The 70,053-nt window shown below is 42.3% G+C and overlaps 5 protein-coding genes across 12 annotated transcripts; 3 read left to right on the forward strand and 2 right to left on the reverse strand.

The window, feature by feature from the left end:
- Window positions 1-8,295: 8,295 nt before the first annotated feature.
- On the reverse strand, window positions 8,296-10,120 carry LOC127753347 (uncharacterized). Of its 3 annotated transcripts, none has more exons than XR_008012541.1 (4): window positions 10,041-10,120; window positions 9,834-9,927; window positions 8,914-9,358; window positions 8,296-8,830 (listed from the first exon to the last, which is right to left on the reverse strand). XR_008012541.1 is itself a non-coding variant. In XM_052278826.1 (4 exons), the coding sequence occupies exons 1-4, from the start codon at window positions 10,055-10,057 to the stop codon at window positions 8,522-8,524; spliced, it is 699 nt and encodes a 232-aa protein (XP_052134786.1). In that variant the 5' UTR covers window positions 10,058-10,120; the 3' UTR covers window positions 8,296-8,521. The 3 variants fall into 3 exon arrangements, 1 of the variants encoding a protein (XP_052134786.1); XM_052278826.1 differs by having other exon boundaries at window positions 8,914-9,192; XR_008012542.1 differs by having other exon boundaries at window positions 8,914-9,927; window positions 10,030-10,115.
- An 11,146-nt stretch (window positions 10,121-21,266) lies between these two features.
- Window positions 21,267-23,492, forward strand: LOC127753441 (thaumatin-like protein 1b). The gene is made up of 2 exons (XM_052278923.1): window positions 21,267-22,247; window positions 22,808-23,492. Exons 1-2 carry the CDS (start codon window positions 21,445-21,447, stop codon window positions 22,989-22,991), a joined length of 987 nt encoding a protein of 328 aa, XP_052134883.1. The 5' UTR covers window positions 21,267-21,444; the 3' UTR covers window positions 22,992-23,492.
- Window positions 23,493-29,533: 6,041 nt separating this feature from the next.
- On the forward strand, window positions 29,534-35,308 carry LOC127752440 (pentatricopeptide repeat-containing protein At3g22470, mitochondrial-like). Of its 5 annotated transcripts, none has more exons than XM_052277799.1 (3): window positions 29,534-32,473; window positions 32,560-32,710; window positions 34,927-35,308. In XM_052277799.1, the coding sequence occupies exon 1, from the start codon at window positions 29,567-29,569 to the stop codon at window positions 32,129-32,131; it is 2,565 nt and encodes an 854-aa protein (XP_052133759.1). In that variant the 5' UTR covers window positions 29,534-29,566; the 3' UTR covers window positions 32,132-32,473; window positions 32,560-32,710; window positions 34,927-35,308. The 5 variants fall into 5 exon arrangements, with proteins under 5 accessions (XP_052133759.1, XP_052133758.1, XP_052133757.1 ...); XM_052277798.1 differs by lacking the exon at window positions 34,927-35,308 and adding an exon at window positions 32,791-34,917; XM_052277797.1 differs by lacking the exon at window positions 34,927-35,308 and adding an exon at window positions 33,292-34,917.
- Window positions 35,309-35,967: 659 nt separating this feature from the next.
- LOC127752442 (homeobox-leucine zipper protein HOX9-like) lies at window positions 35,968-37,521 on the forward strand. 2 transcript variants are annotated; one of them, XM_052277803.1, is made up of 3 exons: window positions 35,968-36,112; window positions 36,278-36,557; window positions 37,265-37,521. In XM_052277803.1, exons 2-3 carry the CDS (start codon window positions 36,349-36,351, stop codon window positions 37,299-37,301), a joined length of 246 nt encoding a protein of 81 aa, XP_052133763.1. In that variant the 5' UTR covers window positions 35,968-36,112; window positions 36,278-36,348; the 3' UTR covers window positions 37,302-37,521. The 2 variants fall into 2 exon arrangements, with proteins under 2 accessions (XP_052133763.1, XP_052133761.1); XM_052277801.1 differs by having other exon boundaries at window positions 36,024-36,557.
- Window positions 37,522-42,063: 4,542 nt separating this feature from the next.
- LOC127785664 (auxin transporter-like protein 3) lies at window positions 42,064-48,282 on the reverse strand. The gene is made up of 5 exons (XM_052313058.1): window positions 47,763-48,282; window positions 47,279-47,575; window positions 46,886-46,983; window positions 44,629-45,094; window positions 42,064-42,808 (listed from the first exon to the last, which is right to left on the reverse strand). Exons 1-5 carry the CDS (start codon window positions 48,168-48,170, stop codon window positions 42,434-42,436), a joined length of 1,644 nt encoding a protein of 547 aa, XP_052169018.1. The 5' UTR covers window positions 48,171-48,282; the 3' UTR covers window positions 42,064-42,433.
- Window positions 48,283-70,053: the final 21,771 nt, after the last annotated feature.

Here is a 70,053-nt window from a genome sequence, read left to right on the forward strand (position 1 = left end):
TAAGATGAATACTCTGCAAGACAGTTTAATTAGCGCCTGGACTAAATGGCAAACGAGATGGTTGAGATCAGGCGCCAAACAGCTTACATTTACAATGCGGGTGGCTTGGCTGAGCGCCTTTTTCAGCAAGCATACTTCTTCATCTTCTTTTTGCTTATTTATTACGATTCCTTGAGGCTGCATGTTGTCATCCCACCACTTGACCAGAATGGGAGGGCGCGAATCCTCAGCTGCTTGTATCCGGAGGATCTCTTCTTCATCACCAATCATTAGCCCTAGTGTATCCATGAATAAAGATGAGGCGATCAAATAAAGTCTGTTGGATCGAAATGACTTCAGATAGTGTGTTTACCTGTGATGATTCCCGGTTGGGGACGAGTGGACTCTTGTGTCTTCACGGGAGATCTGGTTTCTGACTCATTGCCAGCATCCTTTCCAGGAGGACTGTTTGTTTGAGCTTCAACCTCGGGAATTTTTTGGCTTGGCCCTGCATCCGACTGGTTTCCAGTCGGGGGCTCCTGGTTAACTCCGACTCCAGCTTTGGCCAACTGGCTTGCGGTCGTGGGTTCATTGCTAGGTTTTACATTGTCGCTGGCCTGCGGATTATCACTCGAGTGATCTTTTACAGTCGGCTCGGTTTCTTTTGAGGAATCTGCTTCCATATTAGTCGAGTCAGAGTCTTTCCCAGAAGGATCTATGTTGGATGGTTTCCTACAAGTTTTGCCATCGGTGTTATCTTCATGATGGGAGAATATTAATACAAGGAAGGTTGTTATATGATTTGTACCTGGAAGACTTTCTGATTTTTGGTACAGGACGACTGGAGGTTTTCTTCTTCGGATTAGTTGGTTTCGGAGGTCTTCCGGTCGCTCCTTTATCTTTGAGCTTTCCGGTATCATCGCCTTCGTCGTCACTTAGAACCAGCTTCCTCTTGCGAGAATCTGACTGGCCGACTGGATCAGAAGCACTTCGTTGGGTTTCAGGCCGAATTCTTGGTCCTCCGCTTCCCTGACCAGTTTGGCGGTGAGGTGATTGGTGTTGAGCGATTGGGGGATCCGACTTCATCAAAGCAAATTCCTAGGCGTGATATCCTTTATTGTTAACTGATTCAACAAACAGATAAGACCGTATTTTGTGAAAAGTTGAAGTGTTTGATTACATACCGGTGGAGGAGGATTAAAGGCATTGAATGGCACGACTGGCAGCAAGTGCGAATAGCTGACGACGATAGCATTTGAGAATATCTTATACATCCTTGCCTTCATGACCTTAAATTCAAGAGAGTCCGGATCTTCACGATTTGGGTCATGTTTGCCGTCAAATTCAAAAGCTGTGCGGGATCTTTCTTTGATTGGAGCTAACCGGCTTTTTATAAAGTGCCGAGTGATTTGTTCTCCTTGCAAGCCTTGCTCTTTCAACTTTATCATGCGCTCCATCAGTTCTACTGCTTGGGCAGCCTCATCCCCTGTAGGCAATGAATTCCATGTGTCTTGGTACGCCGGAGGAAGACAAGAGTACTCGGGAAGGGCTGGTTCAGGATTTTGAACATAGAACCAATTGGCGTGCCAGCCTTTGTTCGAGGTCTTGAAGGGCATGGAGAAATATTTTTGGCTTAGTGTTCCCCTGAGTTGAAAACCAGCGCCCCCAACAACACACGGTTTGCTCTTGTTTGGCTGGGGCTTGAGGAAGAAGATGCGGCGGAACAAGGCAAAATGAGGCCTAATGCCCAGAAAAGCTTCGCATGCATGAATAAAATTGGCAATATGCACTATGGAGTTTGGGTTCAGATGATGCAGGCTGATTCCATAGAAATTCAGAATTCCCCGAAAAAATCTTGAGGTTGGAAGGGAGAAACCACCATAGAAGAAATGAGCAAATACCACGATTTCATGCGTATCGGGGGTTGGGAATGCTTCGCCGAATGCCGGTCGCCACCCGATGATCTCCTTCGCTGGAAGAACGCCGTGCGCCACCATCTCCTTCAGATTATCTTCCGTCACATCGGAGGGCGCCCACTGACTCTCAAAGCTTTCTCTTTCTTCCGCCATGAATGTGAACTGGATGGTTTGATTTGGTCCGAGATACGGCTGGAAAGGGATGGGGAATCGGAGCGGTGGACGCGGGGAGAAATTTCGTGAAGTTTTTGAGGATGGATTAGAGCGGATTGATGAACCCTAGTTTGGCCAGCGCAGTTTTGTACTGTAGCAGGGAATGGGGAAAATGGCGAGTCTCGGCGGGGAAGACGAAGAGACGTTTTATTTCACTTCGGTGCTTTTAGGGTATCGGGAGTGCTAACAGGCCTGGGCCTGCACAGTACTTCAGCCCAATTTTATTTCCAGCGTGGCCCGTTGTGATCCTTAGGGACTTAGGCACTTTTTGCTTTGGCAATTTGTGCTCACAATGATGTGGCCCAATGCTGTTAAAATCCTTTTTAATGCGGTTTGACAATTCTTTGGAATTAACACGATGCAAACAAAAGGTGCCCGACAAGAAGGTGTTATACTATTTTTGTAAGCCTTATTAGGCTGCAAAAGCTGTTTGGGTTGATTTGAGATGACTAATTTATTAAGGGTCATTATCTTAGCATGTTATATGCTTAATTTGGTTATGGTGAGAGTCATAGCTTAGGCTATTAGACTCGTTGATTACCATGATTTTTATCATGTTTGGTGGATCATTTTAAGAGTTTCTTACTCAGATTCCTATCAAATATGTCTATTTTTGGACCTTTTGAGTGTTCATCACTCGGCCCTTTTCGTATCTTTTATCCTTTAATGTTCAAGTTGAGAAGCAGTCGGTTGGGTATTTTACTAAGTACCGTGCATGCTTCGCTATAAAACCACTTGGTTCTTGACTACATGTTTAGTTTTTCAACTAATCACATAGTCGGGGGCTACACCTAATTAGGTGCATCTACTCGATGCACCATATTTTATTTTCGCCCTTCGCAGTCTTTGATTTTAGCACTCGGCAAGCTGGAGCAAGTTGAATTGAAACACTCGGATTACTGTTTTTTGTATCGAGAAGGCTATTTTGTCAACTGCGAAGGTCTCGGGGGCTACTGTGGAGATTATGGATACCCCATATCTACATGACAGTTATAATTTAGTCGGATATACGGTACCAAATATAGATAGAATATCTTTATGAGGACTCGGGTTAGTTTTTAACTTGTATGTCAAGGAAATACCCGAGATCTTAGTCGGTTACGATTGTATTTTATCTGTAATTACATGTTCCATTAGGGATATGGACTGTACTTTGTAAAGCGGACTCCTGCCCCTATATAAGGAGGGTCCGTGTGCCTCTCGGGGCACGATTCTTTTTTCCAGTTTATACAATCAATAACACACTCGGCGGAATAATCCCCGGACAGAAGTAGGGTATTACTTCTTGAATAAAAAGGCCTGAACCTGTATAAAATTCTTCGTCTCCAAACCCATCCACTTTCCTAGCTTAATAGCCACCCCTTTTATTATTGCCGAAATCTTGTTTCGACACTATTTAGGCAGGGGTAGAGCTACATTAATTAATTTGCCCAGGAACCTAGTAAAAAAACTTTTTAGTTGGTTTAAATTAAATTTAAGCAACCGCATCAATCTAAATTTAGATCAAAGTAGAGTAATGCAAACTCTCGCCATTTCGTTATAGCTCTAGATCTAGCCCTATATTTAGGCACGTAGCTATCTAGTCTTAATCTACTATACTCTCTCTTTAATGGACGCATGCTTATCCGGAATGTAATATCTGTTGATCAGCTCGTACACCAGATATATATGGTCCAAATTTTTATGACCTTTTTGAGTCATACTGCACTGAAAATTAAAAAAGAGTAAAAGAAAAGTTGTACGAATGCTGAAGCTAGTCTCTGCATGCATATGGCAGCGTCGGTACGTGCAAGGTCGATCGGTAGGTACAAGAAGAAGAAGCTGAAAAAAGCTATGGCCGTCGTTGAGCCATGCATCAAATGTAATGTATGCCTTTTGTTTGTGTTAATTCCACTATATATACTTGCATGCCTAATTATATATGTTGCTAAACAAGCTAGCACCTGCTGGCTGTGACATAGCAACCTTATCCATCTGGAGTATAATTAAGCATCAAAATCGATCGAGATCGTTTTTCCTTTTTGAAACAATGGCAGCTCGTACTGTACTACGGAATGAAACTTTCCATGCATACACTCGTATTAATTGAATTTCAGTTTTTTTTTTCTAAAGGAGGTGGTTACCTGAGACTTAATTACAGCTATATATACATATATATTGCTATTAGATAAAATTGACCATGGTGTTGTAAGAAATTGACCATGCAGATCAGTAAACTAGCTAGCTGAAAAAAAAGTTAGTGCCTTATACTGATGTGTATAGCCAATTAGCCATTGTGAAAGTTAATTACCTAAGAACTTTCTGAATACAGTAATTAGCTTCATCAGGATTGTGTGATAGTTAATTACCTCAAAGCATTCTGAATACAATAATTAGCTCAATCCTAATGAAAGCTATAAGTAATGTATTCAGAAAGCTCGAAGGTAATTAACTTTTAGAATGGACACTTTGTGAGCTTATCTTATGAGACAACTTGAACATGTATAACATTGTTCTCATTGTTATTGATCGATGTATGATATAATATATGGCATCCTAGCTATAGAAATGACTTGCCGAGCTTGTTTGGTTTGATGCTAATTTTTACCCTATCAAAATTTTTATAACTTTAATAATGACACATGCATGTTTGGTTTGATACCAAAATTTATCTACAATAATTCAAATTCACTGCTACAAAATTTAGTAGTAACCAAAACTTACCAATGTTCTGACACTACCAAAATTTTGGTAGAGAAAAATTAGCTTCGAACCAAACTAGCCCGCATTTCTGCATTGAGAACTAATTAATGCCTTAACTCAAGTTCAATTGCCCGGATAGCAGCAATGGATTAATTAAGTTTCCTCTCTTTAGCTAATTTCTACCCGGCCTACTGGTTCGACGTACAATTCAAGCATGATTAAGTACTTACTATCGAACTATGCATGGATCGACGTACTGTCTTGCGTTACTTTACTAAGTTCATAGCTAGCTCAGCCACGCACGCATGCATATGCAGCACATTGCACCCTCTGGTTCAAAAGCAAATTCATAGTCAAATTAGCTTTATATCCGATCCGCGTTTCAATGGCATTAGAAACGTCATGAAACTTTAGTACTAGCTAGTAAATCATTAATAACTAGGAGTAGAACTAGAGGATATATATGCTTGTGAAAATATATAACTTGCCCTCTACTACTTTGGAAAATGATTTTTGGAGATGCTCTCGGATTGCAGACGGTCCATATATGGGGCCAACCGTCTATGCAATACATTAACGTATTCCAGCTATTTCTATAGTCGTGTGTCCACTACTGGAGAAACCATCTTTACTGGGTTGGGCAAAAATTACATTAGCCCTGGTTCAAATAGGAACCGGGACTAAAAATGATCTTTAGTCCTGGTTCAAAAGCTCAGGGGTACTTTTTGATCTTTATACATCATTTTTAGTCCCGGTTCAATTACTGTCAGGCTATGTTAGATGGCAAACAAACCGGGACTAAAAATCGTATCGTTAATCCCGGTTGGTATTACCAACCGGGAGTAAATATCAATCTCCCAGGTCTTAGCATCTCTCACATTCACTCTCTGCCTTTATCTTTATACATCACGTACTTAATTCCTCTTTATCCCCTCTCCTCCTCCTCCACTCCTCTCTCTCCTTCTCATCCTTCCCTTCCCCTCTCCCTCCTTATCCTCCTCCCCTTCTCCTCGCAGAGGGTGTCCCCTTCCCCTCTCCCTCCTTCTCCTCCTCCTCCCCTTCTACTCGCAAAGGGTGGCGCCTGAGGGCCGCAGGAGGCGGCGGCAGGCGCAGCCGTCGCATGCGGAGGGCGGGGCTTGGCTGCGGCGGCCAGCGCGGAGGGTGGGGCCTAGCTGCGGCGGCCAATGCAGAGGGCCGCAGGCAGCAGCGCAGGCGTGGCTGTGCCGCGCGGAGAGCTGTAGGCCGCGGCGGATTATGTTGTTGTTGATGATTTGTGATGATTTGAGGATGATTTTGTTGTTGTAAATGATTTGGGATTATGTTGTTATGGATGATTTGTGATGTCAGGAGATGACATTGTTGTTGTGAATGATTTGGGATTATGTTTTTGTGGATATTTTGGATGTCAGGAGATAATATTTTGATATTGGAATGATTTGGGGATGGCGTAAGATATGCAAGATAGCAAAAAAAAAATAAAAAAAGAAAAAAGCTTTAGTCCCATAACAACAACCGGGACTAAAGATGGAAACACTAGCCACGTGGCGTTACCATCTTTAGTCCCAGTTGATAACACCCTATGCCCATGTTACCATCTTTAGTTATTTCAACCGGGACTAAACATGGGCATCTTTAGTCCCGGAATCATAGTTCCGGTTGTATAACCGGGACTAAGGGGTTACGAACTGGCATTAAAAACCCTTTCTCCCGCAGTGGTCTAAAATCAAGGAAAATATATTGTTTCACTAAATGAATGGAAATGAAAACATCGAATGACATATATTAATTAATTGACATAAATATATGACGCAAGACCAATTCTATGTCAATTAATAGACGTCGTTCGATGCTTCCATCACCATTCATTCAGTCAAACAACATATTTCTCCTGATTTTAGACGCATGTATAGGACGCAAAAAAAAAAAAATCTAGAAACATATTTCCTCAAGTTTTGAATACGGCGGCAGCGTCAGGGCCCGACGTGATCGAATGCGGCAGTGACACCAGTCGCAAAGTGCAAATTAAGGGTTGGACACTTATATATTGATGACTTATAATTACCCTCAGTAGTAAGGTAGGTAATTTTCACATTTAATATGTATATCATTTCCGAAAATACCCTTACAAATAAATTGTTAGATTTCATTTATACTAATTTGTGTGGTTATATTATACCCTTATCACTAGTATGGTGGGAGTGGATTTTGATCTCTCGAGGGGATGTCCTATCGTTGTTTACATATCACTTAAATGGTTATGATAACATGTATTATCATGTGATATATCACTCCATAAATATAGAGTAAAATACAGTAGCGGCCCTTAAACTTGCGGGCGGATGTCATCCAGGTCAACTAACTTGCAAATCGTGTAATTAGGCCACTAAACTTGCTAAATGTACCATCGCCGGTCCAAAATGCCGTTTGACCGCGGTCGCGCCGACGTGGCATGCCACGTGCATAGCTGAGCTGGCCCGCACCGTGCGTGACACACCGCCCACGCCTTGTTGTTTTTCATCCAGGTCCCTCTCTTTTTCTCATTTGGTTTCCACCACTGCTTCTTCTTCCCCGGAGCGCCCAAAATCTGAGCGGCGACTAGGGATGCGATTGAGGGCAAGGTTTGGTGGCGGAGCAGGTCGCGGCAGGTTCAGCGGCGGAGCAGGTCTCGGCAGGGTTCGGCGACGGAGTATGTCGTGGCAAGGTTCTTCGGCGGAGTAGGTCTCGGCGGGCTTCGGCGGCGAAGGCGATGGCAGGCTCGAGCTCCAGTAGGAGCACAACACGATCGGCGACGGAAATATCCAGGCAAGGTAAAACCTTTCCATCTCCCATTCGGTACCTGGAGAGTAGTTTGTTGAAGTCAGTTGGTTTATTCATTTTTAATGTGCAGAATGGTGGATGCAAATTATGGCAGTGGTATGAACCAGGGACAACGCCGTATTTGAAGCAGGTTTTGAATGATTTAGTCAGCACTGTTCGTGAAGTGAAGACAGAGAACTCTGAAATTAGAGCATCCCTTGCCAACTCAAGAGCTGTGATTGATGGACTTGTTACTGAATGCAATGTCTATGAAGCAAAGAGCATGGGACAAAAAGAGGAATGTGGCTCATTTGCTGAAATGGCATGTAGAATCAAGATGTTAGAAGAGAGTAGACGATTTATGTTGTCAGTAATTGTTGGTTTTGTAGTAGTCATATTTGCACTATTGCTTCTTAGGTAGATACCAAAGTTTGATGGATATGGATGTATTGGTGCTGGTGTGTTTTGTGTCAGCTAATAAGGCACTTGAGTGACCTTTTGTGTATGCTGAATCTGAACCATGTATGAAAAATGTATGCTAAATGCTATTATGTGAAGCTGAAATATGAGATTTTGTTCTGAAAATCGACATCTCTAATTTTTTTTCAGCAGACAATTGTTATTTTGTTCTAGCTTATGAAATGTCCTGTAAAACGTCATCTGGAAATAGCAAACATGCATCATGCATTACAGGCAGTAATTTCCCATATTCATCACAATACCAAATTTCTGGCATTTAGTAGTATTTCTAGTACTACATTCAGTGAACACATGTCTGGCATCACAAAATTCCCATGTTCTATCACAAAATAGCCACAAGTTTGGCAGCACAAAATCAAGCAAGCATGCCCATGAAATCCATACAGGGTTCAAATTTTGGCATAACAAAGTACTACTAGCACTAAAGGACCATCAAACATATGGTCTAACACATATCACTTGTTTGTAGCAGTAGCTTTCTTCCTGGGAGCTCTGTTCTTTGAAGTAGTAGCAGCAACTCCTGAAACTCCTTCAGTTGTACACTTCCTTTTGTTGGCCCTAGATTTTCTCTCTTTTGTTGCTGTGGTCATAGGGGTAGATACTACAGCTGGCTGGTTTGAAAGGATGTACTGGTTATCTGGGAGAGGACCATGTGTAGTTTCCATTTGACTCACTTGTGATGATTCCTCAAACATCTGTGTAACCATAGGATTAGGAACTTGTGATAGTAATTGGTCATAGGCAGACTGAGATTGGGTCAACACCTACAAGTTTACAAAGGTAATTAAGATAGAGTTATAATAGGGTAGTGATAATAGAGTGATAAGATAGAGTATTGTTTCATTACCTCTGCTGGTTCTTGCTCAGATTCATGCCACTCTTTTGTAGAACTTGCAGCTGGGATCCTACTTGTCTTCAGTTTGGGTCTGAGTCCAGCCTTTCTCAGTGGGCACCCTTTCTTGTTATGTCCAGGCTCTTTGCAGTAAGAGCAGTGCATCTCCACACCATGCTTGGACATTTTAGGCCCATTTTTTCCCTGTACCTCATATGGTGCTTTCCTCCTAGACTTAGGTGGTCTGCCAACCTTTTTCTCATATATTGGAGGCTTCACTTCTGGCCCATTCACCTAAGCCCACTTAGTCATATCATTGTAGGGCCAAATGTTAAATGCATATGCTCTGGAGAATGCTTCTAAACTATAGCAGGGTGGAAGAATTGACTCAGCACTAATTCTCTCACTCCTTAAGCATGAGATAGCATGGTTACAAGGGATGCCTGTTAGATCCCATTTCCTGCAGTCACAATGTTTAGCACTAAGGTCAACAATGTACTTGAAATTCCTATCTTCCACCTGAAAAATCCCTTTCCCGGCTGACAAAACATAACATGTGTTTGCCATATCTGCATTTTTCAGTACTTTCTTCCTGATCTTGGGGCATATAGGCCCATGCCATTGCTCTGCCACTTCTTTCTGCTTACTGTAATGCCTACTCATTAGTTGGCTTTTGATCTTTTCAAACATACTTAGGATTGGCAATTCCCTAGCTTCTAAGATATACTTGTTGAATACTTCACAATTATTGTTCAATAAGATATCACACTTAGGGAATTCACTAAAATAAGCTCTGACCCAAGTTTTAGGAGGCATCTTTTGAAGCCACTCATATGCATCCTGATTAAGAGATTTCATTTCTTCCATGTTGGCATTCCACTCAACCTCTGAACTTGATCTAGCACATGCCCATAACTGGTTTTTCAGATTCTCACCTTTGAAATGTACCTGAAAATTGGAGTACAGATGTCTAACACAGAATCTGTGTTCTGAATCAGGGAAAATCTGTTGGACAGCTGGTATAAGACCCTGTGTTATGTAAAAACAAACATAAGAACAATTTGAAATATTTCAGATTATAAGAACAAAACTTGTTATGTAACCTATAAGAAAAATAAAGAACAGGTATACCTTTTGCTTACCAGTCATTATTGTCCATGGGTAGGTATTGTCAATGCCCAGGTCTTCCTTTAGGGTCTGTAGAAACCATCTCCAAGACCTCAATGACTCTGTCTCAACCACAGCTATTGCAATTGGATATATGCAATCGTTAGGGTCAATACCTACTGCTGTTAGGATCTGTCCACCAAATTTAGTCTTGATGTGGCAACCATCCAAACATATCAAAGGCCTACATCCACTCAAAGACCCTCTCTTACATGCATCAAAGGACATGTAACATGTGCTGAAACAACTATCTACCAAGTTCAAAAAGAAGCAACTGCCTAGATTAGACCTTCTTAGCTCAGCCCCATAGTTCCACAACTGATTATATTGCTGAATCTCATCACCATATATGTCCTTGAAGGCCAATCTCCTTGCCCTGGCTAGCTTGCTTCTAGATGGAGTCAGATTCCATTCTAATTGGACTAACTTTGCAAACCCTCCAAGTGTCATCTTATCATTTGCTCTAAAAGTCTCAATGTACTTCTCAGATAGCCATTTAGCAGTACACCTTTTCAGCACCCATTCCTTCTGACATTTATGCTCCCCAAGATATGTCTTCACCATCATTGACTTGGACCTGCTATCAAATGATGCATATAAGTTCCATGGGCAACCCTCAACACAGTGGGCCCTAAGTCTTTTTTGCTCATTCCTAGGCATCTTGATGTCCACTCTAGCCTTCAAACTGTACTCTGTTATGGCCTTTCTAAGTACTTCTACTGAAGGAAACACCATGCCAACCTTAAAAACTAGGTTCTTAACATCCTCTGCCATGAAAGCCTTAAACTTTAATCTCACTTCACCATCATCATCTGAATCTGGGAGCTGCAAATCTTCATCATCAGTGGAAACTTCCTCCACATCAGAATTTCTAACTACTATTTCTTTCCCCTTCAACTGTCTGCCCTTAGCTTTCTTCCAAAACTTTGCCTTGCAGTCAGATAAGTCTTCAACACCCACATCAACATTGTTAACATACAAGTCATCATCTGCATCTGATATATCATAGTCACTATCCATAAAATCTGGGTCATCTTCTAAGCTACCATCACTGTCACTGTCATCTTGTTTGTTTGGCACCTTCCTATCAGCAGTTGACATCTTCCTAGGACTAAGCACCTTAGGCAATTCACTAATAGGATTAGCTACTACATCATCCCAATCTACACCTGCAATTGTGTCACCCTGATCAAAGTAGATAATAAAATTCTTAACCTTGTGCACAACTGATTTCATCACTTCAAAGTCAGCCCTAATAGATATAACCCTAAGGCCTTCTTCAAGAGTCTTTCCAGGGAGCAACCAATAAGCCTTAAAATCTGAATTCATATCATACCCAAGCATAGCTAAAAATTCATCAAAACAAACAATATCCCATGTTCTTGCTTCACAGTGGTCAATCCAATTTATCGTTTGATCTACATATGCCCTGTTGCTACCCTGACCAACAAAAAAACCACCATGGTGTACCTCAGCGGTGAATTTACCATCATCAGGACCTGCATTGCAATCCTAATTAGCGGTATTACTCTCATGTTCTAGCCTACTCGAGAACAATGTCAGGACAATCATCCTACAGGAAAAAATAACATCTTTTTGCATAATCAAACGCCATATTCCTTTGTATCTATCTACCAACATCAATCAGTGCATGCTAATCTTGCAGATTAATGGATGAAATTTTGAAGTTACACTCACTATACAACGGAGGCCCTTCCCCTTCCAGGCAGAAAATCATGCCGCCTCCCTGCGATTATGGTCGGCGGGAGGCCGCAACAGCCAATCTCGCCTCTTTGCGCTTTCGCTGGAACCCTATTTCTCCGGCGATCACTCCCCTCACGATCTCCGCTGCACTCTGCGCTAGGGCACTCCGGGGAAGACGAAGCAGTAGTGGATGTCGAAAGAAAATGAGAAAAATAGAGGGGCCTCGATGAAAAAAAAACAAGTGTGGCCGGTGTCACACACGGTGCGCGTGAGAAAAGGCATGGTGCGGGCCAGCTCAGCTGTGCACGTGGCATGCCACGTCGGCGCGACCGCGGTCAAATGGCATTTTGGACCGGCGATGGTACATTTAGCAAGTTTAGTGGCCTAATTACACGATTTGCAAGTTAATGGACCTGGATGACATCCACCCGCAAGTCTAAGGGCCGCTACTGTATTTTACTCATAGATATATATACAAGTTCAAATTCAACTTCCACATCTCGTAACGAAAAAAATAAATTAAACTACAACTAGTTAAACCTAAATTGGTACTCAAATTTGTTTTTTTCAAGACTGTAGAGGCTGTGTATATGGATTATCTTGTCTCCTTCTGTCCTTCCCGACATCTTGCTCTAACTACGGGGGTCATTGTCTCTCAATGACGAAACTGATGATTGTGATATGCACCAAACTATTATTATCTCTTAGTTTTCATGTTATAGATATTGCAAAATCTTTTATATAATAATTTAATACACGTAAGCGCCACGTGCACACACATGCATATAAAGTGGTGGTAGTCAAATATATCTACATCAATATCTAGAAGCTTTTACATGTCATGAACCGAGGGATCATTATTGTTTTTGAAGTTTCCCCAATTCTTCCTAAAACCGAACAGCTGATCCAACCACCAAATTTTTCATGTGTTCCGCACGTGCTTCTATCCACGTCATTACTTTGTATATTTATATATTTAATATTACTACTCCAAATCAGGTTTTAGAAATTTTGCGTTCAAATTAATGCCTTTTGCAATAAATTAATTAATGCGTATTCGAAGCTTCTTACCTGCTTGCTCTCCTCTCTAGTAATCAGCGACTATGACGGGAGATAAATTTTGCACATGGAGAATACTGTTTTGGATAAATTAAACAACATTTTGTAGAGTTAGTTGGGCAGGTCTGGTCAAGGGACTTGGTAGAAGCGTCAATGAGAAGGGAGTTAGCTGGGAATTGAACAATCTGATCACTTGGCTAGTCAAAACCACTGGCTTGGCTTTTTCCAAAAGAAAAAATAATAATAATTGGACTTTCAAGCCAGTTAGCTTTTTTTTTTACGGAAAAAGTACGAATTACCCCCTCCCCCCGAACTATCGCGGTCGTCTGAATTACCCCACTGAACCACAAAAACGGACATTCTTCACCTCGAACTATACAAACCGGACGAATTACCCTCCTTGACCCAATCCGCGGTAGTTTTGGTCTACGTGGCGTACGCGTGGCAGACCAGTCAGCGTTCTATATAAAAAAAAATGTGGGGCCTACATGTCATACACTCTTCTCTCTCTTCTCTCTCACTCTCCTCACTCTTCTCACTCTTCCCCTCTCTCTCTCACGGTCAGCGGCAGGCGGGGGCAGCGGTTGAGGGCGGCGGCCTCGGCGCGGAGGCGGCAGCGGCGAGCAGCGGCCGGCACGGCTGGAGGCGAGCGGCGGCGGGCGCAGCTGGTAGCGAGCGGCGGTGCGCGGGGGCGGAAGGGCGGCGCGAGTGCACGGGGGCGGACGCGGAGGCGGCGGCGACGAGCGGCAGTGCGCGGAGGCGGACGGGCGGCGGGGGTGCGCGGCGGCGGACGGTCGGTGGGCGGCGGTGGCGAAGGTGGGGATGATGGAGACGGCAGCAGCGGCAATACTGGAGGAGGAGGAGGGATCCGAGGCGAGCTTCTTCGGCGAGGAGGAGAAGGGGCGGCGACAATAGAGGTGGATTGGGAGGCGCCATCCGCCCGCCCCCGCGCGCCGTCCGGCCATCCGCCGTCGCCCTCCACCAGCCGCGCCCGCCGTTGCCGCTCGTGCCACTGCCCGTGAGAGAGAGAGAGGGGAAGAGAGAGGCGGGGGCACCGCCGTCTCCATCATCCCCACCTCCACCACCGCCGCCCACCGACCGTCCGCCCCCGCGCACCCGCGCCGCCCGTCCGCCCCCGCGCACCGCCGCTCGCCGCCAGCCGCGCGGGCCGCCGCTCGCCGCCGGCGCCTCCGCGTCCGCCCACGCGCACTCGCGCCGCCCGTCCGCCCCCGTGCACCGCCGCTTGCCGCCAGCTGCGCGGGCCGCCGCCGCCTCCGCGTCCGCCCCCGCGCACCGCCGCTCACCGCCAGCCGCGCCGGCCGCCGCTCGCCGTCGCCGCCGCCTCCGCTATGAGGCCGCCACCCTCAGCCGCTGCCCCTGCCTGCCGCTGACCGTGAGAGAGAGAGGAAGAGTGAGAAGAGTGAGGAGAGTGAGAGAGAGAAGAGCGTATGACATGTAGGCCCCATTTTTTTTTTTATATAGAATACTGACTAGACTGCCACGCATATGCCACATAGACCAAAACCACTGTGGATTGGGTCGAGGGAGGTAATTTGTCCGGTTTGTATAGTTCAGGATGAAGAATGTCCAGTTTTGTGCTTCAGGGGGTAATTCAGACGACCGCAATAGTTCGGGAGAGGGTAATTCGTACTTTTTCCTTTTTTTAAGATAATGGAATAGAATTAAAAAAAAGCTAACTGGCTTGAAAGTCCAGTTAGCTAGGATTAGTATAGTTAATTACTAGCCTTTAATTGCTGTTTTAATTGGTTATTAAAGTAAGAGGATGACTAACATTCTATTATACCCTTCATTAATATGAAAAAGAATAAGGAAAAAGGAGAACATGATAGGGTATTGCTGGTTTGATAGAGAAAACGAGAAGAAACATGTTAAAATAGTATTAACGAGTTCTGATAGATCTTATTTAAAAAGACAGTTTTTGCAAGAAAAACCTTCAAAGAAAGTTTTTTAGTCATAGGGAGTAGTATCCTCTCTATATATCGAACTGATTTTAATTTCGGAGTAATTTTCGCGGCTGCTTAATTAGTCAACAACAGTAGTTACGCGGCAGGTGCATGCATGTATGATACTGTAACGAATCATACTGTAACAGTAGGTAAGCTGATTCCTTATTGATTAGACTCATCAATCACACGGCTGCTAGCTAGTCAAACTGGAACCTGAGCTTAATTACAGCAGCCGTCGTAAAGTGGTAAGGAAAATGATTGATATGCCCTGATTCGTTTCACTCGATCATGCCGCTTATATATACCGACGTGAAGGAAATGGTTTGGCAACAGTACATACAACTATCTATGTACAGTGGCGGATCTAGAAAGAAATAACAGTGGGTCTGAGTAAACTAGATAGAGTTACAGTCCCCCTCCCATCTATATATAGTAAAAAAAAATTAGTGGGGTTTTCATGGGGCTCTAATAGTCTTCACGTCAGTAGTGGGAGCTCGAGACCTGCCGCCCCCATACTGGATCCGTCCCTAACTATGTATATATGTGCATGAATGCCTTATGGCTTTTTTCTGTCATGGCTGGCTAGCTACTGGTCCAATATACTTTGCCCCCCTAGATTAGTAGTACTGTATTAGATAGCCAAATTCATGGATTTAAACTACTTTCTATATAGCTCTCTGATTGGTAAATCGATCTCTTCTAGAAGTCCAACAAAGTTTAAAAAATCTCACCACCACACTTGAAAGTACTTCGTTTTCACATTCTAATTAAGAAATTATAACTCTAACAAGATTAACATTGATGTGTGCACACGAATGGAATGCATCGTTTGAGTATATATGTCACACAATACGTGTGCGCTAAAAGGAGAACTACGCGTGTGCGCACACTCGCACCGTACGTGTGTGATGGGTCGTTATGTGCGTGTTTGTCATTGTGTGTTGTCTGAAAAAGCAGAATGGACACGCACATATATGTGCACAGTACTCATAATCCATCTAGTTTTCAAGTAGAGGACGTTATTGAGTTTCGGCCATACGTTTAATCATTAATCTTATTAACGATATTATGTAATTATTATTTGTTTATTATAGCAAAGACATTTAAGCATGACTTACTCCCTTCTTATCCTATTCTCTTTATAATATAAAACGTTTTGACTTTCCTCAAAGTTATTAATTTTAAAATTTGACCATATTTTAAAAAATAAAAATATTTACAACACAAAATTAATTTAATTAAATCTAGAATTGAATATATTTTTAAGTACATTTGTTTCGTATTGTAATTAAATTTGCAATGTTTTCATGTAAGCCTGATCAAGCTTAAAAAGTCTAATTCTTTGTAAAAAGAATTTAAAATGTCTTGTGAAATGGAGGGGTACAATTTTTTAAGACAAATGATCAAATATATTTTTTAAGTATACTCCCTCCGTCTCAAGAAGAACGTATTGTAATTTTTTGTTTTTATGTCCAACATTGTAATGCCCGTCTTATTTGAAAAAAAAAATTAAAAAAAATAAAAAATAAGTCACGCATAAATTATTATTCATTTTTTATCATCTAATAACAATAAAAATAGTAATCATAAAAAAATTTAAATAAGACAAAAATTTATAAATAAAACGAATAGTCAAACATAGTATAAAAACTGATGGGAGGGAGTATTAAAAAGAGAGAATCCATTATATGCCACTGACTTTATCACATGTCTATACTTTACCACTAACTTTGTCACGTTCTACAATATGTCATCGACTTTTGCTTAACTTCTACGATTTACCATCGCCATCCAGTTAGCCTCCGTTAGCACTATACAATTTTGTCCAAATGACCAAAATACCCCTAAGACAAAAACTTCTAAAATTTGGATAAAATTATCAAAATATCGTATTATGAACATAAGATTGTAAACATCCAAAATTTGGAAAAAAAAAACTTAAAATCTAACATTTCAGAATTTTTATCCAGATTTTGAAAGTTTTTATCCTAAGGGTATTTTGGTCATTTTGACAAATTTGTACAGTACTACCAAAGACTAACCGGACGACAATATGGTAAATCGTAAAAGCTAAGCAGAAGTAGATGGCATATTGTAGAACGTGATAAAGTTAGTGGCATATAATGGATTCTCTGGCTGTTTCAAGGGACGACCGCAGTCCGCAGAAGATGGGCAGACCGACACATATATGTGTCAACCGGACATGATAGATATTCGTCGTTGTCTCAACCGGATCGAGAATTCGAGATGGAGCTATATAGCTTGTGCTTTTCCATGGACGAACGAACCGCGCGTGTCGCTCAGGCTGGCCGCGGCGATATATATGGACGACTGCCAGGTGAAGCCAACGGCAGCCGCCGGTTTGGATTTGGACGACTGGCCCTGATACTGATAGCTAGCTAGCTGGATTCTGCTATCACGATGGACGGCTCATATAACTCCACGTACGTACGGCTGATATGATGGAGATTAATTCATTAAGCTGCCTGCATATGCAGAGAGGCCAAACTTAGTTAGGCCGAGTAGTTAGTTAATTAGGCCTAGCTTAGTTTAGTTAATTATCTTCCTAGGTCAGCTAGAGAGATTTGTTTTGTGTGGAGATCATATATGATGTTTACATTTGACCAGATTTAATTCGATCGACAAGTACGTAATCTTGCTATAGCTTAATTAGATTCCGATCCTGCTAAGCTGCTTGTAATTTAGGCTTCACGTACACATCCTCTCGATCGAGAGCTAGTAAAAGGCAAAAACGATTAAGCATTAAGCTAGCTAGGGATCGATCAACTAGGGTACGCAATTAATTAACAGCCGTTAATTACCTACTAGAACAAACCATGCGATTAATATTGAGTTTCTAGAGTGTACTTTCTACACTTCCTTTGCGCGTCGGCACCTCATTAATCTAGCTAGCTAAGCTAGCTTGGAAATCATGTTAGAGGAATGATAAAATTCTGTTTATATGAGAGTAGTACGTACGTCTTTCTACACCATCTTTTCTTCTTGCGTGTCCCCAAGTTTTCCTCGTTCGTGCTTGATTCGGTTCCCATCTCCTATACACATATCACACTATACAGTGTATACTTCGTTTGTTTCTAAATATTTGACACCGTTAACTAATTAAGTAATTATTAAAAAATAAATTATCGACGTTTGATGTCGCGATTCCGGTATTTGCATGGTATGGGGATCGTTGGTACTAGGGTATACGCGAGACTGAGGTAAAAGAGATGGAGACATGGATTTTTATACAGATTCGGGCCCCTGAATTGTCAGGTAATAACCCTACATCCTGTTGGCCGAAGCCGGTATTGCTCTTATTCACCATAATCACACCAGTATAATATTTGGGGTAGCCTATCTAACTGTTGTCGACATGGCGGTCTGAAGGTCTGACTCGTAGTCGATAACAGGGTAGTCTTCGTCCTCGAATCCGTGCCCGGCGAGATCAAAGACAGCGCTAGATCCCTACGGCCGGCCTCTGTAGGTACCGGATAGAGTCGATCTAGGCATGTCTCTGATGTCGATATCCGGCGTCTCGTGTTGGCGTATGTTGGCTTGTATGTTGATCTTGTGTCTTGATCTATGGTGGGTGTCTATTGATTGTGTTGGTCGTGTCTCCCCTCTCCTCCTAGGGGGCCTTGCATTTATACCCATAGGTGTCCCCTTGTCCAAGTAGAACTAGGGAAACTAATATGGATACAATCCGAGTAATCCTTATCGTTTCCATGTAGAACTCTGGTTGTCTTTTCTTATCCGGAACTCCTCCTATATCCGCAGGTTGTTTCCGTATAGGACATGGTATGTGGTGGGCCCTGCCGAGATTTAGTCAACTACTATTAGGTATGTGGTATCCATAACCCTATGACATAAGTAATTATTAATTGTTTTCCTATCATTTGATTCATCGTTAAATATACTTTCATGTATACATATAGTTTTACATATTTCACAAAATTTTTTAAATAAGACGGACGGTTAAACATGTGCTAAAAATCATCAGTGTCAAACATTTAAAAACAGAGAGAGTATTTAGTACGTTGCTTGCCATTTAATTTTACCTCAAATGATCCTTCATCCACCATCCTAGATCAAAGATATTCCTCTACCTTGCATGGCCGAAACCCTATTTGGGAAGAAATTCCTTTTAGGCATTTAGTTGGCTTGACTAAAAAGGGCAAAACAGATCTTCGTGTACTCCCAGAAAAAATGGAGCTAATAAATGATCAACTAACAGAACAGGCATGAAAGCTAGGATAATAACTAACAGGCATGTACGTTAGAACATAGCTTATAGGCGTGGGATTAGCTATATATTAGTCATCGAATTTTAACTAAAAATTTTGACAGATATAAATATAATACAATCGTGATATAATTACCGTGTAACTTACATGCAATTATAGTGTAACTTATATGTAACTTTCAAAAATTCCTAGGTAATATGCTAATTCCATGAAAACGAAGGTAATAGTACCGAATCCCCTCACACGTGCGTGGGTTGTGATTTTTCCCTACCTCCTTTGCACGAATTTTAAAGCAAATCGAACGGTTCAAAATTAGATTGTAGTTACATGCAAGTTACAACGTAATTATACCACGATTATACTATATTTACATCTATTAAATTTTTAGAAAAAAAAATTGTCGACTAATTTATAGCAAAATCAATAGGCGTAAAAGAGATCGACTAAAATCTCTTGACAATAAACTTCCTCAATAAGAATTTGCAATGGTTCCCCCTCCATGAATGAACCATATAATTAATCTTTATTTGGTTTCGACAAACCACACATACAAATATTGTCCATAGGCGATCCAAGATATTCACTTCAGATATTCGGACTCGTAACATAAAGCCATAATGGTTCCCAACAACAAGAATGGAAGTACACTCCTATAGAAGAGCTATATTGATGTTTGGAGACTGTTAGCTGACTAATCAGTGCTACTACAGATATTTCACACATTATAACTGGGCTATATGCTGATGGGTTATCAAGGACAATATACTGGAATGGTATTTTAATTTAGTGCGTAAATATTAAACGAATATAAACTTTTTCTATCTTGTATTATACTCCCTCCTCTTTTAAAAAATATATGATGTTTTGACCACTTGTCTTACTAAAAATTTTGGTACAAATTATCATGTCTAAAGTATCTTTAATAATAAAACAAGTCATAATAAAATGAATGATACTACATAATTTTTTTTAATGAGATGAATAGTTAGATGTGTTATTTTCAAAAGTCATATATTTAGGAAATACAAGTTAGTAACATTCGACATTTTGATTAATTTGTGTTGCACAGAAAATCCACCCACCATTCTAGGACATTTAACTTTTCTATATCTGTGAAAATGATCCCTCATCTTTCATCCTACTCAAAGCACAGACACCTTGACACATACTTCCAACACGCCCATGCTGGCAAGCAATCCCTCTCTGTTTGCTAGTAGCTCAGTACCACACTGTAAGAATGAAGTAGAGATGCGCAGATGGCCATCACGCAGAGTCAGCAATTACTCAGCAAGAAAAGGTTCTTCCTAATTAAGGTTGACTTCTGAAGGGCCGACAACTTTCTCATTTTACGTAAGCATACTTCTCGATCAGCTAAACCAAGGTCTTGTTTAGTTCTCAATTTTTTTTCCAAAAAAACGTCATATTAAATCTTTGGACGTACACATACATGGATATATAGATTAAAAAAACTAATTGTACAGTTTGTATGGAAATCGCAAGATGAATATTTTGAGCCTAATTAATCCATAATTAACCATAAAGTGCTACAGTAAACCACATCTGCTAATGACTGATTAATTAGCCTTAATGAATTTGTCTTGCGGTTTCCAGGCGAGTTATGAAATTAATTTTTTCATTCGTGTCCGAAAACCCCTTCCAACATCCGGTCAAACGTCCGATGTGATACCTAAAAATTTTCTTTTCACGAACTAAACACCCCCCAAAATGATGGTTCAAATAGGCCCTAAGGCTTATTCAAGCTATTAGGCTAGAGCGGTTAGTGACTCGAAACACAGGAGAGATAATCAGGGACATGATTAATTGAGTATTAGTAACTAATAAACTTTAAAATAGATTTATTTCGGTTATTAAAAGAACTTCTATAAGAAAAAAATTTATATAAAACGGACTGTTTAGCAATTCGGGAAACTTTTTCAACATATTCTCTCCGTTCTAAAAAAACTAAACGTAGAAAGGATGTGAAATCTTCTAGTATAGTGAATCTGTACTATCCTTTATCTAAATTTATTGTTTTAGGAGGGGTTGAGTTTTTTTTTTGACAGAGAGAGTGAGGGAGTTGTCGTCCCAAAACGTAGAAACTTACTCAACATAACACTTTTTGGTCAGAAAATGCCTTAAAAATTCTACAGAATAGCCGGGAAAAACGGTTCAGTCCAAACACGGTAGTAAGCCTGCCATAGTCAAGCTCGCCTCTGCTCCTTCCTCTGCTGCTTCCCAGCGTCTCCTTCTTCCTCCCTATAAATCATGTCAGCTAGCCGTTGCATTCCACCAAGCAACCAACCACCAACTAACTCGCCATCCAACCACCTCCAACTCTAGCTCCATCCGCGGCTTGGAGCTCCCTTCTTACAAGTCGATCGATCGAGTAGTCGACAAGCGCAATGGCGGCGGCGGCGGGTGGCACGAGTTCGAGGTCGTCGTCATTGCTGGCCATGGTGTTCGTCGCCGTCGCGGTGCTCGCGCGGGCGCAGGGTGAGCGCGCGGCGACGTTCACCATCACCAACAACTGCGCCTACACGGTGTGGCCGGGGCTGCTGTCCAGCGCGGGGTCGGCGCCGCTGTCCACGACGGGGTTCGCGCTCGCGCCGGGGGCGTCGCAGGCGGTCCCGGCGCCGTCGGGGTGGTCGGGCCGCATGTGGGGGCGCACGCTCTGCGCCGCCGACGGCGCCGGGGCGAAGTTCTCCTGCGCCACCGGCGACTGCGGCTCCGGCGACGTGCAGTGCAACGGCGGCGGCGCCGCGCCGCCGGCCACGCTGGCCGAGTTCACCCTCGACGGCAGCGGCGGCCTCGACTTCTTCGACGTCAGCCTCGTCGACGGCTACAACCTTCCCATGCTCATCACCCCCAGCGCCACCTCCGGCTCCGGCAAGTGCGCGGCGACAGGGTGCGTGGCGGAGCTGAACGGCGCGTGCCCGGCCGACCTGCGCGTGGCGTCGGCGTCGTCGGCGTCGGGGCCGGCGGTGGCGTGCCGGAGCGCGTGCGAGGCGTTCGGGTCGGCGGAGTACTGCTGCAGCGGCGCGTACGGGAACCCGAACACGTGCCGGCCGTCGGCGTACTCGGAGTTCTTCAAGGCGGCGTGCCCTCGCGCCTACAGCTACGCCTACGACGACTCCACCTCCACCTTCACCTGCGCCGCCGGCGCCACCGACTACGCCATCACCTTCTGCCCCGCCGCTCCCACCAGGTAAAAATAAAATAAATAAAATCCGCAATTGCAATAGTAAATAATGACCCCGCTAGTTAAAAAAAAGAAAATTCTTACTACTCCAGTAATTAGCAGTTACGGAGTACTAGTAAGTCGCAATTAAAGAAAGAAAACGTTGTTGTTATTATTATTATTATTCCTGGATTTGATCACGTTAATTTAGTTGGATTTTTGACCTTGGTTGGGTGTGCGAGAGGGGAAGCTGACAAAAAGAAAGAGGTTAGGTGAGCCATTTCGAGGAGGTGTGGTGATGGTGCTAACGGCTAGTAACGGATAAAAAACGGCTAGAACTGACACGCGGGGCCCATGTGGCCGCACTGCACGTTTATCATTAACTAACAAAACAATTGACAAAGTGGGCCCCAATGTGGTCAACTTTTGACGCTATTTCCACGTCACTGACAACTGGACCCAAAGTACTCAGCTCATTTATTACGGCTGGTCCCAACCTTAGTAAGGTTTGATGGTGTGCCCCACCTGTCAGTGAGAGTAACTTGGTTTGGTCATATTGCTAATCATGTTGTTTTTGTTGTGAACAGCGTGAAGTCGTCGGGGCAGAACCCGCAGGCCGCCGGGCTGCAGCAGCTCAACGACACCATGGTCTACTTCGGCGGCGGCGGCGGAAGCCCGCAATCCAGCGGCGCGACGACCACTTCGGCTTACTCCTCCATTGCCGCCGCCGTATTCTCGGTCGCCGCCGTCGCTCTCGCCGCTCTGCTCTGAGCCGCCTTGGCTGGCAGCCTGGCACGTCGGCGTCGGCGTCAAAATGTCCACGTACACACACGGCGGCGCAATGGAGCAGGTTGGCCGCCGGCGGCCGCCTCCTGGCTGCGCTCCACTGCGCAGTGGGCCCCTGGAGGAAGACAGTGTTGACCGAGCTCTGTTACAGGGTTGACCTAGATATCGATGATTATAGTTTTAGTAATTCTTTTTGATTTTTTTGGGGGGATTTTAGTGTATTTATTAGGTGATTTTGTTGGGGCGGAGACGGATGATTCGTTCATTCTTTGTTACACCAAAATCAGATTATGTATGTAGGGTTTGATTTTGCATGAGATTAGTTACTAGTGATTTGAAAGGGATTTGTAGTACTAGTACAGCATCATTGTTGCTAGTACGAAGGGTACAAGGAGCTAGCTCTGACGTGATCGCATCGCTAATGCAGATAAGGACAGTTCCCATTCAGTGGACTTGGGCATAAATAAAAAAGGCGGCATTCTTCACATATTGTGTAATGATGGGTTCAACTTGCACGTTTTTCTTGTCCACAAAACTCGCCATTCTATATTCTTCTCAAAAGCTACTATTCTCAAAAGCTACTAGTATTCGGCTAACGATTTCGTGTCTGACCAAAGATCATTACGAACGCACTATGTTGGGGTAGTAACACATTTACTAGTGGTATTAGTTAGAGTGTCATTTGACATTTGGTGTGATTTAAATAATACTTCATCCGTTTCAAAATGTTTGACACCATTGACTTTTTAGTACGTGTTTGACCATTCGTCTTATTCAAAAAATTTAAGTAATTATTTATTCTTTTCATATCATTTGATTCATTGTTAAATATACTTTCATGCACACATATAGTTTTACATATTTCACGATTTTTTTAATAAGACGAATGGTCAAACATGTGCTAAAAAGTCAACGGTGTCAAACATTTTGAAACGGAGGGAGTATAAGAAAGAGCAATCAGTTGACACCTTGACGGTACGTGATCAATAATGTTTACTTCTAATTACATTCTACAAAATGGCTACATCTTCGCTGGTGGTCCACGTCACTGGTCTTCGCTGGCGATGTCTTAAGTGCGCCGCTAGCGAAAACCGCAACACCTTCGCTGGCGGGCCCGCTTACTCGACTGCCATTGAAGATTAGTTTTCGCTGGCGGTCCAAAGTCCCCCACCCCTCGTTACGTTGTTGCTAACGGTTTTCGCGTACGGCCGCCGGCGAAAATGTTAGAGCGACGCCATGAAAAATCGTTTTTTAAAATAGTGGGTGATCAATAATGTTGACTTCAAATTACATTATACAATTTTCTCAGGGATATAACCAAATTGTAGTGTGAAGGAAAAAGAGGGAAATGGAATTTTTTTCAGCGGGGAATGGAAATTGATTATTCAACAATCTGAATAGGAATAGGCGTTGTCGACCATTTCACACTCCTTACATTGATCTATTAATGATTTTATAATGTTTCCTTAAAAATTGATCTTTCAGACACCAATGAAAATGATGACAGCAACCAAGACAAAAAAAAGGAACAAGACAGCTAGACATTATTACATAGAGCTATCGGGGAACCTTGAGACTAAAATACATGATATTGGTGGCAATCGGTGTCATCAAAGAGGCAAGATGGAATGGCAAGTAGTAAGAGGCAGGGGTGGGAAAAAAAACTTGGGGTTTTCATGAGCTCGACCGATCCGTTTGGGCTCGCATAGCTTTGGTTTGGCTTGAAAACCAATAAGCCAAGCCCGAGCCGCTCGTTTCTGAAACAAGTTGAGCTCGAGCTACCTCACAAGGCGCTCCTTCGGCTCGGTGAGATTGCACACTTGGCCTGATCAGCCCAGCATGGCCATTCGTTTGATGGCCTGGCCCAATTAAAAAACTTAAGTCCTGTGACCCTTTCTAGTTTTTCACTCCGTCCCTATCTATTTCCATCGACGCCACCACATAGAGCTAGGAACACCTCCATCTATTCCCATCCATCTAGATTCAGGAAAAAAGCTGAAGGTTGATGATGACTTGCTATTGTGTTGTTGGCTGTTGCTTGCATCTTGGCAATTTCCTTGCTGAAATGTGACTTTGATGGTTGTATTGACTATTTATCGACTATATTGAACTATTGGAGTAAATTTCTAACTTGATTGCTCATTGCTCTATGTTGATGTGTTGCCAGTAATCGCTTGGAACTCCCATTAAGAAATATTTTTGTTGATAGGCTCGCGAGCTGGCCTGAGCTCAACTAGTCAAGAATGAGGATTGAGGCGAGCCAAGCTGTTGTTTTACGTCATGACAACAACCAAGCCAAACCGAGTCAAGCGTCCCTTGTCACAAGCTTACACGAACCAAGCCAAGTCTAGCCCAATTCATTTCCAACCCCGGTAAGAGAAGAACACAAGTTTAGCGGATGTTCGATATCCAAACAGTAAGGAAGGTTTTCAATGTTGCTTTCAATAAAAGTATCACTGTTGCTATTGATGGTGCTGCTACATAAACTAGGAGCAAAATAGGAAATAAAATGTGTTCAAATAAAAAAAGAGGGCAGCTAGCCCACGAGATACCGTACAAAAGTAAAGTCACGGGACAATTTTAATGCGTGATTAATTTGTACACTATGCCGTACCACAGGTACCGGGTACCAGGTATCACAGGTACTAAGTGCCAGGTATCACAAGTATCAGGTATCGGGTACCAGGTATCACAAAGTACTAGGTGCCAGGTATCACAAGTATCAGATACCATGTACCAGGTATCACATGTACCAGGTATCAGGTATCACAAGTATCAGGTACCAGGTGTCACAGTTATCGGGTATCGGGTATCAGGTACCAAGTATCACAGGTACTAGGTGCCAGGTATCACAAGTATCAGGTGTCACAGGTATCGGGTACCAGGTACCAGATATCACAGGTACTAAGTGCCAGGTATCATAAGTATCAGGTACCAGCTATCACAGGCACCAGATACCATGCAACTGGTACCACCCCTGGCACCTGGTACCTTGGGTACCAGCTGGTACCTGGTACATTTGGTACTGATTGGGTACCGACTGATACTTGGTACCTGGTACCTTGCTGGTGACTAGGTATCACAGACTTTGGTACCTGGGTACCAGGCCTGATACTGAGGTATATACAGATAAACTTGTGCTTTTGATGATGCATGTACTAGTTCACTGGTTACCAGCTGCACGCGCGGATACAGGAAAGCCTAGTTCTACCATGCAGTCATACAGGATGACTTGACTGGTTCTTGGGCCTGCCATCGTGCATGCATGCACACATTCACTAAGTGCATGGACCCCACTATGCATGACCTACTGCGACATATGTACCAGACGCATATACTACGAGAGAGCGGAAACGGAGGCGGGCCTAAAGGCCATAGAGCTGTTTGTGTCAGGACACGATTTGAGACTCGATCCCGTGTGACGGGATCCCGTTGTATAGTTTTTCTGTAAAAAAAAATGTTGAAAAGAAGCGGCAGATGTATAATCTATTTTGCTTTATTAATATGACACAAATTTGCATCATGTTGGAAGATTATTTTTACACATGTTAATATGACATGAAATTGTATCATGTTGACACAAATTGAGAACTACGCTACAATACCATATCGGTATTAAGAGTCGACTATTCGACTGCTAACTAATGCACAAGATTATAGCGCATTTTTTTGCAACAATATTACAATATGTAATGAGAGGTTATTTTGTATTGTAGTGTAGTTAATGTCGTATGGAGCATGCCTTTGGTGAGACGTCTAAAAGCGGCTCCAGTGTGAGGTTTAAATCCATTTTGATGAATAAATATCAAAGCATGCACTCTGTGACGGCTGACTCGTGCTTGTCAAATAAAAAAAAAGGTCGAATCGAACTCAACCGATTTTTTTTAAAAAAAATCACTTATTTCCCATGATCATTGGCACATACAGGGTAGACATAGTGATTGAAGGTTTTTTTTTTCATATTAATCCCATAAATCGATTTGAACAGTACAGCTATCAAACCAAATCTTTGCTCCTTTTTCTTGAATTGCAGCAGTCGAATTAGCATTGAAGCTACTCGAAGAAAACACGACGACACCTTAAGTACTTAGAGCAGGCACAATAATAAATTTAAGCTGTGACTATAACATATCCACGTAAATAAAAATGATGAAATGGTGAAGAAAGAGAACGTGAGAGGACAACTATAAATTGTCGCCGCTTGCCTTAACTTCTCATGCATGTAAGCTATAATTGGACGGTAAGCTTCCAAGACATCATACAACATAGCAATTGGATTACACATCTAACAAAAAGTGATAATATCATAATACTACCATTTATATAATTGAACAAAGTAATTTTAACTCAAACTCCATATGATGATGTGGAAGGTTTTAAAGCTATCAGCGAGTTATATTATTGAACTTGCTCTTAGAGCAACATCAATGTATAATACCGAAGTGAATATTAGTGTGGGACCATTTGTCACTTGGTATTAGTTAAATCAGACACCACAATGCATATGGATAGATAAGAGGTATTAAGATGGGGCCCACAAAAAAAACGCCGTTCCAAATTCTATCACAAATGTCTAACAGTTGTCTGAAAACTCTGAACAACTATTATATTTTACTCCTTCCTGTCAGCAGTAGCAGAAATTCCTGGTAGTCTTTATTACCTGCTCTCACAATGGCTAGCTACTACTCCCTTCATTTTTGAGATGTTTCCGTTTTGAGATGTTTCCTAATATAAGGCATACATGAATGCATGCTATTAACTAGCACTTCTTTCTCACTAAATTATTATTTTTTTCAATGCACCATCCTTAAGATCTTTAATTTTATTGGGTGCATGCATTATACTCCCTCCGTATTTTAATGTATGACGTCGTTGAATTTTTGACCAACGTTTGACCATTCGTTTTATTCAAAATTTATGTGAAAATATGAAAATATTTATGTCATGCTTAAAGAACATTTGATGATGAATCAAGTCACAATAAAATAAATAATAATTACGTAATTTTTTTAATAAGACGAATGGTCAAACGTTGGACGAAAAGTCAACGGCGTCATATATTAAAATATGGAGGTAGTATATTTATTAGGGTGATCCAAATTATGAGGTGATAATAACTACTCTCTCTGTCCCAGAATATAGGGATTTTTAGGGCCGGATACGGGTATTAAGAAAGTAGGCAGAATTAAATGGGAGAAGGTTGTGATTGGTTGAGAAGTGGAGGTAGGTGAGAAAATTGAATGGTGAAGGGCTGTGATTGATTGAGAAGAGAACGTTGGTGAAGAAGTTATTATGTTTTGGGGCAAAACTTGAATGCTAGAAGTCGTTATATTTTGGGATAGAAGGAGTATTTCTTGGCCTTTATGGGTTAAGTGTGGTTGTGCATTATATTTTGGAATGTAGGGAGTACCATAAAGTAAGACATCATTTATTACTTATTCACAGCTTTAATAGTACATTTTGGACATCCTTAGAGCGGGTACAATAAGCTGACTAGGCGGGCTCCAAAATTATGCACTACAGCATATTCCTATGTGGAGGGAAGAGAACTGATGGGAGAGAAGAAAATGGATGACAAATTTGTCGCCAGGCGATATCTCTCTTCTCAACGCGACTGCAGTCCAACTCGACTATTAAAAACACGCTTTGTGGGTCCCGCACACCACAGCCAATCCCCTTCCCCACCGAGCGAGATCGATCTCTCTTCCCCCTCCACCCCAGCCGAGCCCGCTCGATCTCCACCCACCCCTCCCGTGCGATCTTGTGCGCTCGACTCCCACGCGCGATTTCCGCCTCTCCCTCGCACGCACAATCTACCTCCTCTCTGCTTACTACTTCATCCACGAGCGCGAAAATAAATCTACATCTTCCTATTTTGCTGGCCCCAAAAATCCGGTGGATTGACGATGCCGCCTCCACTATCCGCCTTCCCTCTTCTACCTTGCTTAATCGCTCACCGAAAACCCTAGTTCTTTACCACCAAGGCACTAACAACCTTGTCTCGCCAGAGGAAGAGAGAGGTTGCGCCACCTCCATGTACCATCGCGAGCTTTTCTTTAAACTCCCGGTGTTTTAAAAATTGTGATATATGTGCCCGTATGCAATAAGTACCTTGTTTTTTTTAGGATATCAATGGTATTTGAGTTATGACATAATAGTGCCTTGTAATTTTTGTACTACAGAGAATTTGGTCCTGGCAGAAATGGCTATAAGGGTACAATTTGCTCTTGATCATACACATGGATATGTACATGTTATAATTAATTATTTGATTATAAGATATAGTAAGTAAATAAACAATCTATTATACTAGTAGTGGGCTTTAACAATAGCCTATTAGTGAGCAACTGGCTATACTATTAGCTTTGCTAGCCTATAGCCCAACAAAGCAGTTTCCACGTAAGCACATAGTGACACGTCATAGCCACGGCAGCGACCTCGCTGGCTGAACTCAACCACTTGAAAAATACCGAGCTGGTTCAGTTTCCCTCCCCAACTGCTCCCCCCCCCCCCCCCCCCCCCCTCCACCTCCTCCTCCGCCGCCGCCGCCGCGCCGCCCGATGCGCCTCCTCGCCGCGGCGGCGAGAGCACCCCGTTCGTCACACCGCCATTTCCTCCTCTCCTCCAGCTTCCACCTCTCCTCCGCCGCCACCTCCACTACCACCTCCTCCACCTCCTCCTACGATCCCGTCAAGCAATTCCTCCTCCTCCTCCCCTCCAACACCCACTCCCACCACCACCACCTCTCCCTGTCGGCCTCCCTCCGCCGCGACGCCGTCCTCGCGCTCGCTCGCCTCATCAAGGTCTCCCCGCCATGCCTCCTCGCGCTCCACGCGCTCACCTCCCCCACGTCGTCGTCGTCGTCGCCGTCACCGCTCCCGGCCCGCTTCGCCGCCGCGCTGCGCCTCGCCGCGTCGGCCCAGGCGCTCCGCCCCTTCGCGTCGCTCCTCCTCGCGGCTCTGCTGCCGGATGCGACCCCTGATCTGCTAGCGTTCTGCGAGGGGTTCCGTGGGCGTAGCGGGAGGTACGCCGCGCGCCGCCTCGCCCTCCATGCCTTCCTCGCCGCTGGCATGGCTGACGAGGCGCTCGACGTGCTCGCGCGCGTCCGCCGCGCCGGGGACACGCCCAGCCTCTCTGCATTGGCGGCGCTGCTGCGCCTGCTCTTCCGTGGCGGGGAGGTCCGGGCTGCCTGGAAGGTGTTCGAGGAAATGGCTGCGAGGGGACCGAGGCCTAACCTTGCCATATTCAACGCCATGATCTTTGGGTTGTGCCACAGGGGTCTTGTACGTGTCAGCGGTGGCCTGCTCGGCGTAATGGGGAGGTTCCACGTCGTCCCGGATGCGTGCAGCTATAACATCCTGATGAAGGGGCACTGCGTGTATGGGCAGGCAGAGGATGCCTTCAATCTGTTTGACGAGATGCGCGTGACAGGTTGTTGTCCTACTATCGTCACGTATAACATATTGATGAATGAGCTTTGCCGTGAGGGCAGGATGGTGGAGGCAAGGAGGCTGTTTGATGAGATGTTGCAGGCTGGAGTTGAAGTGAATACAATCACGTTCAATGTTTTGATTGATGGTTATGCAAAGGCTGGTCAGATGGAGAACGCTAACATGGCCTGCGCAGAGATGAAGGCCATGGGATTAATGCCTGACTGCTGCACCTTCAACATTCTTTCGGCTGGAGCATACAAGTTTGGGAAGGCTGCGTTGTTTGTACTTGATCAGCAGCAGTTGCATGAAATGTTTGGTTCACAGTTGTCAACAGATGGGATAGATATGTTGATCTGTAGACTTTGTTGGGATGGGCGATTGGATGATGCCTGGGAGCTCCTGTGTAGCGCTATTGAGAAGGGTGTTCAAGTGAGCGTTTCAGGATTTAATGCGCTGATTGCTGCATATAGCAAGGAGGGATTTGATGAAGAAGCTTTTGAGCTATATAAAACTATGAACAAATTAGGTCTTGCACCATCATCATCAACTTTGAATTACTTGATAATGGGACTGTGTAATCGTGGGAGACTTGATCAGGCACGGCTGTTCTTAGAATATATGGTTAGAATGGGATATTGTGTGATTGCATCTTTTACCATCTACTTGGACTCATCCTTCAGAGCTGGTGATGTATTAGGTGCCTTGAAGTGTTGGGATGACATGAAAATAGTTGGTTTACAGCCTGATTTTGTTGCCTTCTCGGCATATGTCAATGGTCTTTGCAGACTAGATTTTCTAGATGAGGCTTACAATGGTTTTATCGAGATGATAAGAAGAGGGCTTGTTCCAAATAATTTTACTTACAACTCCCTCATATCTGCATTTTGTAGGGCTGGGAATGTGTCTGAAGCATTGAAATTAGAGCAGAAGATGAGGCAGAGTGGCCTTGTTCCTGATATTTTTACGAGGAACATTTTAATTGATGGCTTTTGCAGAGAAGGGGGATTGAACACAGCTAATAACCTTTTCTTTGGCATGTACAGTATTGGTTTAACTCCAGATGTTGTGACATATAATACAATGCTCAATGCATATTGCCGCTCTAAGGATATTAATGGTGCCATGATTTTCATGAATAAGATGCTTGCAGATGGCTGTGAACCTGATATTTTCACATATAATATTTGGATGCACAGCTTGTGTAGCAACCATCTGCTGAATCGAGCAATGATGTTACTGGATGAATTAGCTGCAACGGATTGTGCTCCTAATTCTGTTACATACAACACATTGATGGATGGGATCTGCAGCGATGTTCTAGATCGGGCCATGATTCTGACTGGCAGACTGATTAAGTTGGCTTTTCAACCCAACAATGTCACAATTAACATTTTGTTTTCTCATTTCTGCAAGAATGGTTTTGGAAAGCGGGCTCTTGTGTGGGCTGAGAAGCTGAGAGATGATTCCTTCAATTTTGATGATGCTACAAGGAATATACTTGACTGGGCATACAGGGATATGGAGGATGATCCTCATGCTAGCAGTGCAGACATTGATAAGTGCCTATTTCTCGAGTTCTTAATGCTCATGACATGCACAACTATTCGCAACAGCAGATCCTTCAAGTTTACACATGTACCTATAAATACAGTTTTTGGTCATTCTGGCAGAAAAAGTTTGGATACTGGATGATCATTGAAATGTTGAATTCATATCCGCGTGAGCTACTGGATAATTTTCAGGTCATGGACAGCTCTGCTGCAGGAGTAACATATTCACTGTTATGCTTTTTCATGACTGACAGTGCGATAAGATGCAATGGCTACTGTTCACATTGTTACTGTCAAATGGAAAGTCAAAGGATTTCAGGAATATATGGTGATGGAAAACAAAGAGTAGGTTTCTGACAAGGGTGTTGTTTGTTCCTTGTTGTCTCATTTTATCTAGCTAATGAGAAACAATCGTAAATGAACTGACTGATACTGATAGGCTGCTGGCAAGAATCTTTTAAAGATGTTGCCTGCTTAACAAGAGGTTTGAAACTTCTTAAAATTCCTTTGATTTGTTGATCATGATAATTTTATAATTTTATAAACTCGTCACAGTTTGCTTTGTACCAGATGCAGATATCATGTTGGCAGTCACATTGAAATATCTGGGAGTATATATAGACAAGACCATGTGAGCTGTGGTTCTATACTTGAGCATGGATTGATAAACAAACATACACATATCAATGGGGATATCCAGATGGCGAGGCAGGCAATGCAGGTTGTTTTTGTTTTGTTTTGTTTTTTTTTGCTAGGTGTTCTCTATAGCTTCTCTAAGTTTTGTTGTTTCCATATTTTTAGGGATGAGTAGTGAGTTCTGGAGATTACATACTACATTTCTAATACTTTAGATTTCCATGTGAAATTTTGGTAGCACAATTGGATCTGAAACCACCAAATGTACATTCAAATATTCAAGCATACATACTAACATGAAGTGTCTGGATCTTACAATCTGGAGGTTCTCACAATGCATATTAGTGGTCCAGGTTCCAACTGAAGTCATTGCTTTGTTGGTATGCATCTCTTGTTTTTAATCTGTCTGTTGTTGGATATAATTCAGCAGATTAACTTGGCTCTTTAAGTCAGAGCTGTAAACATAAAGTCATGAGTGGATGTGAAACCTGGCTCCTCTAACTGCTAGGAAAGAGTACACAAAACAGAGTTAAATATGCCATTTTTATACAGTTGTTTTTTGACTTGTATCTTTATTGACAGTTGTTGTTCAAGCATAATACTGAAGCTTGCAGCTTGTCCTAGGGATGTTATTGTCTTAATTCTCTCCCATTGTAACCTTTACAGGTCATAGCATGGTCATAAGACAAGATAGCAGTCGCTTCAATATCCATTGCCCCAAACTTGTCATCTTCAATAAGCCATTTACACAAACTGTGTTTTTGTTAACATTGTTGTCTTGGGGTTTTACTTATCAAAGAAATAGCAGAAAATATTTAATATCACTTCTCGGTCCCAATGAACTATCACACATTGGATATGATTTTAATTGAAGTTTTACTATGGTTCTTTCACCTTGCTCATGAATCCATCATGTAGTGATTTATCTGCATTTTGCTGATGAGCAGTGCTATGTTTACTTACAAAATTCTTACTAACAAAGTTCTCAACCATTTGATTCAAGTAGCAGGAAGTTATAGAAAAGCTAGATTCAGTCATGGTATGCCACATCACCGTTAGTAAGTTTGTAACAATTATTTTGTACGTGTAGCTTTTTCCTTTGCTGAATTACTTCAAACTATTTAAGAAGGTTTACAGTTTACACCAGTTGGGATAGTATTTCATGGACAGGTTTCACCTTTAGATTATAAACAGTGGTTACCTTTGTTCTGTTGTGGTTGAAATTTTACCTGCCAAACACTTTGTGAGCATCAGAACAAAAATTTATATCTCGATTTGCTCATATGATTCTGTACATGTTCACAATGTTTCTGAATATTTATCCGGTGCAATAGATGAATTTATTCATGTACGGTACTCAATAATATCTGGATACCACACTGTTGAATACTTGAATGGCCTAGGAATTTGAACTGGTAAGATCAAATTATGGCAAATGCTCTGATGCACTATGGTTATCATAGATGGATTATCGTTAGTCATCTTGCTTCATCAGGCAAAAGCATCCATAGTCTGAGTTGTTTCTGAAAATTTTTTTGAAGGGTGTGTAGTTGATTTCCCACTTCTGTTCTTGTATGATTATTATACCATTTCTGATCTGGCTCAAAACTATCGAAATTTCCTCTGTTCTGTTTTTCTTGTGGTTGAAATTTTAGCTATTCATGACCCGTGAGTAGCAGAGAAAAAAAAATATACTTCAACTTACTCATATAATTCTGTACATGTTCCCAATGTTTGTGAGTACTTATTTGAATATAATAGTTGAATTTAGTAATAGACAGAACTTGGTAATGTTTGGATACCACAATTTGTTGAATGACCTAGCTTTTTAAACTGCTAATAGGACCAGTAAATTCTGGCGAATGATCTAGAAGTTCATTTCTTCTTTTGCTTCTGCAAGTATTTTTTTTATACATGTTTTCTTAGATGGCTTCCCCCATATATATTCCATATTTGGCACAGTGTTTCATAGATTTCTAGTTATGATTTTAACTTAATATTGGAGTCAATCATCTGCTTTATTGTATGTATCTGATGGTTAGTTTGTTTCTTTATGCTTTGAATGCAAAGTGCTTCAAGATCGTAAGATGGGTATGCACTGATCTTAGGTTTAGAATTTCTACTTGTGGCATAACAATATTTGATTGCTGCATCCTGATAGTTCCTGTGATTGGCTTTGCTCAAACCAGTGATCTTATGTTTAACATTGTTGTATGAGTGCCTTTGGTACTATTCATATCTGTGCTCAGTATTGATGTTCTCCTCGATGTCACTTCTTTTGCATATGACTTTCACAAACAGTGGAAAGCCTAAGGACTATGATGTCTGTGAAGGAACCAACGGATGGCCATGCGGTAGATCCGGAAAAATCCTCTGAATCAAGTGTAGGAGTTTGTTCAAAGGAGCTATCTGACAGTGCCAGTATTTCCTGTTGTAGAGACAACCAACGGGACTTAAACTGCAAAGAAGTCCTACACGAATCATCAATCAATAACTCCCCTAACCCCACCGTTTCTCTCATTTTTTTGAATTATTTTTGGGCTCCTTGTTTAATTTACACGTTGTCTTTTACTGTTTTGGGCTCCTCATGCAGATTAGCTTGACGCTTTGCCTTGTGTCCGGTACCATCAACCGGGTGTTGGATGTTTATGCCGTGCATGTATGCTCTATGCGTTTTTTCAAAAAAAAAAAAAAACTCTCAATCCTCTAGGAAACAACGAAGTAGTCCTCCTGGAGATTCATCCTTATTCTAATTTTTTTACGAAAAAGGACTTACCTTTATATGAAATACAATGTAATCCCAAAAAGTACGAGGGCATTCTCAAAAAAACAGATCCTAATCCAATCCCTCCTCTTACTCTGCTGCCAAGTCATCCCCAACACGCAACATCTCTCTGCCCAATCCTCCTCCCGGCCAATCCGCCATCCCCATCCATCAGGCTAATCCATGCGGCCACCTCTCGGCCGGGGGCAAGGACGGCGCCGGCGTTTACAAGGGGACGACATGCCTCCTGTGCTGACCTCCTCTACCGTGATGGCCTCCTCGACCTTGTGGTTGCGTCCACGGGGGGAGGGAGGAGGCGGCACCCGCCCGAGCTGCCGCCGGTGCTCCCCTCCTCCTTCTCCATCCACTTGTGGTGACGGCGGCGGTGGCGGCGGGGGGAGGGCAGATCCGGCGCCCGACGCCGGCGGATCCGCCGTCGTGCCCCCTCCCTTCCCTTGTGGCGGCAGTGGCGAGGGTACCTACGTTGGCGGCAGAGCCGGCCGCGCGTCTGCCGCCGATGCCCTTCCCTCATGGCGGCGTCGGACCGGCCGCCGGCGCAGGACTGCCATACGTCTTCCCCCGTCGCCGCGTTGCCTCTCCGTCCTCTCCTCCGCAGCTTCCCAACCGTTCCCCTCTCAACTCTCGACCTCTCCTCTCTACGCGGAACACCATGACCGTCGCCGCCGAGGTCGACGCATCCCCTGACGGAGAGGAGAGGAGGAGGCAAGCTTGCAATCGCACAACCATCTATCGATTTCTCCCTTCCTTCTCTTTCTTCTTTCTTTCTTTCTTTCGTTTCCCCCTCTCACATGTCAGCTTATTTTTTCTCCTCATCCTCTCCGGATGATTTCACTTTTGCTCGAAATCTCTCATGTTGTTGTGTTGAAGGCGGCGAAGGGGGAAACTTTGGTGGTGGTGGTGGCCGGAGAGGAGGATGGCGGCAGCGGTGGCGATGCCCGATGCGGAGCGGCAGCGGCAGCGGCAGTGACGGCGGCGGGTACGACAAGGCCGGGATGGACTCCGGCAAGTACGTGCAGTACACGCCGGATCAGGTGGAGGCGCTGGAGCGGGTGTACGCCGAGTGCCCCAAGCCCAGCTTCTCTCGCCGCCAGCAGTCGCCAACGTCGAGCCCAAGCAGAAGATCAAGGTCTGGTTCCCAAAACAGAAGGTGAGCAAAAGCATGCAGGGATATACTATCAAACTGGTTTGCCTTTTGTGTGTCTGGCTGTGAAATGTTCTGGACAAATTGGTTGACAATGGAGCAATAGCAATAGTAGTGTTCAATTGTTTGCCTTGGTTGCGCATACTCTGCTTCAACTATATTTAGGAATTGCAAGTCTATGTATTTATTTGTTTTGCTTCCTTTCTTGCATAATGGAACAACCTTTATATAATCAAGGAAGTATACTGTACTTATCAGAGTATGTGCCAGATTAAGCCATCCATTAATTAGATGCTGAAGTAAACTATATGACTATATTGCGATGTATTCTAATTCCACTACTTACAAAACTGTAGGGTATAAGATTTGCTTATTTTTAGAAGATAGGCTAAACGAGGATCCTTTAGGTGACATGGCCAAACTAAGACACATATACATAACGTATTATCATGCATCTGATAGTAATGCAAAACAATGCAGTCCTATTTACTTTCACTGCAGGTATTTAGGCTCATCTTTTATTTTTCTCAAGAGGCACTTAACATGATATACAAAATTTGAAGAGTTACATTCTTTAAAAAACTTCTATGAGTTCTGCCTAAATGATTGTTATCCATAGTGTGCCTAAGTAATTGTTCGATCTAGAGGTGATCCAAAGATTCGTCTATATTAGACGTAACTATAATGCAGTGTTTTTTTTGTTTATTTTTTAGCCTACAAATGTTTGACAAGAAGAGGATGAAAGAGTGACATAGGCGAGCTCTGTAGCATATATAGAATGTTTGCTATCCACTGGTACATCTTTAACCCGAGCCTACCTACTGTATAGATGTGTTTAGTACGTGCTTACTATGCTTAATTTTGGGGATAATATAGTGCGACGTGTAAGAAAATTCAGAACTATGTTGTATGCTCTAGCTGAATTTGTTTACTTCCTACAAAAAAATGGATGAACTACTGATCCAGTTCATGTTGTGATCCTCCTCCAAGGAGTTATTTTTGTTTCTTTGCTATCTGAAAGATTCCTTTTTTTTTTTTTTTGCTTTGTTGAAGTGGAAGGAGCTCATTGGTGTACCTTTGTTGAAATGGCTCCTTTTAATCCTCATTGTTTCACATGTCTGTCTCATTTTCGTTTTTAAGGGACGGGCCTTATTAAAGGTTGTTTAAAAGCTTAAACAAGACTTCTGTTTGATTGATCTTTAGTCCTTATTTTACCTACCAGGTGAATTGTCGCCTCGGGTAAGATATTGCTAACAGGGAATTAACTCTATTTCATTGCCTTGTAATTAACTTGTTATACTAAATCAGAAGATTCTCCGGAGGAGGGGATCAGGGGAGAAGAAACCAAAGAAATGGCAGCAACCCTCTTTTTTCCGGAGGCGATACATTGATACTACTTCGATAGTAGTAGCAGTAGTAGTCGTCGTCTATATGGATATAGAACGCTACAGAGTTCACTACTGCTTTAGCTATTGATACTACTTCAATAGCAGTAGCAGTAGTAATATTTTGGAACTAAACACGGTCATATATATAAGCAACTGCAACGAGGCTATAGGGTCGTAAACAATTCACTGACACGTACCGGGCCTCTCCATGTTTCATGAGACACACGTCATACATGCAGTATGAATTATCACGGTAACAGTACACTATTCACTATTTATATAATCTTGGTGGGCCACAGAAGCCGGTGGAGAGTGTCAAAGTTTACAAGAAGACTCATCTCCCAGCTAAGGAAGCATATTTTCTGCATCAAATCCTCTTTTTATGCAAGCAAATTAGGCATTAATAAGTATGTTGTTGATTATATGATAAACAACTTATATTATGAACAAATAAAATGCATCCGTATAAGCCGACTCTGTTTACTTGCAACCTGTACCTTACCATTTTAACTGTGCGTTTTTTAGGTAAAATTGGTTATATAACATCGAAAGTTTATGTTTTTGGTTTTATAGCACCGAAAGTTACCGGTTCACTTTAATAGCATCTAAAGTTTACTATGTTCCCATTTTTAGCACTTTCATCAATTTTTCCGTCCGTCTTGATTGTTATTGATCCAGCCACACACATGAGATGACATTTCTACCCCTCATTGACATGCATTATACTTGTACTTGTGAGGGGTAGAAACGTCATATCGTGTGTGTGGCTGGATCAAGACGGACGGAAAACGATCGAGAATTGACGGAAGTGGTAAAAATGAGAACATGGTGAACTTTAGGTGCTATTAAAGTGAACCGGTAACTTTCGGTGCTATAAAATAAAAAACGTGAACTTTCGATGCTATATAATCAAATTTGCCTTTTTTTTAATCCTTGTAGACAATTTGCATGCTCGCCAAGTGTTGCATTCTCTGTTTTACAGACATGCTACCTGCCCTTGCAACTGTTTAGTGAAGAATTTTAGATATCTACTCGCCTAATTCCACACAAAACACACCTTCCTCTTCATTATATCATCTCCACTCATTGACATACGTATCTAAACCCGGAAAGGCAAAGTTAACTTAGACTGTGTTTAGTTTAGCGCAAAGTTTAGATTTTAGTTGAAATTGAAGATGATGTGACTGAAAAGTTGTGTGTATATGATAGGTTGATGTGATGGAAAATGACTGAAGTTTGGATCCAAACTTTAAATCTAAACACAGCCTTAAGCATAAAGCCCAGAACTAATAGCCCACCGATAAAATAACTTTTCAACACGTACATAGGCTGGTGAATTGTACTCTTCACAGGCTGAGCTGAACCTTAGGTTGGCTCTAAGTCTGTCTCTATTAGCATCATGGATAAATGCAAAACCCTTAAACAAATATTAACTACTCGTTGCAATTTTATTTAATATACGTTCTGCATAATAAACCTATTGGTTCTCGTCATCAAACCCATTTATAACTAAACTCTGCTTTTTTGACGAATCTCTGTTGTCCTCACATCACATGTTACCATTTGCCTTTTCAAACTGTCCCATTTTCACCTGCCCTTACTTCGTAAAAAAAAATCTTTCCCAATTTCTGTTAAACAAAAAATCCCCATATCATATTGTGTTGTTCAATCAAATTAATATACATATAATATACCATAGCGTAAGGTCTAAATGACCTTGATTAGGTACACTTCTACCTACGCAAGTCAAGTGTTAGTGTGCGCGGCGCTCACATTTCTAGTACTCTTGAAAGGCCTGACAATAATTCGTTTTTCAGAACATAAAACTGCTGATCAATCTGTGAGATTAAGCTTCATGAACTGGATTCTTATTTCTGTACCAGTTATTCTGAATGAATCTGGTACCGCAAAAAACTGTGGTGATTCTTTGCTGCAGGATGATGTCAACGATTGAACAGATGTACAGCTTTGTTATTGGCACTATTCTGCTTCTTATGCGATCTCACCGTTGTGAAGGTTCTTAGTCATCATCTGCTGGTTGTCATTTGCCATTCGACTTGGGCAAAAATGTTTTGTAAGTGATGAATCTGCTTCGCTTTGGATGTGATGACACCCTGGACCAACGGCCCAACCTGAACACCTGGGCTTGATGGAGCACAAGTTTGAACCGGGCAATTGTTCCTTTTGAACTCCAAATAAAATAAAGCAAAGAAAGGAAAATTTCAGCATCCTGAATGCGTCGACACCAAGTAGAATAAGTCTGTGTTTGGTTTCAGGGTTGGAAACTAATCCTTTCAGCACGAAAAACGGAGCGATCCATTAGCACATGATTAATTAAGTATTAGCTTTTTTTAAAAAAAATGGATTAATTTGATTTTTTAAGTAACTTTTGTATATAAATTTTTTTTAAAAAAATGCACTGTTTAGCAGTTTGAAAAGCGTGCATGCAAAAAACGAGCGAGGGGGTTAGGAAAAGGGACATCCGAACACACCCTTAAAAGTGACTCGTAAACACCGCAAATACATGTACTTCACAACTACTCCCTCCATCCAAGAATATAGGGTATTATTTCTAAAATAGCACAAATTAAGAAAGAGAAAATAGTATATCTGTGTAGCTTGAAAAAACATCCTTGACAAAGTAGTAGTAGTACCAGTACGTTCTCTGTAATCTTTTTGGTTTTTGACACGGATGGTGTGGAGTAGTGGTACTAGTAGACGTTCTCTGTATTTTTTAGTTTCTCACAGAAATCGATTGATGGAGGGCTTGCAGTCCTTGCTTGTTTTGGGAGAAGATAAATCCACTATATTTCTGGATATATCAATGGGGCAAAATCCCCTATACTTCTAGACATAGTGAGTATTTCTTTCGTCCCTAGTTTTAACATAAGAATTTATCAGAAAAAAAAATAGTTTCAGAGTGGTCCACTACACCTCTTTGAACCAATAGTACTCTCTCCTCATCATTTTCTCTCCATATTACTAAAAGATATAATTTTTTTTCAACATTTTCCTTAATTTGTTTTGCTTAGCTAAAACTATACTCCCTCCGTCACAAAATAAGTACAGTTTTACACTGTTTATATCCAACGTTTGACCGTCATTTTATTTGAAATTTTTTTATACTTAGTATCTTTATTGTTACTCCCTCCGTCCCATAATAGGTGACGTTTTTGACTTTTTATTTGTAATGTTTGACCATTCATTTTATTTAAAAAATTAGTGTAAATATAAAAAAAGATAAGTCATATGTAAAGTACTTTTGATAATAAAGCAAATGACAAACAAAATAAATAATAATTTCAAATTTTTTTAATAAGACGAATGATCAAACATTGACAAACAAAAACTCAAAAAGACAAGTAATATAGGACGGAGGTAGTATTAGATAATAAAATATGAATAGTATTTTATGTGTGTAACTATTTTTTAAAAAATATATATATAATTTTTTTAAATAAGATGGGCGGTGAAACATTGAACATGAATACTTACGGCTGTACTTATTTTAGGACGGAGGTGGTACTATTTACGGATGGAGAGAATAGGTATGTTGTGATATTACTAAAGGTGCATTCTGATGAACAAATTACTATTAGCCAATAACGTGGAGTTCGGGTTCAATGCTTTAGAGGTAATTAACATGTCGTCAAAACTGTCAAATCATGGTAAGAAACCTCAGTCAAGTGGTCAAAGAGATGACCCTGATGTGATCAATCGATGTGGCACTTCCTCTCCTCTCTGCCCTAAACTGAAGAACTGATGAAAGGCTGGTTGGTTGAATCACCTGCCAAGCCATTCTCCAAGCAACAAAATGTGCAGAAATCCACTGCAGCAAAAGCATTTGGGCACTGGAAAATCAGAGTACTCTGCAAACGCTCGTAGTACCTACTCCTACTGCTTATAAACAGACAAGGTTTTTACTCTGTTTCATGCGGGAGTATTTACCTGTCACTCCTCAGTCACCAAAGTAAAATGTGCCGGATTGACTGCGTCACAAGTTCAGTGGAGTAAATAAAAAGTCACAGGGACGAATCAACCCTGCACTAAAAAAAAGAGAGGAACATACATGAGAGTAAGAGAAAGATAGTGTACTAGCTAGGAGTTTGGTTGTAGGTGTAGCATCTCCTGATGACTCAGCAGTAACATTCCTTTTCCATTTTTTTTTTTAAATTTGATCTCTCTTCTTTCTTTCTCAAAAGCAGCTCCACACAAAAAGGACACATTACAAGACGAGAGACTTGAAACGTGTCTCTGACATGCATACCCCACCACCAAACATTCTCACTCTCACTCTCTCTCAGTAACCAGAAGAAGAAGAAAGAAGCAAAGCATACAATAGGATTCGGAAAAGAGGCTTACTTTTACTAATTACTAGCGCTAATTAACACTCTTGCAGTGATGATCAACTAGCTAATAGCTCGCTAAAAACTAGTGCAATAATGCAAACCCAACCTCTGATAATCATGATCTTGATTGATCTCGATTAATTAGCTAGAGGCCGTGGCGGTGGTGCCGGTGATGGTGGTGGTGACCAAGGACGAAATGCATCGGTGCCGGAGCCGGAGCAGGAGACGGCACTGGAGCGGCAAAGATGCCGGCGGCGGTGGAGTTGAACGGCGGCAGCATCGAGGCCGGCGCCGGAGCGATGGCACCCGGCGGCGAGAGGGCGGCGGCGGCGGGGTGAGGCGGGCACTGGTAGCACTTGGCGAAGAGGCCGAAGGTGTCGACCTGGTGGACGAAGTTGGTGATGCTCGCCCACCCGCCGAAGCCGAAGCCGACCACCAGCACCCACGCCACCACGAACGAGTTTATCACGTACGCCCCCGTCCATCCTCCGGCGAACCTCGGCGGCCGCTCCACCGCGTTCTGCAATCCAATCCAATCCAATCAGTTATTAATTACTGTCATCTCGTGATAGCAGATACAATAGCAGACTATAAATCAGCTATAAGCATATTTCAAGGAGATAAAAGAGTAAAGATAAGAGCAGCGGGCTACAGATTTGTAGCCAGCTACAACACAGACTGTAAAATGCATGTGTGTATGACAGGTGGAACCAAATATTGATTATGTAGTATATGTTTATAGGTAACTATTGTATGAATTGGCTATTAAGTTAACTATAGATAATTTAGAGTCAGCAGTTAGCTATACTATTAAACTTGCTCTAATTATAATTTTCAGTTAGACTACTGTTCAAGAATCCAACAGAGAGCAGTATATATGAATGCAGGGATCAGAAAGAAAAGATTATGCAAAAGTCTAATAATATTGCACCTTTACTTAATTATATATGTTTGAGTTATTATACTACTGTTACCGAATTATACGAAACAGAACATGCAACTGTATGTATTGTATGTACTGTTTCAGAATCAAACAGAACAGTATATGGATGCAGATCAGGAAGAAATTAAAGATTATGCAAAGATAAGTTAAGCTTGCATTGGGATGATGTCACAAGTAGGTCATTAGGTGAATGATGGTATTCTACTGCTACTAGTATACTGTGATGATGCTGTTGCTGAAAGCTTTATTTTTGTTGCTTTCTAGACATGGTATCATGGGTGTCGACCTAGCTCTCTCTCTAATGCAAATACAATGCAATATTGCAATGCAGTCTGTCTGCTCGGTGCCAATGGCTCCCGGACAGCAGATGGTACAAAAACATTGCAGCAGGCAAGCATGCAGCACAGCAGCAGCAGCAGCAGCAGCAAGCGTCCTGATTAATCTCTACACCACTTTCAGTAGCTTTATGGTACATATAGCTTTTCTTTTATCATATCATATCATATCGCCACTTGCTCTGGTTTCTAGCTCAGCTCAAAGGAATTGCATGCTGTCGCTGCTCAGATTTGTCTTGCATTCAGTCTCTTCTTCACCGAGAATGACACACTTGCAACACTCAGCAGCAGCAGAAACAATAATAATAGTGTTTAATTACCAGTGTTACGTTGAGTTCATTGGAATTTGCCACGTCCCAGCAGCAGATCAATCAAATAGACGCCAACTAGCTAGTCTTGTTAATGGCTAGCGCTAGCTTTGATTAATTAAGACAAACAATTAATTAATTAATTGATCTGTTCTAATTATCAGTAAGCACTAGAAGAAGCAAGCAAGGTGTGATGGGGAAGCATGGTGGGCTCATGCTGTCTAGGCTGCATTGCAACAACCAGCTGTTCCATCAATCACCAAACATTTGCTTCTGTATCTAGATAGCTAGCATTTGGCAACTATGTATACATAGGAACAGCACTGAAACTATATCATCTCTACCTAAAGCCTCTGCAAATATGGTTGCAATGGACCCCCAATGTAGGCACTCAAAGACAAATAAATTCAAGCATGTATATATGTAAAATGCATTTTGATGATGAGAATTAGAAAGATAAAGAAAATTAGTACTCCTTCCGTGTCAGGTTATAAGATGTTTTGGTTTTGCTCAAAGTCAAACTGTTTCAAGTTTGACTACGTTTATAGACAAATATAGTAATATTTATAATGCTAAATATAGTTTCATCAAATCAATAATTGAATATATTTTCATAATAAATTTGTCTTGGGGTTAAAAATATTACTACTTTTTTCTACAAACTTAGTCAAACTTAAAACAATTTGAGTTTGAACAAAGTTAAAACGTTTTATAACCTGAAACGAATGGAGTAAGAAGAAAAGTAATAAGGTACCTGGCGGGATTGCGGGGAGCGGAAGGTGACCATGTAGGCGAGGGAGGGGATGATGTAGACGGTGAAGCTGACGAGGAGGGAGCCGACGGCGGAGTTGATGGGGCCGAAGAAGGGGAAGATGATGGCGAGGAACCAGATGGGGAGGACGACGGGGAGGCGAGCGGCGGCGCGCTTGCAGAGGGAGGGGCAGCCGTGGAGGCCGACGAGCTTCTCCCAGACGAAGTAGAGCGGGGTGCAGGCGAAGCCGAAGGTGATGAACTGGTGGATGAGCATGAGCACCACCGCGGCGTCGCGCCACGGCGTCCGCGGCAGCAGCGCCAGCGCGTTCGAGTGCGTCAGCAGCGCGTCCCCGAACGCCCAGTACGCCGCCGACGCCGACGGCAGCGTCAGCGTCAGCACGTACACCGTCGCCAGCAGGTAGATCGCCTTGAACTTCTGCGGCCGCCACATCGCGTGCATTATCTCCCTGCATTTGCATTTCATCCCTTAATTACTTTCTTAATTACTACTACTATAAGTTATTTTGCCTTTGGTTAAAATCAATCTACTCCCAAGTTTTATAGATATAAATGTAGTAATATTTACAACACCAAATCAGTTTAATCAAATTTATAATTAAATGTTTATTTTGGTTAAAAATATTATTTTTTTCTTACAAATTTAGTCAAACTTAAAGCAGTTTGACTTCGACCAAAATCAAAACAACTTATTACCTAAAACGGAGGGAGTTCATGTGTGCTTTCAGATTCGTGCAAGAGAAACGACGATGCAGGGCCCAGATGTTGGTGGGCATTGCGCATGTCATGCCACGTGTGACCGGACGGTTTAAAATATGGCACCTATAAGAGTTTATAGGTGTTTGTTCTAGGTTCATAATCGACATCTTTTTTAGTTATAGGTGACCGATCGAAGTTAAATATTGGTTTTCTAACCTGTACCAAAGTGATTTTCCTGTAGTAGCATGTATGCAGTGTGGTCTTGTCTTGTATTGGTTTGGTACATAAAGACACAAACTATACTCCCTCTGTCCTATAATATAAGGGATTTTGAGTTTTTATTTGTAACGTTTGACCACTCGTCTTATTTAAATTTTTTTGAAATTATTAATTATTTTATTTATGACTTACTTTATTATCTACAGTACTTTAAGCACAACTTTTTGTTTTTTATATTTGCAAAAATAATTTGAATAAGACGAGTGGTCAAACGTTAAAAGCAAAAACTTAAAATCTCTTATATTATAGGACGGAGGGAGTACAAAGGTAGCTAGAGATGATGGATGCATGCTAGCTGCTATAGACTGAGCTTACACCAAAGGGCCCAGTTAGCTTGTGTTGGCATTTGGCATTACATTGCTATAAGACTAGCTTGATCCATTAAACATGGCAAAAATGACAGGTTAGACCACAAATACATGAGTCACCAACGAGATATGATCGATGTTCATTCTTCCTTTGCTAGCATATATATCACCCTCTTAATCAACTTAGACAAAACCAACAGCATATTATAGCCAACTGCCAAACAGGTCAGACGATACGATCACTTATATAATTGATATGAGCTATATTTCGTAAAACAACTACAGAAATACATTCCATGGCTAATATTACGAGTTTTTTCGACGGTTGCTTAGACTCGACGGTAGCACTGGCTCAACAGGGGGGATTTGCAATTATAACACTGCAAACATTAACTTTTGTTATAATGACACTGGACCCACATTTCATAGACACAGATGAACCCATTTGTCATCCACTCGAAGTGTTAAAACAGCGAAGCCCTCATGTTTACAATCCCAATATTACAATTTTCTCCTCCACGGACAGATGAACGGGACACGTGTACTTGGATGTTAGGAGGAACCACATCCACGTCTCATCACGTGGGACCCCGTGTGTTCCTATATGTGCAAGTGGTGGTCCCTAAGTTTAATGGGACCACATGTCACTAAGTACTTCAAGCCATGCGTGCATGGCACGTGACCATGCATGCCATTATGCCTCGCATGGTGCGCACGCACGCTCCATTAGCAGTGAGCCGTTACACTACTGCTAAGCTAGCTTAATTAGTGGAAAGAAGTAAACTAACTAAGAATAGGCAGGCAGCAAGCCAGCTATAAGTGGATACAGTACTAATCGTTCGTACTTTAGAGTAATTAAACTAAACTAAACTTAGTAAAATTAAGTAGGCACTAATGACCAATCAAATGGTTAATCGAGCCATAGCTAATCAAGAGAGAGGATGGTCGGCTTACACGGTGACAGCGTGGCCCCCGAAGGTGTAGAGGATGTTGGTGGCCCCCGTGAAGTAGAGCACGATGCTTGTGGGCCCAGAGTGCGCCACACCCTCCACCTGCATTATTCCCAATATATGCACTATTACAATTACTATCTATCACTATTACTATCATTTTGTTATCATAAATAAGTGACGTTTGGGACTTTGATCTTATATTGAAAAAAGATAGAGTAATTTTACAGTTCTTGAAGATGTATCATGAGGTACCACTTTTTCTATTGTAAATTTGATATCTTTTGGTACCTAGATACTATGAGGTACCAAATTTTATATTAAATTTTTGATACATCATAATACCTCCTCAAGGACTGTAAAACTGCTATGAATATTATGTAAGATATATATGTACCTGTCCGTGGATGAGGGAGGCGACGGCGATGTACCAGGCGGTGTAGGTGGTCATGAGGAGGCCGAGGAAGGACCAAATGCGGTAGTTGTGGAATGACGGGATGAAGACGGTGGTGGCGCAGCAGGCGCCGAAGATGTACGTCCATGTCCGCTTGTCCAGATGGTCGTTGATGTAGTAGATGTTGCTGGCACACCCGATCAGTTGGATCACCGACCCGAACAGCAAAAACGTGCAGTTGAAGGCCAGTCCCACATTCCTCCAGTGCCTCCCCAGTAGCCCATCCAGCACCTCAAACCACTGGTACAAAAACATGTATCACCATATCACGTACTGATTTATATATCGTTAATAATATTAGAGCAGGTATAATAGTAGGTTATATAAAGCCAGCCATAAACATACTCTAAGAAGATAAAAAAAAGAGAGACATGTATCATCATATCACATATTGATTTATATAGTTCTTGAGAAGGTAAGTAGGTACCTGGATGACGTGGTTGCGGAAGTCGACCTTGTCGCGCTCCTTGCGGGTGCGGTACTCGAGGTAGAGGATGCTGATGAGGTAGGCGGTCCAGCTGCCGAGGAGGCCGTAGAAGAGCTGGAAGAGGATGCCGCTGGCCATGCCCAGCTGCGCGAACGAGTAGGGCAGCGTCAGCAGCACCTGCGCCACCTGGTTCGACGCGCAGCTGAACCACGCGTCGTACGCCGACCCCCCGTGCCACAGCAGCCCCGACAGCCGCGTCCTCGCCGCCGTCTTCTCCCCCATCTCCGACGACTCCTCTTCCACCTCTCCGCCGCCGCCGTGCTGCTGCTGCAGCCCCAGCGCCTGCATCGTCGCCGCCCCCGGCCCCTTCTCGTCCGCGTAGCCGCCGCCGCTGCTCCCGGACGCCATGTTTGTTAATTAGCTCTGCTGCTGATGCTAGCTTTGAGCTGAACTACTCACTGTGTGTGTGTGTGTGTCTCAGCTGAGCTAGCTATGTGTATGAGCTGCTGCTAGTGTGGGTGTGTGTGGTGTGTTAAGCTAAGGGGAGGAGTGAGGTGGTATATATGGAGGTGGTAGAGGCCGGCAGGGCTCCAGCAGCTGGGGCATAAAGAAATCAGTGACCCTCTTTTCCTGTCCCTTTTCCTAACCTTTCTTTGCACCTCCCTCCCTCTTTTCGCTTCAAAATTAAAAACAAAACTAAACAATGCGAGAGAAAGAGGAGAGAAGAGAGCATATGAAGAGGCACATGTGACATTTTACGTACCTCTAACGTGGTCATTGACATGTGGGCCTAGAAGTAGTGGGCTCGCATATCAGTGACCAAGTCTCTTCTGACTTTAAATCGGAGATTGTTAATCCGTGTGCTATTGGGGCTTTTCTAACGAAATCCTGGGGAAAGAAGAGGCCTGCAACCTGGGGCATTCATGCCAGGGAGAGAGATAGAGCCTAGTGTGAGACATAAAGTGGTGTACAAATCTAAGAAAAAAAAAATTCAACTTTTCAGCAAATAAAATGGTAGATGGATCGAGGTGCTACTGCTGCCTGTGTGCTGGTGCTGCGATGCAACACAACTGGAAGGATGAGGTGAGTGACAAGCCCCATTCGATGAGCTTGCGATTTTTGTACTACGTGAAACAATAATACACGTATCTGACAAATTTATGTTTATTAATTGGAGTCTACATATGATTTTATATTTTTCATTTCGTTTATCAAGCAAGGGCGACATACTACATCATACTCCCTCCATTTCGAAATGTTTAACACCGTTGATTTTTTTAGCACATGTTTTACCGTTCGTCTTATTCAAAAACTTTTATGAAATATATAAAATTATGTCTACATAAAAATATATTTAACAATAAATTAAATGATAGGAAAAGAATCAATAATTACTTAAATTTTTTGAATAAGACGAACGATTAAATATGTGCTAAACAGTCAACGGCGTCGAACATTTTGAAACGGAGGAAGTATATATGTATACGATTGAGGGCTGGCTACAACCTAACAATTGCAGCTGACATTTAATTTGACATGTATCCGTCCGTTCGTCTGTATATAGTATACGATCGAATTGTTTAGTCGATTTGATCACGACGATCGAACAGGCGTACAGCAGCATGCATGCAAGATATATAGAGTATTTCTTGTGTCTTTGTCTTGTTCGGATTGCACTGTATGGGTTCCAATGCTTTTCTAGCAGTACTCCCTCTGGTTCCATATTAATTGATGTTTTAGACAAGGTTGAAGTCAAACTTTTATAACTTAGACTATCAATAACTTTAAAAATATTTAGTTTAAAAGAACTAGAATAACATATATAGATTTGTCTTTTAAAGTAATATAAAAAAAGTAAACATGCATTTATTTATTATATATATTATAATAGAAAAATAAGGTCAAAGATGTATCTTGTAGACCGTGTCATTGTCCAAAACGTCAATTAAAAACGGAGGGAGTATATACAAAATTAATTATACTCCCTCCGTTTCGAAGTTTTACGCCGTTGACTTTTTAGCACATGTTTGACCGTTTGTCTTATTCAAAAAATTTAAGTAATTATATTAATTATTTTCCTATCATTTGATTCATTGTTAAATATATTATTATGTAGGCATATAATTTTACATATTTTATAAAAGTTTTTGAATAAGACGAACGGTCAAACATATACTAAAAAGTCAACGGTGTCAAACATTTCGAAACGGAGGGAGTATATAGCAAGATCTCTATAGATGTACTCCTTCCGTTCCCTAGATATTTGACGCCGTTGACTTTCTTAAACATGTTTGACCGTTTGTCTTATTCAAAAACTTTTGTGAAATATGTAAAACTATATGTATACATAAAAGTATATTTTACGCTGAATCAAATGATAGGAATAGAATTAACTTAAATTTTTAAAATAAAAACAAATGGTGAAACATGTTTTAAAAAGTTAACGGCGTTAAATATTTACGGACGGTTACATCTCTCTAGCTAGCTCAGTAGTGGCATGCAAAATACCATAATGTAGTGTGCATGCATGGCGAGAGAGAGAGAGAAGCTACAGCTGCTGGTGGTATAAATTACACGGGGAATCGTATAGTATAAAAAGAAAATTTGGCGGGGGCGCGATACATCCCGCCATATATACGCGCGCGCGCTCTCGGTGGCCGGCCGCCGGCGTGGTCTACCACGCCGCACGAGCGCCCGGCGACCACCACCCACACCTCTCCCGAGATAGACAGAGAGCTTTTCTCCTCGTCTTCCCTTCCGACTCCGGCAGGCAGACGCCGCGCCTGCACCGGCAAGGCAAAACCCCCCATCCCTGCATGCAAACCAGCGTAAACATGTGTCATTTTTCTATTACTATCTGCATCCAAAAATATACTGCCTCTGTTTTTGTTTTCCTATACATGACGTGATTGATTTTTTAAGATATATTTGACTATTCATCTCATTAAAGAATTATATAATTATCATTATGTATTTTTTGTGACCTGATTTATCGTCAAATGTTTTTTAAGCATGAATTAAATATTTTTATATTTACATACAAATTTTAAATAAGAATAATGAATAAACGTTTGTCAAAAAGTTAATGGTGTCATATATTAAAAACTGGAGGTAATAATATAATACTCCTAATATATAGTATAGCATGAAACGTATTCTAATATCGCAAAAATTGATATACTCCCTCAGTTTTTTAATAGATGACGCCGTTGACTTTTTTTTCACATGTTTGACCATTCGTCTTATTTAAAAAAATTATGCAAATATATAAGATATAAATCACACTTAAAGTACTATGAGTGATAAAACAACTCATAACAAAATAAATTATAATTATGTAAATTTTTTGAATAAAACGAATGGTCAAACATGTAAGAAAAAGTTAACTGCGTCATCTATTAAAAAGCGGAGGTAGTACAACTTATTTAGATTCGTAATAATAAGTCATACTTCCTCCGTTTCACAATGTAAGTCATTTTAGCATTTCTCACATTCATATTGATGTTGATGAATTTAGATAGATATATATGTCTAGATTCATTAATATCAATATGAATGTGGGAAATGCTAAAATGACTTATATTGTGAAATGGATGGAGTATTTCGTATTATGGATTGAGATATTTTAGGATGGAGGGAGTACAGTCTTGCAACGACCGAATGTGTGCTAGCTTGTTAATAATTGCGTGATTAAACTAGTAAACATATAATCCGGTCAGGTGTCGCGCATCTGCTAGCTTGTCTCTGCATGATGCTTAATTGCCGTTTGCTTTAGTTCGATCGTCTCCACATCGTCTGAGAGAGAATTATATCAATCCAAAGAAAATTAAGAGATTGTTTAATTATATGCATGTTGTTGTTTGTTGTTGGGTGTTGTTTTGCTGTCTTAATCTGACTGCACGTGAAAGCCCAAACGGTCGGTTTAGGTGGATATTCCATTCCCTTCTTTTATATTATTCCAAGTCGTAATTATTTATAGGGTTCGATCCGGCTTTTCTTCTTTGTTGTTTCATGTTACTCGCTTAAAAAAGACATCCGTGCCATAAGTAAGCTTTAAGATACAACATGACTATAAATAGTGGATCGAGTGGACGAGGGAGATGTCGGCCCTTGACAACCAACTTTTTCTAGCTAGCTACCTTTTTTAGTAACTTAATATTTTATTTTAAAAAAAGGTAAAAGTTTAACCTCGTATATATTGATAGAGATTAACTTTTGCTAAAAAAAAAAGAAGATAGAGATTAACTTCCGAGGCATCAAGACAACACCTATGTTGGTATTTGATACGGTGACAGATAAATCCGCAAGCATAAGAATATTGTTGTAGCATTTCACCTTAGAGTATTATAGGTTTATTTAATCACAAGGAATGTGTGTGTATATTATTTAAGAACATAATCCAATCAAGAACAACAACTAATGCTAAACTTATGTTAGATAGGATTCTTATGGTTTAATTAATTAGACTTAAGTTAAAGGTAAAACCTTATTGATTGCTCCGGGCACCGATTCTCCTCTGGTCTGCGAAGCTAAGACGGCCCTGTAGCTCTATGGTATACCCGGATGTGGAAAGATACAAAAGGCGCATATGGCTGTCACCGTCTGCCGTCTACCTCAATTTCCATGGAGCACACAACAAATGAAGATAACCGCTAACCTAGACATCACGTCTAAGTTATTGATTACTACTCTAGCCTTGCGCAGGAACTTCCTTCTTTATCCAAAGTCCTAGTACTGGAGTACTTAATATAAATACTAAGCGATGAACTCGCAACGGTGAGAATATATCTCACTCAAGTAAGTAATTTAAATACCAAAAGGAAATCTCAAACACTTACTTTATTAAAGAAGCATTCGTTGAGCTACAAGAGAGGAAGAGAGTACCGACAGCTTCGGAATTCCTCCGGGCCTTCCCCTCACTCTCTACCTATTTTCTCTACACTACTAAGGGATGCCTAAAGTATGAAAGTGACTTATACTCCACTTTGTTGTGTATTGTGAAATGGCTTGAGCACCTCCTTTTTTGGGCCATATAACGGTTGGAATTACGGTTGTGGAGGTCGGTGCATCCACAACCATCATTGGGAGGTAATCTTGCCCGTTCACGTGGAAGGTGGAGATGAGGTGGGGCTATGGTGGTTCGGCCAAACCCCTGGTTCAGCAGACCTGTGGGCCCCAACTCTCTCCACCACCTTCTTCCAGGAGCTAACATGTGGGCCTCTAAGGTGGTGCACGGTGGTTTGGCCCCACTTTAAGTTGGTTTAAACCGTCATGTGGGCCCTCCAATCTTTGTTCTCTCGTTTGATTGGTCGGAGGTACATTTAGTTACATGGTGGGTGTAAATTCATCTAAAATCACCCGCATACAAATATTTACCAATACTCGTGAAAACAGTTAGTAATAAACCCCGACCATTAAATTTGATATTATATTTTGTATTCTTTTATATAGGAGTTGACGGTTCAAGTTGTTACTTAATGACCTTCAATAATCTACACATGAACCAAACAAGAACTATATCCGAACACAAGTTCTTAACTTGACTCTACACAGTATTACACATGTATCAAAATCATCTAGAAGTCATAATCACGAGATAATCGTAAGTATTCAAATAAACAACCTGAAACCGACACTAAATAGGTCTCTACCGGTCAGACCGTCAAGCTAGCCAGTCTAATCGCACGATACACGCTGGTCTGACCGACCTATCCTACCCGGTCTGACCACTATTACATAAAAGCACATAGAGGTCGGCTCTATAGGTGTCGGAATAGCTAAAACCGGCAACTATAGTGCTTTTCCCACCCCCACAAGTTGAAAAAAAAATATAACCAGCACATTTGAACAAATATAGGTGTCAATATTATATATATCGGTTTTTTGAGAGAATTGACACCTATTATATATTATAGGTGCTGATTAATTAAAAAAAGACACCTATAAGTCGAGCCGCATGGGGGAGGGCTATGTAGATCTTATCAATTCGCTCTCTCTCTCTCTCTCTCGCTCCTCCTTATCTCCTCCGTCTTATCTTGTTCTCCTCTCCCTCCTCCTCTCTCACTCTCTCTCACATGGAGACAATGGGGAGGCGCCGCCCTCCGACCTCCTTCTCCTCCCCTCCCCCTCCCCCCGCCCCCCCCCCCCTCTCTCTCTCCCACGGCGGCGCCCTCCCGTTTGCGGTGGCCTCCTCCTCATGGCGGCCCCATTCTCTAATCTCGGGGTGGCCACCATGAGCTCCGAGCGTCCAGATCCGAACGCCACAAGCTCGGGGTGGCCTCCTCACGGTGACAGCGACGGCCTCCTCCTCACTGCACACAGTGCGCTGCAGCGCACCCTCCGTTGGCAGTGATCCTCCTCCTCATGGAAGTCCTCTTCTCCAACCTTTGTGCAGCCACTACGAGCTCCTGACGCCACGAGCTCTGGGCGGTCTCCTCCTCACGTCAGCTCCCTTATCCGGACCGACATGATCTCAGGGCGGCCTCCTCCCGTTGGCGGCGGTGGCACCCTTTCGTCGCGCGGCAACCTCCTCCTCACGGCGCACGGTGGCCATGGCACGCCCTCCCATCGGCAGTGTGATCCTCCTGTTGACACCCTTCTCCAACCTTTGTTCTTGTGATGAATTGATTTGTGATTTAGATCCGTGATGAATTCTGTGTGATTTAGATTTGTGATGAATTTTCTAAGATTTTGTGATTCAATTTTTGTATGAAATTCTTGGCTTGAAGCACCGATCGAGCGCTTCTTTTTTTATTCTAGGGACCTCAAAGGTGCCGGTTCTAAAACCGGCACATTTTATATTTCTCATCAGTGCCGCATTCTAGGTGCTGGTTGGGGAAACCGACACCTATGCACGGTTTCCAACCGGCACCCTATTTAGTTTTCTGTAGTAATGGACCTGTCCACACAGTCAACAAAACTAGTTCTCTAATAATCTCTAAATATTAAAACCAATTATCTACTATGCCATTTTTTCATCGCAAATTAATAATCAAAACACACTTTAATTTCACAACTGGCATTAATTTACCATTGCTTGTTTCAATACAGAGCAACCGTTGATGCTGATTTTGAAACTACACTTAATTAATTAATGCCTTTTTCTTGGCAGTGAAAAAAAATTCTTAGTTTAATTATGCTCAAGTTACCTCAAGGCCCCTGCGGGCCGGGCAACCCAAACAAATTACAATCCAAACCCGCAGTTTGTGAGAATCAATTGTGTTTTTCAGTCACATGCACTCAGAAAGAGCTGACTAATTGCTAGTATAACTTTAGCATATTCGTATCTGGGCTATAGCCTATACTAGTTATGACTTGATATGAACTTAGTGGACCTAATTGACATCAAGCGGCTGCATATGTGCGCATCATGCAAACTTTCAAAACATGTCATCAGCACACATGACCAAAAGTGATCTTAGACTGGAAGTGCCTTTCAAGTGATGAACCTGAGATCATCTCAATTATTTGTGTTCTTAATTGTCAGAGGTGAATATGTTAATTAAGCTATATCTCAAAATAAACAATATATGTAAGATCTACTAGTTGTTCAAAAGAGAACTATATATATGGCCGGGTTATAAAGTCGGTAGACAAGCAGGCTGACCTTTGCATGTAGAACCACACTCATCATGCCAAATTTGTGAGGCAAACAATTTTGCCGACTTGAGCTCTGAAGCCTGCTGAACTGAAGGAGACAGAGTTGGTACAACCCAAATGATGGGCATCTAGGCCCCTCCACGTTATCAAATGAGAGCCCTAACCCAAGCATGCAAGCCCTTGCATTGCTCTCTCTTGCATGGTATCCTAAGCTTTGGCAACATAGGCGTGCATGATATGATCGATTAATTAACTAGAAACCAATTTAGTAACATTTTCATCCAAAAATATTAGAACCTAGTACTGAATAAGACACATCATCGTCCTAGTTAGTGCTTATATGAATCTAGATTGACTTTTCATATTCGAAGTACGTACTAGGATGTATTCCATCAAATACTAAGTTCTTAGGATGGAGTGAGTAATAATATATTCACCTATTCATATGCATCTAGCTACAATATATTTTCAGAGAAATTTCTGCAAATTAAATTACTCCAAAGATCGACATGCCCAAACAACGCCTTGCTGCATGCTAGAATTGCATCTCTGGAACTGCATTTCGTAGTTTCATCGATCAGCACTTGTACATGGCTTACAGCTAAAATCTTGTTAAGATATATATGAAGATCAATTTAAACATTCGACATTTGATCTGCATGTCCCATACATGCATTGGGCTTTACACTATGCATGCATGCATTGATCAAGAAAGGATTTAACTAGATAAATAAAGATTAGAGGTTTATATACATTAATCTACACCATCAGAGGGAGCATGGAGAGCAGAGAACAGCATCATTGCGTTTTGTGGCGAGCGTGTTATGGCTTTTGAGCATCGCAATGCATTCTATATATCCTCTCTCTCTCTAGCTTGCTACTTGCTAGCTACCTCGATCACCTTGTTTATCTTTCTTTCCGTTCTCCCGAGTTTGCACTGCCTCCCTAGCTATCCATCACAGCTAGCAGCTGCATCCTCTCTGCACATGAGAATATCTCACAGAGAGAATATCAGAGAGAGAGAGAGAGAGAGAGAGAGAGAGAATGTAGCAAGAACAATGTCCTATGAATGTATGTGAGCACTCCAAACTCCAAAGGCACTTTGCACAGATGGAGAGGAGACCAGTGACCAGAGAGCCTTTGGAGACTATGGCAGTGGGCCCATAAGGGAGACTATGGTGGTGTGGGCCCCAGGTGGCAGTGAGTGACCGAGTTGGGGGAGTGTGCAATTAATCCGAATATATAATAATATAATTATGTTCATGCATGCTAGTAGCTCTTGCAGCTTGGCCTGGGGGACATTCCTTCCATTGGTTTTGGCACAGTGTTTCCCCTTTTGCTGTTCTCTTTTGGGGCTTTCCATGCAAATGTTACAACAACGGCCGGGGTGACTGATACAATTTGTTTGTACGCCGAGCCGGCCTACTCCTTTTATATTCTGCAGAATATATATTTGGCCAACCTGCTTGAATGCAATTTTCCGAATGGGAGAAGAACTTATTATACAATATAATGAGTGTAATCCTGAAGAAGCTGGAAATTAATCAGAGGGTTTATTTCAAAGGGAAATTGAAATTATATTAATTAATTAAGAAATCATTTCATGCACTCGATCATAACCGTCTATATCTACTAGCTAGCTGACACACATTTTCTTTCCTGAACTTTTAGTGGGTGTGTTTGTATAGAGGCCGAAGATGACATATATTTCATTTTTCTCTTATCTAAAAATTTCCCTCATTTAAGAGATATATGCATTGACAACTCTTGAATATGATGTGCCTTTTCTCAGGAATTTGCCTACAATTAATGTTGCAATTTGCCGTGTTAAAGACTATTATCATCCTTGAAATTGGATTATTTTTTTAAAAAAATAGCATGCAACACCATACTTTGTCTAGAATTATGAAACTCTAACAAGTTAGTTAAGGGACCTTCAATATTATTTTGTTCAACATTGTACATATATAATTAATTAAGAGAAAATTCTATGGTTTGCCGCCATTGATGAGAGACACAGGTTCTACAATATATTATCATGCAAGTTTGTTTTCTTCCCTTTTAGACATTGTCGTGGGTTAACCTTTGTTAGTTGTTTGATTTTCTATAATGTGCAAAATTCCCTTAGAGCTTTGCAATATCTACTACTCCACTAATTTATTATTAGTGGTAAGTAATGCAATTAAATCAAATTAGTGCAATTAAATCAGTAGGCAACTGTAGTATCATCTGATTTATCCCCTACCGTCGCGCTTGTTATTTGATCGATAATATGGATGTTACATTCAGTATTATTGAGTATTCACTTCTCTCTTGCATTTAAGAGATTTGATCCCATGAATTTGTAAGCTCTTTGTGAAGCGAGTCATTGCTTTGTAGTACTATTATATGTCACTAGGGTTTTGAATTTCAGGAAGGCCAAAATTCCGGGTGCACTGAATTTAGTCTCATACTTTTATTAATTTTGAATGCAAACACACTGGTGGAGAAACCATCTTTGCTCGGTCGCCCAAAATCCACAATAGTCCCGATTCGAATAGGAACCGGGACTAAAGATTATTTTTAGTCCCGGTTAAAAACTTTTTGACACCAACCGGGACTAAAGATCATTTTTAGTCCCGGTTCAAAAAGTTATCGGACCGAGTTAGACCCCAATTCTTTTTTAGTTCCGGTTGGTATAAACAACCGGGACTAAAGATCTTTAGTCCCGGTTGTTTATACCAACCGGGACTAAAAAATCAACCGAGCTGGCGCCACTGTCTCGCCCGGCCGCCTCGGTCTCTCCCCCTTCCTCTCCCCTCCCCTCTCATTAATTAAACAGCCCTTATCCCTTCTCCATCCTCAGCCTCATCCATCCTCCTCCATCCTCATCCCTTCTCCTCTCCCATTCCTCTCCCTTCTATTCTCTTCCTCCTCCTCCTACCACGTGAGGCCGGGCGGCGCGCGGCGGCAGGGAGGGCGCGGAGCGGCGGGCGGCCGGGCAGGCGGCCTGCGAGGCCGGCGACGGGCGGCCGTGGCGACGGCGTGCGAGGTAGGCGAGGCCGGCGGCCGGGCAGGCGGCTTGCGAGGCCGGCGGCGGGCGGCCGAGCAGGCGGCCAGCGAGGTCGGCGAGGCCGGCGAGGCGGCGGAGCTCCTCGGGCGGGCGGCGGAACCCGAGGCGGCAGTAGGCGGGCACCGGCCGCATAGGCGGCTGGCAGCGGGCGGCGACGCTCCCTAGGCGGCGGCGGAGCCCGAGGCAGCCGGGCGGGAGGCCGGCGAGGCGGCGGACGGCCGGCGCCCGATCTCCGCGATGTGGTTTTTTCCTGATCTATGTGATGTGTGCGGTCGATCTGTGCGATGTGGTTTCTTTTTCTGATCTGTGCGGCCGATCTGTGCGATGTGGATTTCTTTTTCTGATCTATATGATATGTGATGTGTGAATGAATTTGTGGAGATGATTTTGTGATTTTGTGAATGATTTGTGATGTATTTGGGGATAGAAAATGCAGCTTGATGTATTTAGGGATTTTTTGAATGATACATGGTGTTCGAATGATTTGTGGAGATTCGTGGGGCTCGAAATCATGCAAGCAGCAGGAAACCAAAAAAAAAAAAAGAAAAAAGAGCATTAGTCCCGGTTCGGAACTCCAACCGGGACTAAATCTTTAGTCCCGGTTGGTAACTCCAACCGGGACTAAAGATCCTTTTTTAGTCCTGGTTATTTCAACCGGGACTAAAAATATGTATTTTTAATCCCGGATTCGTAGTCCCGGTTGCATAACCGGGACTATAGGGGGGTTGTGAACCGGAATTAAAAAGGGTTTGTCCGTCAGTGACATATAATAGATCTTGGGAATTCCAAGGGATTTCTTTTTATTTTTGCTCGTACTAAATAGATCTTATGTTTTCCCTGTAATATATATAGATGTCTTAATTTTTCATACAGGTATGTGAAGAATTTCGAGAAATTTCAGTGGAAAAAAGAGGCAAAATTCAATCTCCTTCAGTTACAGAATAAAATGTATCTGGAAATGATTTTATTATAGAATGAAGGGAGTAGTCGGTGTTATTGAGAATGCACTCTGTCAGGGTACTGAAATTCTCCAAATCTTACTGATTTTGGAGATTTCAGTCCACACAAAACCCTGTTTTCATATCACTAGATTAAGATATATAAGAAGGAAATTAAATATCACATTCCGGTCCAAATTCAAATTCTATCTGATTCCATGTTTTGCATTGGAAGCGGAGGAACAACATTTCTAGCAGCTGCCTAGCTAGAGTGTACAACATTTATGTATACGAATCAGATTACATGTTGACGGCATGATCACACCATTATCAGGAGTAGCAAACCATAATTTCTGGGATAGGTTTTCATTGTTCACTGTTGGATGCATAATTTGGAGCCTACAGATATATGATCATGCCAGCTAGCTACTACAACAACAATACCGATCCTATGTGCTACAGAGAATTAAGGATATAGAAACATCAAAAACACAGCCAACAAGGTTAGAAAACCTGCATCTTATTGAAGAGGCACGCATGGCCTATTAGGTACCCCTAAGTAAGGACAAGGCATTTGTTAAGGTTATGTAGTGACCACTGACCAGTCAAGATGTAGTGAGACTACACATGACGGGGACTCCTCGCTCATGACTCATCAGAATCACCAATCATGGCTACATGTTCGTGCCGGCCTTCTCCTTTGCACCGTGCGTTACAACGGAATTTTAAAAAGGAAAAAGTACGGATTACCCCCCCTCCCGTCCGAACTATCGTGGTCGTCCGAATGACCTCCTGAACCATAAAACCGGATATTCTTCACCCCCCAACTATGCAAACCGGACGAATTACCCCCCTCGACCTAATCTGCGGTGGTTTTGGTCTATGTGGTAGTCCAGTCAGCAATACTATTTATAAAATAGTTGTGGGACCCACCTGTCATACTCCTCTCACTCTTTCTCTCTCTCTTCTCTCATTCTTCCTCTCTCTCTTCTCTCACTGTCAACTATGCAAGCAGTGGCTGAGGAGGCGAGGCAAGGCGGCGGCGGCGGCGCGGCGGCTGAGGGACGGTGGACGAGTGCGGCGGCGAGCGCAGAGGCTAAGGGACGGTGGACGAGTGCATCGTGGGGGAGACCTGTGACCATGTCCCTGCCGGCGTTCGGCACCGGCTTGTACTCCGGGTGGCGGCGTGTGGTGTCGTCACGCGGCGGCGGCATGGTGGCCCATCCACCCATCCGCTGAGGTGAGGCGAAGGGGGATCTCGAGGCGGTGATGGGTGGACGCAGAGGCGGACTAGGCGGCCGGCGGTGGAGGCGAGGCGCCCGGGCGGCTGGTGGCGGAGGCGAAGGCAGACCTGGCGGCCGGTGGTGGAGGAGAAGGCGGACCTGGCGGAAGAGAAGGGGGAGCAAGCGGCTGACAACACGACTGAGCTGCCTTCTCGTCCATTCTTCCTCCCTGCAGCGACGGCCACTGCTCCTAGCAGCAGAGAGCGCTCGCGCGAAGGTGGTGGCCCTCCCCGCCACGGCCTTCTCTGCCCAGACCACCTCTATTGTTATATTGCAGGAAAAGGAGAGGGGAAAGGGAGAAACGGCGGGGGCCGCCTTCCACGCAGCCGTCCACCGGCGGAGGCACAGCCCCATCTCCGCCGCCGTCTCCGCGTCTCGCGCCGCCGCCGCTGCTCTGTCCCTCGCCTGCCACCCGTGAGAGAGAGAGAGGAAGAGTGAGATAGATAAGAGAGAGAGGAAGAGTGAGAATAGGAGTATGGCAGGTGGGTCCCACAACTATTTTATAAATAGAATTCCTGACTGGACTGCCACGTAGACCAAAACCACCGTGGATTGGGTCGAGGGGGGTAATTCATTCGGTTTGCATAGTTGGGGGTGAAGAATGTCCGGTTTTGTGGTTCAAGGGGTAATTCAGACGACCGCGATAGTTTGAAGGGGTAATTCATACTTTTTCCTTTTAAAAAAGACCTCGTGTGATGGTTTCGATATTAGACTATTTTCTATTATCTAATTATCAGATAATACTACTTAAATTAGTCGAAGATTATAGGTTAGCTTGACATACATTTTATAAAATCATTCATACTATATATTTTCCAGTGGTTAGCTTGACAAATATGATCCACCAACAAATTTTGTTTGGGGCCCCACATGACAGTTGTAGTGGGTGACTGCAGATAGAACCACCATCACTACCGATACTAACATTTAATGTATATTAAAGTAATAAAAAACATGTACATGTACACCTATATCACACTGATATATAGATTTCACTAGCTAAGTTTTTTTTATCTATTCCTCTCCATTATATTGTATCTAGATGGGTTTTGAGACCTTGATGAGGATTATATATGGCATACCATTTCAATGTATACGAGAACTAAAATATACTTTTAGTTTACATATTTTTACATGAGTTGAACTAATTCGTTGAAAATATTTATGTTTAGTTAGTTCCTATGCTATTGTATAAGGGCCTGTACGGCAAGCAGGTGTAGCAGCTGGCTGCAGCCAGCAGCTGCCTTTTTTTTTTCTTGCTTCACTGTTCATACAGGTTGCAGCAGCGCTGCAGCCCTTACAGCCGAACACACCCTAAGTTGTCCTAGTTTACAACCAGTTAAGTCTAAAATGGATTAGCGAGAAGTTGAAAGAAAAAAAAAATATCAAATTGAAAGTCAACACGCCCAAGTTGAAAGGGAGAAATGAATTAAGTAGACAATGCATCATAGAAGTACCCACCTTTCCTTACAATGTCTACTTTCTCAAAGTAGTGATTAGGCCTTAGTACGTCTATTTTCTCCTGCAAGGGTTTTCCATGTTATATCCAAGTTCCATTTTTTCAACCTTTCCAGTCAATATGATTCCTATAAATCATTTTTCTCGGCAATATCTCAACAGAACTCATTATCTTGGGTAACACTATCTATATTAGTTTTTGAACTGGTCAGAAGTTCTACAGTATACGACCTCTGTCTACAAATAGGTTTATAGCCAAATATCTTTATATTTATGTATGGAGGTAATATATTAACATGAATTGAATTTCTTCAAGTTATAGTTACAACTTCAAATTAATTATAATTTGAATTTCTCACACTGGCCATATTCAATTGAATTTTATACTTTGCGTGATTATTGGATCCCAAGATTTTGAAGCCTTGGAGGAAAATAATATATATCTAACAAATGCCTAGTATAAAATTAAATAAATTGACTAACTCAGTATATATTCAAGATTATTAAAAACCATATATGCACATATATGAGAGTACGTAAGACGACGTCTATACAGTACTCCCTCTGTCCCAAAATATATGGGATTTTGAACGGATGAGACTCCCTCCGTCCTAAAATATAAGGGATTTTGAACGGATGAGACCTAGTACTATAAATCTGGATAGAGATCGCTATCCAGATTTGTAGTATTAGGAAATGTCCCATCCATCCAAAATCACTTATATTTTGGAACGGAGGGAGTAATAGCTAGTGTGACCTTGGACATGGTTGACAAGTGAGCAAAAGCACCTAAGATATCATGGGCACTACACATTTTTTCTCTCCATTTCTACATGCCAGCATGCATGCTAGCTTGCACTCAAGACAAAGCAGGTATTTTGCGCCTGCAGACTGCAGACTACGCCACCACCGTATGTTTCTACTCATAACGAATCATGCCTACACATATATACTCTTCTACTCTCTCTTGCATAAGGCAGCTGCAAGAATCTATTCATGAGAGAGCAGAAGAAGAAGAAGAAAAAGGATCTTTAGGTAGCTGAATGCATGAGTGTATCACACTGCTCGTGACAACTTTTGGAACGTGTAGATGAGACAACATCTTTAGCAAAAAGGAGAACATACATTGATACCACCACAGTTTGACGACAGACCATGTTGCATTGCATGTCAATTTGACAAAATATATAAAGCTCACTTTACATAATTTGTTGTTAAAAGTACTTGTCTATATATGTATATATATATAAGTATTTGTTTAATTTGTCAGGGTTTGACAAGTATAATAGGCTATATAGTACACGCCAGAGAGGAATCAAGTATTGCACATTCACATGCATGAAGAACTAACTGCAGACATAAATATACTATATAGTATATAGAGAGAGCGTGTGTATGTTTGTACTTTATACCTTTGGGAGATCTTGGTCTGATTTCACATGACTCTCAGGAGATATGGGGGGCTTAAGTAGCATCATGCCTGCTCTCATTGTTCTTTCCTACCTGTCTTTTGGGTGCAAAATCCTCATCAAGATCGACCTGATGATGCTTGCCACCAACAGTATATATAGTTCAACATACTAGCTATAGTTCTTGAAGTAATAATTCAGATTTGAACTTTTTTGTAACTGCTCAGAATCTGATGTGTAGAGCTAGTTTAATTTTGAGTAGTATCAAGCAATGAGCTAGACATGCGTAGCCAGCTTGATCCTACGTCAGGCATTGTGCTCACACCGTCAGCTGCTTGATCTCTGAACTTTGTAGTGGCTTATTCGCTGAACTTTTCTGAAGGCAGCAAGTTGCAGATTTGCAGGTAGCTAGTAGCTTGCATAGTTAACGTTACCTGCAGCATCTCTCATCTGAAATTAGGACAGGAATAAGGAATTATTCATGCATTTCGATCTGAAGGACGTACGATCGATCGACACACACAGCATGTCCACCGTTGCCTGAACATATATCTGTCAATTGGACCATCTGATGATCGATCGAGTGCGTTTGTTGACACGCTCATCGATCGACCGATCTCTCTCCCTTGAAAGCTAAAAGCTGTTTGGCCCAATTCTTGTCAGGCAATTAGCAGCATCCACATGCCAGGGAAATGGCATGATGTGCAGCACCTTGTTGTTGCATACCTTTACAATTGTGTGCCCTGCTAGCAACAAGCTATCCTTTTCTGCAGGCAGCGCACCATGCAAGACACTGAAAGGGCATTGATACCATTCACTCACCATCTCTGAATATCTGATGCAGCAGCTAGCTAGCTAGAATATACTAATTCTTTTCCTTGTGATCCCAATTTGTCAGCAGCAGCATTGCTTGCAAGCATCATGGCTGGTCCAGTACACAGGGACACATCTAGAGAGAGAGGTGTTTTGCAGGTTTGTGCATGGAGCGGTTGGGTGATCGGAGAGCAAGGAGGCAGGGCATGCAGCAGGTAGCAAAGCGAGCAAGCTTTGCCCAAGCCAGCAGCTGCAGCAAAGAGAGCATCATTAGGTTAGAGAGAGAGGCATTCGTCATCTCCTCTGCACAAGGCATCATTTTGTCCTCCATCTCCTAATTGATGCCTTTTCAAATTTCATTCACCAAGCTTTACTATACAAGAAAGAACCTTAAGTTAAATGAGAAAGTAACCTCCTAGTACCTTCTCGAAGATGGTAAAATTACTCCAAGTTAAGTATCCCAATATTCAGAAAGAAAATGAATCGAAACGCTTCAGCCCTTTCAAATTGAAGGCAGGAAAAGGGTACATTTGACTGCTAATATAAAGAGGACAAAATATTTTTATGATTTAGAAATCTAGTAGAAGTACTTATGATCTCATTTGTCTTGGGTTTTGCTCAAGTTAAATGTAAATGCTTTTGTAACTCTTTTGTTAATTAGTGGTTACATACATGCTTGCATCAGTTAGGGGCATCTAACTTTACCAAGGAAGGCCAAACTTGATCGATCAAGTATCAAACCCAATTCTCTCTCTAGCTAGATGCCATTATCAGACACGGGCAGAGAAATTGAGGAAGAAGAAACAAGCAGATACAGAGCTCTAGATGGTTCAGGAGGATTCTAGGGCCAGCAGCAGGATTCACCAAACCGTTTGGAGTGGGGTTACCGCCACCCCACGGTTTAGCGGTTACCGCGAAAACTGCAAGGTATATCGTAGTTTCAAAAATTGATAAGGTTATTGCACGTGATAACCGTACGGTTTTGTAAACCCCGCCCAACAGATAAATGGAAGAAACCAATTTTGAATTTTATTTTATAGATATTTTTAAAATAATTTTAGGAAGATTATTCACTTGTATTAATTAGCAATTATGAAAAGAGAGCTAGGCAAGAAAAGTGACAAAAGTATCCCAAAAATCAAACCCAAAATTCAAAGTCAGCTCCTGGATTGTAATCTGGAGAAACAAGCAAGGCCTGTAGTAAGCGCTAGCCCATTGGACTCGACACACTGGCCATATATATGTGGATCTCAGCCCAATCTTATCAACCAGCAGAAAATGAGCATGGCAGATTAACTGAATATGGATATTTTTGTTATAAAACCTATCTTATTGTGGACGAATTAAATTATGAGTGAGAAGCTTACTACAAAAGAAAGCTTACGCTAGAAGCCAGCTTACAGAGGAAGCCAGCTTACGGCACAAGTCAGCTTACAGAGGAAGCCAGCTTACAGGAGAAGCTAGCTTACGGCGTAAGCCGGCTTACGACGCAAGCCAGAAGGTCCAAGGCTTACGACGTAAGCCTCCACCCTCCTCCGCCTATAAATAGGGCCCAGAAGGTCCAAGGCGAGGACAACCGATCTTCGGTCTCCTGCTTCTCCTCTTGTAGCTTGTACTCAAATCCAGAAGAAATAAAGTTTTCACTCACTCATACTTTCTGTGTTCCACAACTCTGTGTTTGGTTTGCTTGTGTACTGATAAGTAGAATCGACTGGTTTCTCAACACGTTATCAGCACGAGACTCTTCCGAGCTAAAAAGGTAAACAGGTGAGAAATCAGTTTCTACTGATCATCTTGCTCTTTATATGCAAATCATTCTTCTACTATAGTTGAAATAAGCAGAAGAACATGGTACCTGAAGTACCATCCTCCGATATCCTCTCAGCAATACACGATAATATGATGGCGGCTCTCCCGCCGTTATCGTCCAATTGCTAGAGTTGATACATCCTCTCAGCAACGTTCGTTAACATGATGGCGGCTCTGCCGCCGTTACCGTCCAAAGGCTTGAGATGGTACATCCTCTTAGCACTATTCGTTAACACAATGGCGGCTCTGCCGCCGTTATCGCCCAAATTCTAGAGGTGATGTAGGTGCCTAAAGCACCGGCATGGCAACTTAATGGACGGCTCTGCCGCCGTTGCCGCCAAATATCGGAGGCAAACGAACCTTCTACACAACCCTGAAGTGTCGTTATGGATGCCCTTTGTTTTATGGACATCACCCATATGGGCCCTTGATGCCACTAAGGTCGGCTCTGTCGCCATGAAGCGTGGGCTCATAGTGGGGAAAGTACTATATGGTTTATCTTACTTTTTACAGTCTGCACAATATACATGAAGTGCCCATGTATGCTCTTCATTTTGTTTTACATGCTTACTTTGCTGTTTGCATGACTTTCATAACATTTTTTTTATTGTTATGAAACTGATTTCCTAACATGATTGATAATATTTAATCAAGCAATCTGTAATCCTGAAGATTACTTAAGTTAATTTGCTAGGAAAGATTCTATGGGAAACTGTGTGATAATCCTGAAGATTACACACAATAGTAATCCTGAAGATTACGCATGACCAATTTATGTCGACCCCGCACATCGTATTTACCTGTCGTAAATACTAATGATGTTGTAGAACATGTCAGACATAGCAAAGAAGGAATTCGCCGAGCTTGTCTTGGATGGTAGTAACTACCTCAATTGGGCATTGGACGTTGAGATTAAACTCGACTCCATGGGTCTCGATCATACTATTGTGCTGCCCGAAGTTGGCACTGTGGAGTCTACAAAGGCCAAGAAAGCAAAGGCATTGCATTTCTTGCGCTACCATCTCCACCCAGTTCTGAAGTCTGAGTATATGACCGAGAAAGATCCACTGGTATTATGGCAATCCCTGAAGGATCGCTTTGACCAGCAAGGGTCAATTGTGCTCCCACAGGCACAACATGACTGGATCACCCTACGCTTCCAAGACTACAAGTCTGTGGCGGCGTATAACTCTGCCCTCCATAGGATCATTTCTCAGTTGTGTTTATGTGGCCTGAAGATCACTGACGCTGAGATGATCGAGAAAACCTTATCTACCTTTCATCCCAACAACATAGTGCTGCAACAGAAATACAGGAACTCAAAGTACCCGAAGTACTCTGATCTTATCTCAGTCCTGTTAGTTGCAGAAAGGCAGAATTAGGTTCTTCTAAAGAATCATTCTGCCTGACCCACTGGGTCTACGGCAGTGCTTGAAGCACACACCAATGTTGTTGGAAACTCACATGGCCGTAAAAGAGGCCATGGTGAAAAGAAAGGGAAAGGTAAGGGAAGTATCATATTCAAGGGCAAGAGTAAGGGTAAACCCAGAGGTAAAGGCGAACTCAAGAAGGTTACAGGTGAATCATCTGGGGTAAAGCAAGATAACTGCTATAGATGTGGAGGCAGAGGGCATTGGTCCCGTAACTGCCGTGTCCCCAAGCACCTGGTTGAGCTCTACCAACAAAGCATGAATGAGAAAAAGAGCCAACATGAATCCCACTTCACCATTGAGCCTGAAGCTCATATTGAAAAGCATGATGACATGCTTATCAATGTTAAGGATGGTGGGGACGTCCGTATGGACGATGATTGGGACAACCTTCTTGAAAAAGATGATGACATATTTGGAGATCTGAAGTAATCTCCTATATGTCAGTCATATGCAGTGTTCCGCATGAGTAGCACATGTAGAACTTTGGTCATGAATAATGCTCCTGAAGAGCACGCTTAGTCTTTTATTGGGCATGAAGTCCTTGTAATGTTTCCCTTAATAGAATCAACTTACTTCATGTTTAATTTCATTTATGTTTATGTTCCATAAACATACTTGGGTGGGAATCCCATGGCAGAAGAAGATATATGTCTAGTAGACAGTGCCACCACTAACACAATCTTAAGGGAAACTAGATATTTCCACACCTTAACTAAGAAAACTGGAAATATTATGACCATTGCCGGAAGCAATGCTCATATAGTAGGCACCGGAAGTGCTACTCTAGTTCTCTCTATGGGTACCCATATCTTTGTAAAGGATGCTCTATTGTATCCTGATTCAAAGCGTACCCTCTTAAGCTTTAAAGATATCCGTACAAACGGTTTCCATATAGAAACTGAGATTGAGCAAGATGCTGAATATCTGCTCATAACAAAAATAGATGGATATCAAAAGCAAGTGGTGAAAAGGCTCCCTTCATCGCCATCGGGTTTGTACTACACGTACATAAAACCCACTAAGGAATATGTTGCGATGAAATCCATATTTAAAAACCCAGAGTCATTTAGAGTTTGGCATGACAGACTGGGTCATCCTGGGTTGGGTATGATGAGGAGAATCATCAACAATTCTGCTGGTCACAATGTTGAAACTAAAGACTTCCCTAATCCTGAAGATTTTATTTGCCCTGCTTGTGCAAAAGGGAAGTTGATCACTAGGCCATCCCTCCTGAAGATTAGGGATGAGTCACCTGTTTTCCTGGCAAGAATACAAGGTGACATATGTAGACCTATCCAGCCCCTGTCGGGCCCGTTTAGGTATTTCATGGTACTGATTGATGCTTCTACCAGGTGGAGCCATGTGGACCTGTTGTCCACAAGGAACCATGCTTTTCCAAAGCTAATTGCCCAAATCATCAGGCTAAAAGCTAGCTTCCCTGATAGCCGCGTACAATCCATTCGAATGGATAATGCTGGTGAGTTTAGGTCGAAGGCTTTTGATGATTATTATTTAGCCATGGGCATTAAGGTAGAATATTCAGTACCACATGTCCACACTCAAAATGGCCTAGCTGAGTCCTGGATCAAGAGGATCAAGTTGATTGCACAGCCACTGTTGCAAGATTGTAGGCTACCAACCAGTTGTTGGGGCCATGCTGTGTTGCATGCAACAACACTAATCCAACTCAGACCAACTGCATATCATAGTACATCCCCCATTCAGCTAGTGCGTGGAAACGAACCAAGTATTTCCCATCTGCGTAATCCCACCACCACAGCGTACTTCTATAGGACCCCACCGGAAGTTGGGGATATACGTTGGTTATGAGACTTTGTCCATAATCAAGTATCTTGAGCCTATGACTGGGGATCTTCATACGGCTTGGTACGCTGATTGTATCTTTGATGAGGACCATTTCCCAGCATTAGGGGAAGAAAGGCATCCAGAAGAATGCCGAGATGTAATATGGAATGCAACTGGGATGCAGTCCTTAGATCCACGCACTAGTGAAGCTGAACTGGAAGTTCAGAGAATCATAAATTTGCAAAATATTGCAAATAAGATGCCAGATGCCTTCACTGATTACAAGGGAGTGACAAGGTCGCATATACCTGCAGTAAATGCGCCGGAAAGAGTAGAGGTAACCTAGAAGGTTACTGACTCTGCTCTTACCCCCCATCCTAGGAAGAGGGGGAGACCTTCGGGTGCTCGGGACAAGGTTCCGCGGAGATGTCCGCGGAGACAAGAACCTGAGCCACTTGTTCCACTCAAAGAATCGTTTGAAGAAGCTCAACCTGAAGTTGAGAAAGCCCCAGAAGAGGCAACTCAACCTAAAGTTGAGAAAGCCCCAGAAGAGGCAACTCAACCTGAAGTTGAGATGGTCCCAGAAGGACACCATCCTGAAGATGGAGTACCCAGTGTTTTACGCGCGTACCTTGGCACTGGAAGATCGGAACACTCCAACTCGGTCGCTATGGGAAATCACGATGAGCTG

The sequence above is a fragment of the Oryza glaberrima genome, chromosome 10 (genome assembly GCF_000147395.1).
Source record: "Oryza glaberrima chromosome 10, OglaRS2, whole genome shotgun sequence".
In the NCBI taxonomy this organism is placed as follows: Eukaryota; Viridiplantae; Streptophyta; class Magnoliopsida; order Poales; family Poaceae; genus Oryza; species Oryza glaberrima.

Bases quoted from the DNA above. Each gene is read 5' to 3' on its own strand.
- LOC127753347 (XM_052278826.1), bottom strand. The intron at 9,193-9,833 runs GTGAGAATCTGA...AAGTGGGCTTAG, and splicing joins TTTTCAGGTACATTTCAAAG to GTGAATGGGCCAGAAGTGAA. The intron at 8,831-8,913 runs GTAATGAAACAA...GTAAACTTGTAG, and splicing joins CTGAGCAAGAACCAGCAGAG to GTGTTGACCCAATCTCAGTC.
- LOC127753441 (XM_052278923.1), top strand. From the start codon at position 21,445: ATGGCGGCGGCGGCGGGTGGCACGAGTTCGAGGTCGTCGTCATTGCTG. The intron at 22,248-22,807 runs GTAAAAATAAAA...TGTTGTGAACAG, and splicing joins TGCCCCGCCGCTCCCACCAG to CGTGAAGTCGTCGGGGCAGA.
- LOC127752440 (XM_052277799.1), top strand. From the start codon at position 29,567: ATGCGCCTCCTCGCCGCGGCGGCGAGAGCACCCCGTTCGTCACACCGC.
- LOC127752442 (XM_052277801.1), top strand. From the start codon at position 36,199: ATGTCAGCTTATTTTTTCTCCTCATCCTCTCCGGATGATTTCACTTTT. The intron at 36,558-37,264 runs GTGAGCAAAAGC...TTTATTTTTTAG, and splicing joins TCTGGTTCCCAAAACAGAAG to CCTACAAATGTTTGACAAGA.
- LOC127785664 (XM_052313058.1), bottom strand. From the start codon at position 48,170: ATGGCGTCCGGGAGCAGCGGCGGCGGCTACGCGGACGAGAAGGGGCCG. The intron at 45,095-46,885 runs GTAAGCCGACCA...ATGCAAATGCAG, and splicing joins GGGGGCCACGCTGTCACCGT to GGAGATAATGCACGCGATGT. The intron at 42,809-44,628 runs GTACCTTATTAC...ATTGGATTGCAG, and splicing joins GCTCCCCGCAATCCCGCCAG to AACGCGGTGGAGCGGCCGCC.